The sequence below is a fragment of the Euprymna scolopes genome, chromosome 1 (genome assembly GCF_053919585.1).
Source record: "Euprymna scolopes isolate OS-2025 chromosome 1, ASM5391958v1, whole genome shotgun sequence".
NCBI lineage: Eukaryota > Metazoa > Mollusca > Cephalopoda > Sepiida > Sepiolidae > Euprymna > Euprymna scolopes.
In genome coordinates, this window is record NC_136482.1 from 201,594,640 (window position 1) to 201,666,728 (window position 72,089).

The 72,089-nt window shown below is 37.6% G+C and overlaps 2 protein-coding genes and 1 long non-coding RNA gene across 3 annotated transcripts; 2 read left to right on the top strand and 1 right to left on the bottom strand.

Moving 5' to 3' along the window:
* Positions 1 to 8,682: 8,682 nt before the first annotated feature.
* LOC145279809 (uncharacterized) lies at positions 8,683 to 31,831 on the top strand. The gene is made up of 3 exons (XR_013868459.1): positions 8,683 to 9,246; positions 11,489 to 11,592; positions 31,348 to 31,831. It is a non-coding gene; the product is annotated as an uncharacterized LOC145279809 (long non-coding RNA).
* Positions 31,832 to 31,943: 112 nt separating this feature from the next.
* Positions 31,944 to 37,479, top strand: LOC145279787 (uncharacterized). Its single transcript, XM_080131116.1, has one exon. It carries the CDS (start codon positions 32,084 to 32,086, stop codon positions 33,134 to 33,136), a length of 1,053 nt encoding a protein of 350 aa, XP_079987242.1. The 5' UTR covers positions 31,944 to 32,083; the 3' UTR covers positions 33,137 to 37,479.
* Positions 37,480 to 45,210: 7,731 nt separating this feature from the next.
* Positions 45,211 to 45,816, bottom strand: LOC145283179 (protein NYNRIN-like). The gene has a single exon (XM_080132267.1). It carries the CDS (start codon positions 45,814 to 45,816, stop codon positions 45,211 to 45,213), a length of 606 nt encoding a protein of 201 aa, XP_079988393.1.
* Positions 45,817 to 72,089: the final 26,273 nt, after the last annotated feature.

Consider the following 72,089-nt stretch of genomic DNA (forward strand, 5'->3'; position numbering starts at 1 on the left):
CTATTTGTTTGATTATTTTCTTTTATAACGGGATTAGGATATATATATATCCTAGTCCTCTACAGGTGTAACGTGTGAATGGTGCAAAAATGTTATGGACGCGTGTTGCTCGGTAGGTAATAAATGTGGCATGAATTGTGTCATTTACTCTTGCATGGCGAGCTGCTGCATATGCATCATCAATGCTACCAGATCAATTCAGGTCTGTTTTTGATGGGGTTTGCGTGGGTTAGACATATCTAGTAGTTGTTGATTGCCAAAATGTGTCAAATGCATGAGGCGTTAACAATTTAAGTGCCCCTCCAACGTGAGTTAGCCCAACCAGGGTAAGTTAGTAGAGGAAGTGTTTCTCTACAAGGAGAGTTACACAATCAAGGGGCAGTGTATTGTTTATACATGTAACATCTCCCTCCTTATGGGGGATGGGGGACAAAGAAATTGAAATTTTATTTATTATTATTATTACTTGGGGTGGGGGGAATGTGTCGTTTGCTAAAATTGGGATAGATCGTTGGATTAATTCACAATATCTGGCAGGCTTTTTTATGACTCGGCCCGATCTTGTTTGTATTGGTGATACTGGTCACTCGTTTGGTTCTTGTTGGTCTGCTGCTGCTTCCATCCCATTATGTTTGCGTGTTTCATTGTCTGAGATGAGACTTTCAATCTCAGGGTGGTTGTAGATGAACCCTCTTGGTTGTCGTATTGGGAAAGAGTATTCTGATTGTAACGTTTAGCATATAAAACGACGGTTGTGGCAGTATCATAGTCTGCTTGCATTTTCTACTTCATACAACCGACGTCAACCTTTTTTAAAATTTGTTTTTATTACATTTTCACCCCAAACAAGGCACATTGCCACTTTGGTGTAGGGGGCTACTATCAGGGGCAACAGCTACTGGAGTACTATTTAGGGAGTTGGGCAGCAAGAGATCGGTTCATGTTACACTTGAACTTCTGAATGTCAGTACAGTTGAGGAAGCAGGGACCCGGAATGGAATTCCAAAGTCTAGCGGTTCTGGGGAAGAAACTACTGGAGTAGAAAGCTCTTTTACATCTAGGGATCTCTACTGTGTGGGGATGTGATTTAGCTGCCTGTCGGGTTTGTTGAGGGTGTTTACGTCGTGGGGGCACAAATGCTTGCAGTTCATAAGAGCAGTCACCATTAAAGTACTTGTAGAAGAGGCAGAGGGACGCAACATTTTGTCGATGGGACAGAGGCTGAAGCTTAGATGACAGTTCAGGACCTATTAGGTTGGCGACTCTCTTTTGAACCTTGTCTAGGAGCAAGAGACTAGTAGCAGATACACCAGCCCAAATATGACAACAATACTCCATACTTCAGCAAGGTCTCCGTGGTTGGTACTGTTGCCTTTGTCCGTTGGCCTGGTAGCCTTTGTGCTGGACTAGTATTGAAACCTTCGGTTGGTATATTTCACATGTTGATATGTTTCGCATGTTTGCCTAAGAGTAGGTCCTCTCCCGAGGCCTTGCCCTTTCTACATTAAACGCTTCATTATTTTCACAGTCGCCTCAGCAGCACCGTTTGCTTGACTGTGAACAGAGGATATTGTTTCATGATTAGTGCCCAATCTTTTGCAAACTTTCAAAATATGTTAGATGAGAATTGGGGTGTTTTCTCAGAAAGGAGAATGTCTGGGATACTTTACCTGGAAGAATGACCTCTAAGAAAACTTTTGTAGTTGAGAAGACATGTTTTTGTGTACCAAGGCTGCTACGAACTGAGTCAGGTGTGAAATGGAGCCTGTTGAATGTTGAGCAGTGATCCGATTTTTGCATTTGAAAGGACGCACACCACAGGAGACTTTTGATGAAATGAAAGAAACTTATGGTGATAATGCCCCATCATATGACCTTGTAAAACGCTGGCATCGTGAATTCAAACATGGCTGGAAGTCTGTGGAAACAGCTTCCAGACCTGGTCGCCCCCCTTCTGCATCTGTCCGTCAAGTTGAGGCTGCCATTTTAGAAGATCAGCGCATTACTATTCGCCAAATAGCCCAAGATGTCAAGATTAGTACAGCGTCCTATCCTTACATCATCAACGCTCTGATCCCCAGCTGGCATCAATTGTGATGGATGGCTCTCGTCTGGGTGAGGCCCCGTGTTTTGACAAGCTTCTGGGTTTGACCTTTACTCCTGATCTGAAATGGAACAGGTACATCAAGTCTGTTGCCAAGGTTGCTGGAAAGATGGTGGGATCCTTCTACCGCCCCAGAAGATATTTCACTACTGATGCAATTCTCTATCTATATAAAAGCCAAGTACGTCCAAGGATGGAATACTGTTGCCATATCTTGGCAGGAGCTGCTAAAAACAGCCTATCCTGCCTTGACAGAGTACAAAATAGACTTCGTGGCTTAGTGGGGGATGCCCTTTTCTCTAACCTGCAACCTCTCTCCCACAGAAGAGACGTTGCGAGCCTATCCTTGTTTTATCGTTATTTCCATGGCAGGTGCTCGTCTGAACTCCACTCTCTGGTCCCCCCTTGCCAATCTTTCACGAAAAACACCCGTCTAGCTGAATCCACTGTGAAAAATTTCCCCCACTCTATATCTGTGCCTAAATCAAAACGCGGATTCCATGAACAAAGCTTCTTTCTTAGAACTGCACGCCTGTGGAACTCTGTTCCGTCTGCCTGCTTTCCTCTGGACTACAACTTGGATGTCTTCAAGTCCAATGTTAACAAATTCCTAATGAACCGCCTCCTTAATTAAGCACTTCATCAAATCTCCACACTAACGTAATGTACTTGCAATAACCCTTATCCCTGAGTGGCTTCCGGGCCTTGATAAGTGGTGATCACTGTGTAAAAAAAAAAAAAAAAAGGGTCCGTGGAAACTATCATTCATGACCATTTGCATATGCATAAGGTGTCTGCCAGATGGATTCCCAGGTTGCTCACACCATTCCAGAAGCGAGAACGCGTCGAGTGCTTGAATTTGGAGATGTGCCAAGAAGATGAGTCAAAGTTTTTCAAAAGACTGATTACACAGGATGAAACCTGGGTCCATCACTATGATCCAGAGACCAAAGCCCAGTCAATGCAGTGGAAGCACTTGGACTCAACACCTCCAAAGAAGGCAAGGGTGCAGCCCTCTGCTGGCAAGGTCATGCTCACAGGGACCAGGACGGAGTAGTGATGACAGATTTCCTAGCAAAGGGTACCACAATTACAGGAGCCTATTATGCTTCACTTTTGAGGAAATTAAGGGAAGCTATAAAAATCAAGAGGCGGGAGCAAGATCAGCTCCGGTCCACAACTCGCATGTCGCCAGATTAGAAGCATGGGCGTGTGGTTATGAAAATATCTCGCCACCCTCCCTACTCTCCTAACCTTGCACCCTCTGACTTTCACCTCTTCCCAGCCATGAAGTTGATTTTGAAAGGAAAGTATTTTCCAGGTGATGCAGCCTTGATTTCTGAAGTCACGTTGTGGTTGGAGGACCAACGTAGGGTGTTCTACAAAAACAGTCTCCAGAGCTGCATCAAGCGATGGAAGAAATGCATAACTCTGGGTGGTTCCTATGTAGAGAAAGACTAATAAGTGTGCCAAGTTTTGTTGCTCTACTGCTATGGGAAGTGGGTCAGGGGCATTATTACTTATTGCTCGCCCCTCGTATTTTCTTGACGGTCATGCCGGAAGTCACACTCTCCCCTCCAAGATGAGTTCCCCCAACAGGGGAAGTCAGTAGAGGAAGTGTACCTCTACAAGGAGAATTATACAGACAAGGAGCAGTGTATTGTTTATACACGTAACAGAAGGTATTACCTTACACAGTTACTCATAGAAATGAACCTATAAATTATACCCCCATTAAAATATTTGAGGATAATAGCTATAGTGTTTTTCCAAGACCCTGTACTCCGACAAAGGTGTAAGTATATAGATATAAAATCCCATTTTATCAAGAACGCCCAATTTTTGGCCCTCTTGCAGTTTAAGGAAACTAAAATATGGAGAAAAGAATAGGGACATAAGTCGTGTTACACCGGTAGAAAGAATGCCACCTGATTGGATAGTGGAATTGGGGTCATTTTATAAAAAAAATGAAATATTGAAATTGAAAATATTAGAAAACAATATTTTTTTTATTAAATAGTTTTTATAAATAAAGAAATTAAAAAAATAGAAGATTTTTAGCAGTTTAGATCTTTTTTATTTAATCACTCCTGCGTTAATTTATAAATAAAATGGAAAACAAATAAAGATAATGACGTTAAATTTGAATCCAACTCCAAAATCCAACTCCAAAATCCAACTGTTCTCTTCTCACTGCACTTTCCACACTGACCGCACGATGCATGAGGTAAGGTTCTTTACTTTTAACCATATGCCTCCTTGATCTCTAAGATCAATAATTAGTATCATAGTCCGCCATCCATGCTGGGCGCCCTCGTTCATGGTGCGATCGTCGAAGAGGCTCTTCTTCAGACACTTCAACATCAGCATCAACCTCCTCTTCCTCTGATGGCAAGGAGACTCTCCGTATATCTAAAATGTGACGAGGCATTCCGTCAATCGCTACCTTGTTTTTGGAGAGTACTTCAGTCACAGTACCTTTTCCCCAGCGAGTCGTGCAACGAGAATTCGATGGTTTCACCCACACCTCTTCACCAACTGCAATGTCCCCACAGGCCTGTTCTTCTCTCTGTGTTACAGCCAATGGATGTCGCCATTCATAAGAGAAAATAGACCGGTGTGGCACTGAATTTTCGTCTTGACCAACCTTCGGCGTCATATTGTACAAAAAAACTGCTTCTTGGGGCGAAATCTGGCTTCTTGATGCCACAGCTTTTATAGTGCGATGGTGCCTCACTATAATTCCATTTCCACTTGGACGGTATGCAGCTCTAAAATATAGCCCCACATTCCACTTTGCACATAAGTCTCTAAAAACTTCCGAGCGGAAAGACGTACCATTATCCACCAACACCTCTTCTACTGGCCCCCTTTCCATAAAAACTTCCTTGACAACTCTCTTTACCTCTTCTGCTGTTTCATTCTTGATTTTCCGCCATATCGCTACTCTCCCAGGCCCACAATCAATCATAGTTACATGCGGTTCATGTTGATAATGTGTGATGTCAATGGCCAATCTCCACCAATTCTCTTCAACATGCAGTTCCCCTTTTTCATGTCCAGCCGGTGCAGGGTCGATTGATTGGCATTCCCTACATTGTTCCACCACCTTTTGGACGTCTTGCATTGTGACGTGCGGGTTTACTTTTCTTGCCAGGTAAAGGGTCCGTTCCTTTCCAAAATGATGCAGGTTATGCAGGTCTTTTAAATTCTCTACTGCACAACATGCTGGAGCCTCGTCTCTTTCCTTGTGTAGCCAGGCTTTCTTGATTCTTGTCAGCCCATCTGCTTTATTTTTTTGTGACGGAACTAAGGTAATAGTTACCTTTAGTTCGAATTCTTGAACCAAGTCTCCCAGCGCTCCAAGTCTACGCTTGATAAGCATCTCCGCTGCTCCTTTTGTTTTGATCCGCTTATCACCAGACAGCTCCGATTTAATCCACGACACCACTGTTGCAGAGTCTGTTTTAACGTTCACTATCTGTAGCTCCCATTTTAGAGCCAGATTGATGCCTTTCATCACAGCATCGAGCTATGCAACATTGATATGGGCGCTATCATCCTTTTTGCGTAGCCAAGCAGCATCTTCAACAGCCATTTCTCCTATTTCCAATAATACCCCTAATGCTACACTGCTAGCATCAGTCCATATCACCCCTTCATGGCCCTCCTTTACATGCCATTCTCCTCTTACAGTGTCCATTTTTTTCACCTCTGCAATGACTTCTTGTATCATGAGAAGCACTTTTTGATCAACTGCATCTTCCCAACTGTCTGTCCCAGTCTGCCTTTTAATAAAACTGCACGCAGTTCACAGCCATCACGCTATTGGGTAGTGGCCAACCAGCTTTCCACATATAGAGAAAAGCTCTCTTGGCTAGGTCAACCTTGGCTTCAGGGATCTCATTTCCTCACCCAAACATCAATTTTCCTGCCTTATTGTTCTGTAGTCGAAATCCCAAAGCCATTCGGTTTTCCAGTGACTCAGGCGGTTTTGTCATCAGTCCATATGCTTTGATATGCTCTCTCACCTTTTCCGCAGTCACCTCTGTTTCGTCCACTAGTACATCGTCGATGTAAGAGCAGGTGCCTCTCTTCACTGCATCGTCTTTGGCCAACACTGTCTTAAGAACTGCCGTCATTATCTTTGGTGCGGAGTTCAGACCAAATCCTAATCTGGTCAGACAATAAACGTGACCTTTGTTCTCTACCAATTGATATTTCCACAATTTCTCATCCACATGAAATTAGAGGTAGGCTGACTTCATCCTCCTCCATTTCCTTACGACTTCGTCACACACGTCGATTCCGTCCTTTGTGTGACAAACGACAAACTTGTTCAGCTCATGGAAATCCAACACTGGCATAACTTTCATCTTAATAGGTTAGACCACAGCCATGAGTGGCAAAATTCCTTCAACTTTCCCTGACCACGGCATTAATATTCCTTCATCTATCCATCTCTCAACTTCTTTTTCAAACTGCGGCTCCGCAGCTCCTTTCAGTGTGCTTTTGTAGCAGCTGACCCGATTCGTCAATACAGGTGGCTCCACGGTCCATCGCCATTCTACTATCCATTTTTCGCCATCGAAGCAGGCTCGAAAGTCATCATCCTCAATCAGACACGGTCAGGGTTTCGACGGTTGGTTGCTATCACCCCTGGTTACACTTCCTGTTATTCCTGGTGCACTCTGATTGCCAAACTTCACCTGGCCTTTAGCAATAGTAGCTCCTCCCAGTCGGTCTATTGCGTCCAGGTCCAGCACCACATCAATTCCTGCAATCAGTCTATCCAGCACGATCACTCTTAGCCGCAATGGCATATTCCTTACTACAATCTCTGCATTGGCCTCTCCACAGCATTCCACTTCTCTGCCATCCACCGCTCTAACATTGCTGGTTCCATTCCAAGAGTTGGCGATGCTCGTAGTAATGAGTGTTGTTGTACATCCAGTATCAACAAGAGCTCTAGCCCTCTTTCCATTGATGGTGATCACTAACTGTGGCAACAAACTCTCATACGCCTGTTCAGTATAAAACGGGTGACTACTGGCGCAATAGCACTCCTTTACTCGTTTCTCGGAAGCGAAGGGCAATTCCTGCTAATGTGCCCTACTTGGCCACACCAAAAACAGATAATGTCTGGTTGTGGCTCCCTACAGTCTCTCATCAGGTGTGGTTCTTGACATCGAAAGCATTTACCAGTAAATCCACGGCCTTGCTTCATTACTGGTCGCTCCTTTCCGCTTGCCACAGCAGCCGCAACCGCCCCCTTCTCACCGGACTGTTTCACCAAAACTCTAGCATGTCTTAGAATCTCCTCCATCTCCATGGTTTCAATATCAGTAAGTCGTTGCAGTTCCATGGAGATGCGATCAGGGAAACCAGTTACAAGCGCCAGCTTTACAGTCTTCTCAAGGCTGCGTCCCCCATATCCAGCCAATCCTGCTAGTCACCTTATCTCTGCCACGTACACATCCACGGACTCCCCAGTCCAGGTAACTATTTTGAGCTTGTTGTAAGCCTCAAACGCGCTCTCAGAAAATGCGGCCTTTAACCGGTTCTCGATGCTCTCAGCAATGGCCTGATCCGTCTCTCCCATCTCTAGATAGACCGCTAGAGCACTTCCTTCCAAATACATAGATATTAACGTGGCTACATCCTCGATCTTCTGCAGCGTTGCCACCAACTTCAGCTTGTTAAGCCATGCAACCACGTCACCTTCTCTAGTAAATGGCCTCAGGATATCGCTGCTCAACCTTACTTGGTCACCCATTTTTGTCACTGCGCCGAAATAGCTTGACATTAAATTTGAATCCAACTGTTCTCTTCTCACTGCACTTTCCACACTGACTGCACGATGCATGAGGTAAGGTTCTTTACTTTTAACCACATATAATTAGAAATGATAATAATGAAAGGGTATTGAAATTGTAGAATAAGTAGAAAACATATATTTTTTTACAAAGATAATGAGAAATGATAATGAAACGAAATGTAAATGGACAATAGCAGAAAACACATTTTGTTTTACAAACAAATAAAGATAATTAGAAATATTAATGAAACGATATTGAAACTGTCAATAGTAAACAGTTGATTTTTTTTAACAAACCAATTCCATTTCTATTTTTTTTAATTTAAAATAAACTAAGATGTTTTACTTTTTATAGTCAATCGAATTGTGTTACTTAAATATGACTTTAACTTTTAAAAAAATCTTTTACAATAATTATTTTATATATATTTCAATATCGTTTTATTAATATCATTTCTAATTATTTTTATTTTTTTGTCATTTTATTTATAAAATTACGCGAGAGTGATTCAATAAAAAAAGATCTAAATTGCTAAAAATCATTTTTTAAAAAAAATCCGAATTTAATAAAAATTATTTAATAAAAAAAATATTGTTTTCTAATATTATCAATTTCAATATTTCATTTTATTTATAAAATGACGCCAATTTCACTATCCAATCAGGTTGCATTCCTTCTACCGGTGGAACACGACTTATATCCATTTTTTCTCCATATTTTAGTCTCCTTAAACTGCAAGAGGGCCCCATTTTTTTTTTTTTTTTTACATAAAAACACCACAATAACATTCTAAAAGCTGGTGGAGTGTTCTGATACAACACTTTAATTTTTTGTTCTCAGTTAGTGGAGGAGAAATCCTTCACGACTGAGACAATTTTTAATTTTTGTTCCTTATCTCCTCCTTAAAAAATGACTTGGTGTCTCTGTCTCACTCACTCTGCCTTGTGGGGAGGCAAAGTAAATATGAACTCTTGTCTTGTTATTATTTCCCTTTGTTTGTAAATATCCCAGAACCCTTTGTCAATAAGGACTTCTCTATATCGTTCGCACGTGTTGATGATTTTCCTCCTTAGAACTTCTGCTTATTTTTAATCTCTTCCACTCACGATGCAATTCGCAAAAAAAAAAAAAAAAAAAAAAAATCGAAAGTTTCGTAATCGTGAGTTTAAATTAGCTTGTCTTTAATTTTCTGCGAACTTGGTTTTCCGGTCGTCATCCTTAAATTTAGACTTCCGCCTGTCAAACTCATCTCGAATTAATTAACACACTTTATAATCGTTTCTTTTTTTCTTTTTTCTTTTTTAACAATTAATCAAACAAAAGGTAATTATTACTTGAATTTAATTGTTTTTTGTTTTATTTTTCTCAAGGGCACTGCTGAACCATTATGATTCTCTTTGATTTTGATATAGAAATGAGACCACGTCTCTAGTTTTCATGTAAACAAAAATTTTATACGAGTGCTCCGAGGACGATTTTGTCATTGGAAATTGTTGCAAATATTTAATTTGTTTATTATGTACTTTAAGTTTAAATCTAATGTTCGAAAATATATACAAAAAACTGTTTGGTAATTTGGCTATTTAATTCATTGTACGATTCATTCGAAAATCGAACAACGCGGTGATTATCGCGAGTTTCACTTTTTCTTTTCTGTATTGACTTTAAAAAGCGTGTGAATTTTTTTTTTTTTTTTTTTTTTTTAGTTAAAAATATATACATAAAACTAGAATTTCATAAATATAATTCTACCAATGAAGAATCAAAAACGTCTTATGTCTTTTTGGCAATTTCCAAAAATACCGTTAGGGCTTACAACATGGCCGCCAGAAGAGTCACGTGATCCGGTTGATCCAAAACATGAATCGCCGTATTACGAAACCGGAAAACGCAAATTTAAAGCAAACTTTGACAAACAAGCATAATAATTAAGTACAAAAACAGTTTTTCAATATCATAATAATAAATAATTTATTTAGAACGGTCATTTAATTTTTTGTTGAGAAACAGTCACAGTTTGTTTGTTTTTTAAAACTGTGTTTATAAAAAATATTTTATTCAGAGTTTTTCATAAAAATGGTATTTAAAACAAGGTGTTCATTTTTTTTAAGATGTAATGTTATAAAAATATGATGTAAAAAAAAACAGTTTATATTTTTAATTTTCATTTTATAAATTTAGACAGAATAGATGGAGGCGATGCAACAAATTAGCTCACAAAATTTATTTGGGCCGACTCTTTCACGCCACATAAATTCATTTAAATATGAAGTGAAGATAGCCCTTGATGTACCGAATTGGCGACGAAGTTTTTTCTTCGCTCGCATCCACGTATTTTCAATAAGTTGAGTATTTATAGTCGCGTCGTTAGGCTCCACAAAATTTCTTTCGTGGACAACAACATCGTGGCTGTAAATACCAAAGTCAATGTCTGCTACGGTTGCATGAGCGCTCCACCCATCGCTTATTATACGAGTCCCGGGTAAGATCCATTGGCGAATTATAGGGACCAGAGTTTCACGTTTTCTGTCTGGAACCTCGATCAAAAGGCAATTCTTAGAGCCTCGTTCGATGGCGCCGAACACCCAATGGCTACGTCGGACAGTTCCTCTGTGATATTTCCGAGGGTAAAAATGGCTTTCATCAATTTCAACCTCTTTTGGGGTCCAGGTCTCATCTATACCCCCCAATTGAATTGGGTTTTGTTCAATGTACTGAGTGCACACTTCCCTCAAAAAGTTGCACCAGTCGCTCACTGTGTTGGCACTCACCTCACTTTCTGTTGCCATAGTTTTTTGTGGAAAATCCATGCTCCACATATACATAATTATTACAATGGTTCTTAGATTGAGGTTGCTTCTTTGAGAAAAAGAGTTCGTTCTAATTGTATTACGATATCCATCGTTTCGGCAACGCCATCTCCAACCATCCTTGGATTCGGAATATCGAGCCAACACGCATGGTGACCCACAAATTTGACAATTGCATGAATTGGCTATCAGACGTCTCTGTGCAAGCCATGTCAATATGTGCACGTCATCTGGCATTGCTAACATTAGCCGAGACAATGTCATAGTTTCGCCAAGTATAGCGTTATTGTCATGAACACGAGGAACGAGGAACAAGGGTGATACGTTAAGGGCCATTGATATTTTTGTAATTCTCTGAGGTAGGTAGCAGTTCCAATTTCAGGAATCGTCGTGGTTCAATTCCAGGAATTGTCATGGTTCAATTGCGTTCCGTCGACCACGACCACTTGTTTGTTCTGAATAAAATACTTTTTATAAACACTGTTTTAACTAAAAACAACCTAAGATTGTTTCTCAAAGTTTGCCTATTTTTATAACAACATTATATCAACAAAAAATTAAATACAAACAAATTGTGATTGTTTGTCAAAGTTTGCCTTCAAGGCTGCGTTTTCCATTTGCACGATTCATGTTTTGGATCAACCGGATCACGTGACTCTTCTGGCGGCCATGTTGTAAGCCCTAACGGTATTTTTGGAGATTACCGTCTTTTTATTATGTAAAAGCCTAATTGATGGATTTATTGTTTTTTACAGAATAATTTTTGAACATCTGAAGAGCATTTAACATAAACTTCAACAGTAGATCCTGACCGTTAAAGAAAACAGTTTTAATGTTAAAAAGTATTTTTAAATAACAGGTAATTATTCGAATTTGTAAACGTGGTTACTTTTTTTTTTTAATTATTTCTTTAAGTTTTATTGTAATTGCATGGATTTATTTTATCATTTTAATTTGTAGATTATTTTAAAATCAGTTAATTTGAAAACCACGAATCTTTATAAACGTTCTATTTAGCAATTAATGCACTTTCTTGTATTTTTAAATAAAAACACAAAACTCTAAAAATTTGAATAAAATAATAAAACATAGTTCATATGTCTGAGATAAATATTAAACAAAATAAAAATGTACTAGAAAATATTTAGAGATTTCTATGCATTGTTTTTTTTTGTTTAAAATCATTTTCTTTTAAATTATATAAAAATTATGATCCAATATATTTGTACTTCAAATATCATCTCTTTAAATTTGTGAAATGATATAGTAAATATTCTTCATAAATAATTGCAACATCTAAATACATCTGGAATTACATGGATTAAGAATATTTTACTGACTAAACATATAAGATTTAATCTGAAGCATTCTACGATTTTTCTTTTAATATTTTAGTGATATATTTTCATCTTAAATGAGTAAAAAATATTGCAATGGAAATTATAAAGTCATTATCATAGAATAATTTAAATCTAAAGAAAGTAGAACAATAAAATTCGACGAAATTAAGAATGAAACTATAAAATACAACAAAGAAAATTAATTAACATAAAAGAAAAGGTGTTATAAAAACGAGAAACTTTAATAAAATTTGACAAAAAAAAATTATAAAAATTTAAGAGGGGAAACTTATATTAGTAAAACAAGTTGAAGGTAAAACTAAAACAACTTATAATTTAGAAAATAATGAAATCAAAATTGCAATCAAATTAAAAAGAAAAAATAAATAATAAAACAAATAATACACGGAACATCTAAGAAAAGGACAATTTTTGTAAAAATAGCAAAGATTTTAAAACGTTTACAGGCTTTAGAAAAGAAATATCAAGAATAAAAACACAAGATAAGCAGAGAATTAAAAAGAAGGAAATTATTTAAGAATTACCTTGACATAAATAGCAATTTCCGGGAAAATAATATTCCACTTGTATATTTAAGAATAATATTAGCTTTATTTTCTTTTGAAAGTAAAATACAAAATTAAAACTGCTACAGATACACTGATTCAATAAGATTATGACCTCATATTCACATTGCAAGTGACACATTAAAGTAATGTAGAAGAGTTTTGAATTTAGGAATGCATTCGGTATTTCGTGATTAAAAGTGTACTCTGTTAATGACTTTTTAAGACGAATTTCATTTTTTGGTGATTAAAAATGTACTCTGTTAATATCTGTTTAATACGAATTTCATTTAAAAAAGCTAAACTGTTATAATTTTAGCCTCGTTCATTTATGTAAACTTTCACTAGTGAAAGGTCTGAAAATCACTAATGAAATTACATTTTTCAAATTTTTTAATTTATTAAATTTTTATACTTTTTCCTGTAATGACTTCAAACATGGCAGAATGCAATTGAAATGTAGGAAACTACTGTGAATTAGAGACCATATTTCACATTACATTTAAAATTATATATGTTGTCATATAGTCATGACAAAACCGGGAACACCAAGTGAATTTCAAAGGCTAGTAGTCCTAGAAATAATCTATTAGAGTAAAAGGCCTTAGGACATTTATGTTTCAGAGGTGAGAATTTGCTGATTGTCAATTTGGTCGGTTGTATTTGTTTTGTAAATAAGGGACCATTGCTGTAAGTTTGTCAAATACTTGTAGAACACTTGGATGCAACATTGCATTGATGGGAGAAGCTTAGTATACAATGTGGGACCTATTAGATTTCTTGAGTGAAGAGCCATTTTCGTAATGAAAAATTATTAAAAAGGGAATGATAGCAGACATAACTATTGTAGAGAAAAGAAAATTATCCAATTGCGAATATTAAATGGTGTTGTCCAAAGCAAAACTTAGGAGTATGAATCTAGTCAAAGAAGCTTTGAATTGTAAAAAATTCCAGGTAATTAAGCCAGGATTAACAGAGCATACTTCCCTTCTCATATAAGGATAAAAAGCTGTGATAGAAGAGATTCAGTATGTTTTATATAATTATTCTGGTGTTTGATTGGTGTTAATGTAGACATTGGTTACCTCCCTTGCTTCAGTTACATGGTTACCTCCCTTGCTTGTGGTGATATAAATAGGAGTCGGCCATCTTGGTTTAGTCAGTTCGTTCGTACAGTTTAGACAGACTACAAGTGTCTCAACAAATGGTAGCAGAGATATCCCTCTGTGTGCGACAAAACGAAAAAAAAAAAAAAAAAAAAAAAAAAAAAACTTTTTTTTTTTGTACAGCTTGTCTGTAGCACTAGACAGATCGAATATCGGATATGGCAACTTCGAACAAACAACCTCCATTGTTGGAGGGGGAGGATGTTTACGAGAACTGGAAACAAGATGTTGAAATGTGGTCGTTGTTCACGGATCTTTCTGAGGAAAAAAAAGGGCCAGCAGTGTTTTTGACGCTACCACCGAATATTAGAGAATGTGTCCGTGAATTGCCAACAAGTGACATCGGCGGACGAGATGGCTTGAAGATCTTAATAAAGAAACTGGATGACATATATTTAAAGGATGAACACACGCACGCTTACATGACTTTTAAGGAATTTTACACTTATAAAAGACCGTCAGGTACCAGTATAAATGACTTTCTTGTTTGTTATGAGTTTTTGTACCAAAGATTAAAAAAATTCTACATTATTCTACCGGAAGGAGTGCAAGCTTTTCTTGTTTTGAACGCGGTTAACATATCGGAAGAGAACGAAAAATTAGCGCGGACAACGTGTTCTGTTTTGACGTATCAAAACATGAAGGAATCGATAAAGAAAGTATTTGGTGACATTTATCGTGATGAAAATGTACCGGCAGTGAAATCAGAGCCCGAAATCGTCAACTATAATTATTCTAAACCGGGTAACAACAAAAGGCGTTTTCGTCGAGGACAATCTAATCCATGTGACCGAAGTGGAAACGTGTTATTGTGTTACAAATGTCAGTCTCCAAACCATCTAATTAGAGAGTGTCCTAGAAATACGCCCAGGTTTACGGAAGCGACAGAACAAATACACATTACGTTGTTCATTCAAGAAAATATTTATTTGAACAGTACAAATGAAAAAATCTCAAATCTTGTAAAGGAAACATTTGGAATGGCAGTCTTGGATTCTGCTTGTACTCGCACACTGGCTGGCGAAGTGTGGCTTGATGTTTATTTAGATACTTTAAATGAAAGTGACCTGCAACTAGTGAAGTATACAAACTCAGACCGGAGTTTTTGTTTTGGTGATGGAGTGGCTGTCACAGCAATTAAAGTTGCTAAATTTCCGGTTACACTCGGAGGTATAAGAGTTTATATCGAAGCAGATATTGTGAAAAATGACTTGCCTCTTCTATTAAGTCACAAATCAATGAAGACAGCAGGAATAGTGCTAGATTTCCGGAAAGATATGTGCTGGATTTTTGATAAATGTATTGAACTAAAGACCACAACTTCAGGGCACTATTGTCTCCCCTTAACAAATAAGTTGTTGGATCATAGTGGTACTAAGAACATTGTATTACATGTTCAGAATTTTGGTCAGTGTTCTTTCACAGAAAAAAAAAAAAAAGCAGAAAAACTTCATCGACAGTTTGCTCATGCCTCGAAGGAAAAACTTGTTTCCTTGGTTAAAAAAAGTGGCAAATTCAATGACAAGGAATTTATAAAGGCGATTGAGGAGGTTTGTGAAAACTGTCAAATTTGCCTTAGATTTAAAAAAGCTCCACTGCGACCGGTTGTGGGATTGCCTCTTGGCAATAGATTTAATCACACAGTTTGCATGGATTTGAAAGAGTTCATCCACAATGAGGTGTGGATACTACATCTCATTGATGCCGCTACCAGGTATTCAGCGGCAACATTGATCAAAACAAAGAAGAAGGAGGAGATCATCAAAAACATCTTTATGATGTGGATTACCTATTTCGGATCTCCTGTTCGTTTTCTGAGTGATAATGGGGGTGAATTCAACAACGAACACTATAGACAGATGAATGAAAAACTCAACATAGAGACCTGTACTACTGCCGCAGAAAGTCCATTCAGCAACGGTACTGTAGAACGTCATAATTTGATAGTTGCTGAGGCAATGAAAAAAACAATTGACGATGAGAAGTGTGAACCTGAAATTGCCTTGGCATGGGCTATTTGTGCAAAAAATGCCCTCCTCAATTACTCTGGACACAGTCCAAATGAACTTGTTTTCGGTTTCAATGTAAATACACCCTCAATTCTGACAGACCAGTTACCTGCTATGGAGTCCTCTACTACAAGTGACATGGTGAGAAAAAATTTAAATGCTCTCCATAGTGCAAGGAGAAACTTTTTGGAAGCTGAGTCCAGTGAGAGAATTAGGAGAGCTCTCAGGTCTAATGTCAGAACTTATGCTGATGAAGATTACGCTACCGGAGACCAAATCTATTATCGGAGGCAGGGTTTTAAAGGATGGCGTGGTCCAGCAAAAGTGTTAGACAGAGAAGGCCAGTTTGTCTTAATCAGACATGGCGGAGCATTTTATAGGATGCATCCGTGCCAATTGATGAAAGTGAATAAAAACAACGAAAAAAGAACAAAAAAAGTTGAAATGCTGGGAAACACTACAGAAGGGAAGAATGAATACCTTTCAGTTGAGGAGGAGGAGTTGCAGAATCAAGTGGTAGAAAGTGAAGATATAGACAGAGAAGAAGTTGTTGATAGTTCTACCAGTTTAAGAGATAAGACTGAAAAACCTGGCCGAAATAAGACCATAACTTATAAAATAAATGGAAGTGAGGAGTGGAAGAAAGGAAAGGTTATGTCAGTACAGCCTAAATCAACTGGCAAATATAGTCATTGGATCAATATAGAACCTGAGGATGAAAACGAGGATCAAGTTTGTATCAACTGGAATCATATTGATCATTGGAGAGAAGTGCCCCAATATACTGAACAGGAAAATGTAGTCCTGCTCACCGCTGAACAAGAGCAGTCGAAAGCTGTAATGGATGCCAAGCATAGAGAAATAAAAAACATGAACACCTATGAAGTATTTGAATGTGTGCCATACACAGGTCAAAAAACAATATCCACAAGATGGGTGATTACTGAAAAATTCAAGGATAATCAGAAAACAATGAAAGCTCGCCTTGTAGCACGAGGCTATGAAGAAAATAGTAATCTGAAAACGGACTCCCCAACATGTAGCCGTGAAGCTATGCGAATGGTCATGCTAACCGCATCAATAAAGAATTGGATGCTGCAGACCATAGATTTTACCTCAGCCTTTTTGCAAGGTGGTATTTTAGAGAGAGATGTGTACCTGAGGCCACCATCTGATGTTTGTCCTAAATCTCAAGTGTGGAAATTAAAAAGATGCATCTATGGATTGAATGATGCTCCACGGGCATGGTACAAGAGAGTTACTCAGGCTTTGATTGAATTAAAAGGAGTAGCAAGTGCTTATGATAATGCATTGTTTTTGTGGCATGATATTAAAGGAAATTTGACTGAAATTCTTGCTATGCACGTGGATGATTTTGTTTTCTGTGGAAACACAGAGTTTGAAAGGGATGTGATTGCAACATTGAAAGAAAAATTTAAGGTGGGATCTCATGAAAGTGGAACATTCAAATATGTTGGACTGAATGTTAATCAACAGGAAAATGGGATCACTGTAGAACAAGATCTATATGTATCTTCCATATCTCCAATAGAAATAAGCAAAGGGAGGATACTGAGGAAAAATGATGAACTGAATGAAGAAGAAAAGCATGAGTTGAAGAGACTTGCAGGTCAGATGATGTGGGTTTCAACTCAAACACGCCCTGATATAGCTTTTGATGTGTGTAAAATGAGCAACACTGGAAAGCATCCCAAAGTAAAAGCCTTATTTGAGGCGAATAAAGCCTTATCAAAATTGAAATCCAAGAAGGGTTCTATAACATTTCCAAAATTGGGAAAGCCCTCAGATTTACACATTTTGTGTTATACTGATGCCTCTTATGCCAGTCTGGAAGATGGATCTTCACAGGGTGGTTTTGTTGTCTTTATTGGAGGAAGTACTGACAAAATGGCCCCCATGTGTTGGGCGTCAAAGAAATTGAACAGAGTGACAAAAAGCCCATTGGCCTCAGAGACTCTTGCTCTGAATGAGGGAGCTGATGCTGGTGTTTTGACTGCGGTTATGATACAAGAGGTATTTCAGTTATCTAAATTGCCAGACGTTCTCTGCAAGACAGATAATGCATCACTTGTGGAGACATTGAATTCCAACAATCTGGTAAGCGATCGACGATTGAGAATAGATGTAGCAAGGCTGAAGGAAATGAAGAGTAGAGGGGAGATACAGATAGAATGGATCAAGGGTTGTGATCAGGTCTCTGATTGTTTGACCAAGGCAGGAGCTTCGTCTGAGCTTCTAAGGGACTTGTTAAATCAGAAATAAATTATTCACTTGAGGACAGCAGCAATGTTAATGTAGACATTGGTTACCTCCCTTGCTTCAGTTACATGGTTACCTCCCTTGCTTGTGGTGATATAAATAGGAGTCGGCCATCTTGGTTTAGTCAGTTCGTTCGTACAGTTTAGACAGACTACAAGTGTCTCAACAATTGGTTCATCTTATCACCCGTCATTGTAAATATTATGTTCACATCTTTGTAATCATAATCTGCTACTATGTCAAAAATATTGTTGAATAACGAAGTATCAAAATGGGGGTATATAATGTTTCAAAAATGCATCAAACAGTGATATATAGTATATGGGAGATTGTATATAAATAGCAATATTGTCCACAAACAAAAAACAAAATAAAACATTAAGCAAGTCCTTACAGCGACACAATTCATTTTTATGGATGTCCAATAACATACAAAATCCCGTCCTTAATTGATTAAACAAAGAACACATCAGCTTTGTTCAAACTGAGCACATAAAATCTCTTACCCCAGCAGACTCTATTGCAGATAACATAGCGACTATAGGATCTTTAAAAGCGTTTTCATCTTCATATTTTCCAATTATAACAAAATCATATTTATATAAACAAAATTCCTTATAAAAGTACACCATAGCTTGTTTCTGGATTTTAATTGGCAGGTATAAAAACAGACTTCGACCATTGAGAAAATTTCACAAGTGCATATGACAACCTGACTTTGTGTGTGTATGTTTTCATATTTTTCTTCTTTTCGCTCTTTTACTTTATGTCTATATGTGTGTTTTTTATTTCTTTGTTTTTCTTCTACAGTACTGTTTTACTTTGTGCTTTCTTTCTTCCATTTGTTTTTTTTTTGCATATGTGTGTGTCTTGTAACGTTGTATTCTTTGTTTTTTCTTTCTTTTCCTTTTACATTTAGACATGTTTGTATGGATGTGGATAATTGTGTTTTTGTTCTTTTATTTACTTGTCTTATTTTATTTCTTTCTAGTTCACATATATTATTCTTCTAAAACTGTCTCTTTTTATCTTTTGTGGCATCTCCCTCTTTTCTTAATTACGTTTAATGATATATATTTGTTTGTGTTCTTTACTTTTTTGCTTTCACAGTTTAATCTTTTTTTCCAATATAATTTTTCTGACAAAATTGGACCCTTATTACTGTTTTTTATCTTTTTGACATTGTGTGTTTTTTTTCTCTAAGTTTACTACATTTCTGGCCATATTTTTCCGTTTTGTTACCAGCTTCTTTACACGCCCTTGTGGAGAGCTCTGGTTTAACACGGCACCAGAATGGGTATATGTTGAAGTGCATGGTATCAAAACTGGATATGTAATACAAAGGGGAGTTTGAAACAGCATCAAACGGTGGTATATAGTGTACTGGGAGTGTATATAAACAGTGTAGCTGCATAACAAATGTATATGTTTGTCTTATATATATATATATATATATTGGTGTATATATAACAGATGTGTTTCTATAATGAGTCTCTTTTAACTTACGAGTGTTAATGTTCTGATATGTGATTCGTCTAGTGTATTCTCTATTGTCTGTTGATGTGTATATACATAAATTTACAGTTTATAGATAGCATTGTCAGCAAAACCATACTTTTACTCTTCTTTCCATGCATCCTAAAATTAAAGGTGCTTTTCTCCATAATTGAAAATGCTCAAATAGGAATTATATTTTGATATAATCGTTTATTTTTTGCTGAGTTCTTTTCCAGAGTTGGCACGCTTTGTATAAAATTACATTTTTTTAAGTCACCCCCTTCTGACTTCCATGGGCGTCCTGTCATAAAACCCTATCTGTCTGCTAACATGTTGCATATCAAACTGTTCTCTTTCATAACTACAACTCTAGATCTCAAAATTCATGTTTTTATTACACCATCACTACATGTAGTCTAAAGATCCTTGCTGAGATTTAGTCACACATATTTGCTTATATAATGGTTAGCTTGAATTCCATTTGTCAAATTAACATCAAATTTACATTCCTGACCACTATTAAATGTAAATATTTCAACTTATCATAACTTTCCACATCAATAACATATTTCTATCTAACAATTAGACTTTTACCAATCATAATAATCAACTATTATAATTTCATCATAATTGACCATTTTAATAATAATTAGTGTTTTCCAATAGACTAACAATATAACATTATTGTTATATTATCGTGGGTATATATAAACGAGGATATACAACACCAGGATGAATATGTTATGTAGTAAGAGGGTGTAACAGTGTATATTGAATGTTCCTGTAATCGAGTGTATATAATCAAAGGTGTATATATTGAAGTTTCATCATGCCGTCTAATGTTCATAAATGCTTACATATATACATTCCACATATATACAGTTCAACAGGACATAATATTTTGCAATAAGCAGTTCGTTAACAACAAAGAGATGGAACATCTTCTGGGAGAGTTATGTATCTTGCCAACAAATTGTCCATTTTGATCTTGGTTGATGGAGCTGTCAAAAACTGAAATGAACATTTCTAATCAAATCGTTGAACTTTGACTCTTTCACAGCCAAATTTCTGGCTGAAAACCAATTAAAATTATTTTTCCCAAATCTCAATACCCCTTATGTCAAATTTCGAGTCTGGAGACTGAAAATTGAGGGAGTAGTTTGGTAGGGAAATGTACACTCACACACACACACACACACACACACACACACACACACACACACACACACACACACACGCACACACACACACACACACAATTTCACTTTTATAGATATATAGATTTAAAAAAATTGAAGTCTTATTCTAGGTTGGCAGTATTTTGCGTGAACAGTTGCCAGAGATGTCAGAAATTTTCTGTTTCTATGTCTATTCTTGTAGCCATGTCACTAACAAAGAGTGCTGGAATAAACGCTTTAACTGGGCTGACGTTATCCACCTGATAGTTAGGGACCCAAACCTTGGATTAACTACCAACAAGGCTGTCCTATCAGCAGGTGCAAAGTACTGGGGCTGCTGTATTACTATTTGGTGAATGAATTCTGGACTATGCAGTAGCTTCTGGTGGAGCTTCTCATCGCCATATTAGTGGGTAATTGTTATGGCTTTACCTTATCATGTGTTACAAAAAATATATATATTTATTCATTTCTTGATTTCAGAAAAATACACAATTAAACCCAGATCTCCAACTTCCAATTTAAAACCCTACTTCCATGTATCATTCTCCAACATCAGGAGTCTATGTTTCAACCTTCTAGAGGTTGAAACTCAATTACAGGACATATTATTCCTAAGTGAAACTAGCACTGAAGCGACTATTTCCCTAGATGAGTTTGTAATTAAAAGATACTCTAACTTAACATCTAAATCTGAGCCTCAAGATCGCCATAGGCATGGAATATGTGCCTACATTAAAGATGGCTTTCTATGTGGTAGAGGCATCTCCAGATAAGACCCTAAATTATCCTATATGTGCTTCCGGGTTGCACTTATGCTACTGCATTTATATTTGCCATCTATTGCCCGCAAAATAGCAGAGTGACTATCTTTAAGAGCATATCTGAGAAAATTGAGCATATTCCATCTGCTCATCCTTCGACTAACATTCACATCTGTGGAGACTTCAATGTTTACAATGTGGAATGATTAACCCACTCAAACAAAACGGATGATGAGGGGAGGTTCTGTCACGATTTCTCTATTGCTTATGTCCTCACACAGATTGTTTGCGAACCCACCCATGTGCCTGACACTGATGGTCAGTATGCAAGTCTCCTAGACCTTTTCCTTACAACTTGCCCTGAGCTATGTTCATCTTCGATTTTGTCCTCACTGGAATCTTCCGACCACTCTGTTGTATAAGTTAAAATAAAAACAAAATGTAATAATTCCTTGGATGTACCTCTCCATCATACAGTATATCGATACTCTATGGCTGACTAGGATAGCTTCCGTACATTTATATCAGATCTACCTCTGCGTTCCATGTTTAAACAGGATGTGTCCTCTATAGTATCAGACTTGAAAGAATGGTTAATTGTAGATATAGACCATTTCGTATTCTCGGAAAAATTCCAGCAAAAACCTAACAGTAAGCCATTGCACATAGAAATCACTTTTCCATTGCTTCTAATGTAACAGATATAATGAGACTAAAACCGCTTTCAAGACTGCCAACAACTACTGTAAAAGAGTAATGAAGAACGGGAGAGTCGTATGCTCGGTCTTTCAAGTCCAAAGTAGCTGAGCAGCAGCTTGGTTCTCACCAGTTTTGGCAAATGGCAAACAGGATCCTGAAAAGAAATGCGTGCTATCATCAATGGACCTGAGGTAATCTCGTCAGCATCAGACAAAGCCAAACTCTTTGCCAAGAACTTTGCAGCTAATTCTACCCTTTGTGACCAAGGCTGCCAACCCCCAATATTTCCTCCTGTATCAGAAAACACTCTATGCAACATGCAAATATTTGTATGTGATGTTGCCAAGCAAATCAAAACCTTGATTCCAGTAAAGCAACTGGCCCTGATGACATTCCAATTATAGTGCTCAAAAAGCTTCAACCAGAACTAGCTCCCATACAAAGCTGTTTAAGCGTTGTCTTAAGGAGAATTGCTTCCCAACATGATGGAAAATCTCAGCAGTATTCTCTGTATTTAAGAATTCAGGTGATTGCTCATCTCACTCTCAGTACAGACCAATAAGTCTTCTGTGTGCCATAAGTTACTGGAATCTAGTCAACCACCTCAGCAGAAATAACCTCCTTATAACATGCAATATGGTTTCTTTTCTGCTAGATCTACAGCAGATGTGCTTATGGTTATATCTTATAGGATTAGCAAATCTCTCGACAGAGATTTCCTTTCTAGGGCAATTACTTTTGACATATCAAAAACCTTTGATAGGATATGTCATAAAGGTCTACTTCACAAGATCTCCAGCTATGGTATAGCTGGAAATGTCTTCTCAATTATTAAATCATTTCTCTCTGATAGATTCATAAGAGTAGTGGTTGATGGGTAGAAATCAGAGGCTCATAGTATTAATGCTGGAGTCCCTCAGAGGTCCATCCTTGACCCAACTCTCTTCCTAATCTACATCAATGATCTTCCAAATCATATCCTCAGATCATTTGTAGATATTTATGCTGATGACACTACCATCTATGGCAGCACATCAAAGGCTGTAAATGACCAAGTTCTCTCTTATTCTCTTTTCTCTGATCTTGAGCATGTGGTACAATGGGGAAAGAAGTGGCTGGTTACTATTAATGCATCTAAACCAAGCTTCTATCTTTACATCATCAACGCTCTGATCCCCATCTGGCATCAATTGAAATTAATGGTTCTTGTCCTGGGGAACCTCCACGTTTTGACAAGCTTCTGGGCTTGACCTTTACTTCTGATCTGAAATGGAACATACATCAAACCCATTGCTAAGGTCGCTGGAAAAATGGTGGGATCCTTCTATCGATCCAGTAGATATCTCACTGCTGATGAAATTCTCTACCTATATAAGAGCCAGGTACATCCAAGGATGGAGTATCGTTGCCACATCTAGGCAGGAGCTGCTAGAAAGACCTTATCCTGCCTTGACATAGTTCAAGACAAACTTCTTAGCCTCGTAGGGGATGCCCTTTTCTCTTCCTTACAAAGGAGATGTTTCGAGCCTGTCTCTGCTTTATCGTTATTTTCCTGGCAAGTGCTCATCTGAGCTCCCATCTATGATCTGCCCCTCACCAAACTTTCATGAGAAACACTCATCTAGCTGAAAACATCAATAATTTTCCCCACTCTTTATCTCTGCCTAAACCTAAACATAGATTCCATGTACAAATTTCCTTTTTTAGAACTGCACACGTGTGGAACTCTGGATTGATAATTCAACCTTAATATATTCTAATATAGATGATCAACAAGAGTATGGCAAGTTGATATGCAAGAGAGAATATTAAGTAGATGATTACTGGAGGCAACAATGAGAAATGTGACGAATCCATTGGAATACCAGTCATGCTTGAATAAAATAAACAAGATACTTGAAAAAAATCGCTATTACTGGATGAAAATTAACCAAGAATTGCATTTTGTTGATAGTTTGTGTCTATTTATCCAGTGCAGAATCAATGGACAAAAGAGAAAAATAAAATCTTCAAATTTATTGCAAAGTTTGTTATTGGTGTTACCTCCTGTGGAGGTGGTCACAACATTATATTCATCAATCATGGACTTGTAGAGTTTGAAAGCTGGGACTCCTCTAGCTGGGTATTTTGCTGCCGTGATTAATTTTCTTGATTTTTTATTGCAGGATTTATTCGCCTAAAGAATTCTACTTGACATTCTAGCTGATAATATCACCAGTATTGACAACAGAAACTTCAGATCTATTACTGTGTGTTGACTGCATTTCAAGTCTGCATACAAACTGATGGGAAGACATTGTCTAGTTTTATAAATATTAATAAGTAATTGTCACTTAGATGTAATACACTGCATGAAAGATTATTTATTGGTACATGGTCATACCAAAAGATAGTGTCTACAGTGTGATTACACTAGCTAATGTATTTTAAGGTATTGTAGTTTGTTTATTTTATATACCTACTTTTCTGTCAGTCTTTCACATTTTTTAAAATGAAATATTGCAGATTTACTAATTTTATCCTATGTAATAAACAATATAGACTAAATGATTTATACTACAGAATTAACAGCTCATATTTGATGATATTATTGTTATATATTGGTTATCATCTGAGAGTTCTCACTAGGGTTATCATTGAGGAGCGCCAAATTGAACATTTGTTACATAGGGTTCTTCATAAAGGGGCATCGTTTACGTTTCGTGTATAACATAAAAAGGATTCCGTGTGCGTATGATTGTCTCTAATATAAAGATTGTGTGTTTGATTATCATAAAGGGAATCGTGTGTGTGACATGTATTTTCAGAACCTACCTCTGCTTCTTCGATGTTGGACCATCTGGAAATTTCTCATCCTGGAGGGAGACTTGATACCTGTTTGACGAAGATTTATCACTCCAAGACGATGAATGGGTTTTATAGTTTTTATTTCACTTTCCCCAGAGGTCCTGCAGAAGGTGGAAATGAAATCAGCTTGTGTGGGTTCTTCTTCTACACACGTCAGCGTTCGTCTCCCCCCTCCCCAGTTAAGAGGGGGAGACAACGGAAAAACCGTCCGTCTTCTTCAAAGCCCAAATCAAATCTCCCAGATCTAGCCAACCACGTCACTCATACGTAATCTGGTCAGCTGACCTTCGGTTCTTGTAAACGTGTCTACACTCCGCGTTTACTCACCTCTCTCTCTCTCTCTCTCTCTCTCTCTCTCTCTCTGTAACATTCCTTCCCCCCTTTTTATCAAAATGTATGGCGAAGGCATACATTTTTTACTTCCCACATTTACTAAGAATGGGATATATATGCTCACCCCACTGGCAAAGAAAACTGTCATACCTTTATTCAATATACTAAGTAAAATAATATCAACAAATAATACCATGTGGCGCTAATCCTTGCGCCCTCGAAGGTCAACAACTCCCTGTGACCCTATGGTCTCTTCATAATTTAAATCAGAATTTCAGGAGCATCCTTTACTCCCGTCGACACTACGCGTGATCGATAAATTCTCGGCAATCAACCGAATAATAAAATCGAGGTCCATCTGCCTCTTCAAAACGGACTATCATCGTCCTTGGCTTTACAGATCAGCTTTTCTTCCCATAGGTAGCACACAAAAAAATTTTACCATCCCAAGCCTTATCCTATTAATCATAAGCCTACTCTTATTACTAGTATTTTGTGGGAAACAAAAAACCTCTTAACATTCCATATGGTGGGTAGCCTTCTATTTTCCTAAGTACTTGCATACATATTTCATTCATCTTCTCTTGAGCGATTCGTAACATAATGGCCACGTCAGCCATTGCACCCCCTCTGCCCCTTACACCATGTCAGAGGGCATTTCATTTGCTCCCTGAAGTTGATTACAACTAGATCCGCTCACGCTGGACAGAATACATTCCGTTTACTGCTATGTCAGAAAAAACTTTTTTTTTTCCAAAGTCGGTAAGCGCAACCTGCCTTGAAGACACATAGCTTCATGGAAAACATCGGATTTCCACACATGAAGTACTCAAAGTTGCTCCATGCTGATTCTACTCGAAATCAATAGAAATCACGTTAAAAAAAATAAAATTCGAATCACTTCTCGAGAATAATGAAATAACTACCCATGTAATTCAACACCTCTCCAAAATTCTAACATGCTTGCCACAGAAATTAAATTCCATTTACTCCCCACTTTTTTCTTTCATTTCTTCATATAGTTTATTTAACCCTATATTTATCCTTTTTTTTCCTTACTTATGTGGTCAAAACGTCACTCATGTCGAATAGAACATTTATTCTACATTTCGAAAATTAAAATTAATACCGACTGAACCTTTGACTCTTCCGAAACTTTTTTATTATTATTATTATTATTACACTGTTTAAATCTTATTTCTTTCTCTTTTTCCCAATTTTATTATTACTATTATGATTATTAATTAATTAATTAACAACACATTCTTTCTTTTATCAATCATTCTTTCAATAGACCCCACAAGCAAAGATTCCACCTCCCCATTCTGCGAAAAAAAAATACATGTCAAAGAACAAGAAAATTCTGCCAATACCGTTTGACAACACATCAATTACATAAAAATAATAAATTAAAAAATACAAAAATATCCTATAAGCAATCACAAAGTCCCATCTCACTAACAACAAAATTCCAAATAACAAAACACAGATTTGTGGAAACCCATTTGACCACGTCATCAACTAGGTCGGCTGCATAGTGCATCATCTTTTACCATTCCACAGAATTCAAAATTAAAGAAAAAAATCACAGTCGTTTACAAAAAATACCTAGACATTTACAATTAAAATACATAGTCGTTTCTAAAATAAAATAAAACGACCCACTTATAAAGTTTCAGACAATCCTAACACTCGATGGAACTAAAATTGTCCATGTCAGAAAAAATTCCTAAGAAAAAAAAATCGTATAATTAGTGAAAAAGGAAAAAAAAATCACATTTCAGAACCTATCCATTGTTTTTCATCAAAAGTACATATTGTTTTTCATTAAAAGTTACACTTAGTTCACAGTTTAAAAATGCAACGAAATATTCATAACACATATTTGTGATTGACGTGTTTATCTTCTGGTAAGCTGAAAGGCTCATTTCTGACGCACACTTACTAAAGTCATATGTTCTATTTCTTTTTTTCTTCTTTCTGGTTTACTCACTGGCTGTTATGATTGACACATTTCCAAACAATTTCATTTGTGCGTGTTCCCATTACATTTTCTTACTGTCTCATCGGTCCTTTGCTTTAAACAGAATAAGGCAATTCTTTGTTTTTCCCTTCTAATTTTTACATTAAGTGATATTTTTCTTCGTTAATAACGAGCTAATTCCTAATACGATAAACATTTTTTTTTAACTATTTTCTATATATAAAGTTTTACATCTGTGTGTCCGTATGTCTTCCTTTTCTTTCTTTGTGAAAAGGTTGTACGTGTGTATTGCTTTTCTTTTTTTTTTTTCTTAATTACTTTTCTAATTCGCCTAGTGTTTTAATGGACCCAACGTTGTGTGTGTGTTGATTTGTATTTTTTTTCTACTGTTCTTTCTTTTTTTTTTTCATACATTTTATTGTTTTTCTTGCCCTTTTTTTTTCTTTTTTTCCCCGTGGCAACCAAAGTCCTTTTTTTTTTGTCTTTTTTTTTTCTTTTAAACCCACCCTTACTAGGTGGTCTGGTCAGTTACGGCACCAAATTGAATATGTTATATATTGGTTATCATCTGAGAGTTCTCACTAGGGTTATTATTGAGGAGCGCCAAATTGAACATTTGTTACATAGGGTTCTTCATAAAGGGGCATCGTTTACGTTTCGTGTATAACATAAAAAGGATTCCGTGTGCGTATGATTGTCTCTAATATAAAGATTGTGTGTTTGATTATCATAAAGGGAATCGTGTGTGTGACATGTATTTTCAGAACCTACCTCTGCTTCTTCGATGTTGGACCATCTGGAAATTTCTCATCCTGGAGGAAGACTTGATACCTGTTTGACGAAGATTTATCACTCCAAGACGATGAATGGGTTTTATAGTTTTTATTTCACTTTCCCCAGAGGTCCTGCAGAAGGTGGAAATGAAATCAGCTTGTGTGGGTTCTTCTTCTACACACGTCAGCGTTCGTCTCCCCCCTCCCCAGTTAAGAGGGGGAGACAACGGAAAAACCGTCCGTCTTCTTCAAAGCCCAAATCAAATCTCCCAGATCTAGCCAACCACGTCACTCATACGTAATCTGGTCAGCTGACCTTCGGTTCTTGTAAACGTGTCTACACTCCGCGTTTACTCACCTCTCTCTCTCTCTCTCTCTCTCTCTCTCTCTCTCTGTAACATTATATGATTGAATAAACATTGGAGATTCAATGATTTTATATTATAGAATAAACACTGTATATTTAATGATGTTATATCTTGAACCAACAGTGGAGATTTAATGATTTTATATACATAAATGTGATTGCGTATTCTTTTCTTCAATATGGCACATGAGCACTTATAATTAACTAGTGCATTTTACTGATATTTTATATGTTAACAGAGCAGAGAAATATGGCTGCAATATCTTCCTTTTCGTTCAACAATTGTCACTAACAATTGTTAATACAGCTTCTTTATAAAGACAAAATCTTCCTTTTCCACTCATTTAACTTTTTGATGATTATGACTATGTGCATGGGGATCGGACACTTAACTCTCTTAATCAAACCTGGCTGACATATGGGATCGGCTATCTTAATCTATTAGTAGTTTAATTAAATCTGGATTTTTCTTTCATGTGAAAACTCATTTTGATAAGAAATTGAATTTTCTCAACTTAAAACTATATAAAAAGAAATGATAACCAATGTGTATATATGTATAACTAAAACTTATTTTAATAAAGCAATTGTGTTATTAAAAAACTATTATGTCTTATGTTTTTTAACAATTTTTATTAAAACCACTATGCAAGAATATTTATTTTTTAATTTAAAATGGTGGTGAATTTATAAAAATAATGTTTACAATATTTATTCAAATTCTGCTTTGTTTTTAACTTGCTGAAGTGGAAGAAATATTTTAATTCCTCAGATATTTTCATTTTCTGTTGACAGTATTTTATTATGCTTAAATTTTAAACTTTCCACTCGATGTTGTTTTGTGAATAATTATAAACTATTAAATTTTCTGACTGTAGAATTTAGATAGTCTTCATTGTTTTTTCACAAATTATTTCATTTGATTTTTTATTTAAGTTGGCATCATTTTAAATAACTATATTTAGTACAATAAACAGGACTAACAATTGTAAGTATGGATTTTTTATAAGGAAAAAATCTCCAATTTGTCTTTACTTAACTGCTTGATGACCAGGAACATGTGTATGAGAATCAGACACTTAACTCTCATTATCAAACCGGCTGACACACTGGCTCAGCTATATCAATCCATTCAATAACGGCTTGTTTGGGTCCACATTACTAATTTATGGTGTGACTTAAAATTAGTATGAACCTGATTTTGTTCAGTATACAGTGTTAGCATCGGGCAAGAAGAATAAAGAAAAAATGGCCACTGAGCAATCTCGTTAAGTAACGAGACTTCAGGGCATCTAATATGCATGTGAAAGGCAGACGGTTTCAATAAGAAACCTGTTAATCAGAGAAGGGATTCTTTTTTTAGCAGTGAGTTTTGTCAGATGTATATTGAATTTTGATGCCAGGAATTGTGAAGAAGAATAGTTAACATAAATTGTTAGGAGACTGCAGAATATTTTACAGCTTAATTTGAAGTAACAGTTGTCTGCTATTATGCCATAAATATAGCTTGTAATATTCACAGGTACAACTTTTTAATTTTTTTCTTTACGCATTTCTTTCAATTATAATTGCATTCATGATTACTTGAATGGACATTGCTTTCAAGATTTTTCAACTATCCTTGATGTCTAATATTCCTTCAAACGTTATTGCTTTCAAGGTGTCCTTGAACATTTATTTCGAAGCCATATTAAAAGTGAGCTAGTCCAAAAAACTTCCCGTTTTTATTACAGTAACCATAGCCATTATGCATGACATAATCAATCTTATGTGAATTACATCAAATGGATAGACTTTTCCTCTTACAGTTGGTTGCAGCAGGGTTTTTATATGTCCATCATCTAAGATCTAAGTCCTCAGTTGTAGAGAATAACTTATTTTCAATAACACTCGATTGATATTTAAAGCATTCTCGTTTCGTCAATTACTAAATGATATAAAAAGCAAGGAAATAAATGACAATCTCTAATCTAATTAAATCTGGATATGTCTTCCCACAAAAAAGCAGTCTCATAAGAAATTGAAATTTCTCAACTGATTATAATATGAAAATAAAATTTTTTAGACATGTATTAGTATTTTAATAAAGCAATCCAGTCTTTAAAAATATATTTTATGTTTTTAACAATTTTATTGAAACCACTATGCAAGAATATTTATTACTTATTTAAAATGATGGTGAATTTATAGAAGTATTTTTTTACAATTTTTATTCGAATTTTGTTTTTAGAATCTGTAAATGCTTCTACATTAAGTTCTTGAACGAAAAGCGTCAGAGTAGAATTGCAGAATTTATTACATTCATTAAAAAATCAATCAAAAACTGTTGCAATACAAAACATCTCGTTATGATATATCCACTTTCTGTGAGTACTTTTGGTGATTTTTATATATTGTTCAATTTCTTATAGCTGTTTAATAAACTTTGATTATTGGTAAAGAATTTCCTCCTTTTGTAAAGTACAATTATGTGTAAATTATGAAAAGAATTGTTATATTTTAGAAATTAAGGTTTTTTTTGATATTTAGTTTTATATTATTAAGAAAAAATATTCATTCGATTATTAAATAAAGATTGTAACAAATATCTGCATTATATTTAAAATTAAATCAATAAATCATTTGGGGACTTTTTAAATCAATAATTAATTTGGGGACGTCAATTTTGCATTTTGCTTACTTTGTCAACGTATCTTTATTCATTAAGAAAAAAAACCGGTTCTACATCTAATCATTCTAAAACATTTTCGCAAAAAAAACATATATAAAATAAACATTATTTATAGAAATTTATCTTTCTTTATTTTGCAGAATACCCAGCAACACAGAAAAACAAATGCAAATTTAATGAAGTTTAAAACCAGAAACGAGAGAAAACATATCTGTGATCTATACGAGTTTTTTCTTTCATCAAATCAAATTTTCCTGACAACTGTGTATGTATTTTCCTGACAACTGTGTATGTATTTATAGTCTTATTAATGAGAACACTAGTTGGAATAATTATCAAAAATGTATATAAATAATATAATGATAGGTTCATATGACTAATGCAGTCATGAGCACATAAGAATACAGTATTTCAGCCATATGAAATACTAGAATATATGTACTGCTAATGAAAAACAGAAATTATACCATAATTATTGCTTGCAAAAATCATCCTTTAAAATTTGTAGGAAATTATCTATATTTAGCAGAAGTATAAGAATATATATACATTGTTTTTTACATAAAGTTTCAATGATATAATTTCAGATGTATAAGCACTCAATAAATATATGTAATAATGAGAAGGCAGACATCTAATATAAATCTTATATATATATATATATATATATATATATATATATCAGACATAAAAGCAAATAATTTTTTCATTGGAACAAGAAAAATATAAACTATGATGATACTTAATTTTACATCCATAAAAATTGGAAAGAAAATGTAAATTTTTCTTAATTCATTCTAATTATTTTAACGCATAACTATAGTGAAACTATAGAGAAACAAATTGTATTAAGTCACAAGTATTTTGACTGGTAAAATGAACTCTAAATTAGAAACTGGAGAGAAACCATATTCTTGTGAAGTATGTGGCTCTTCTTTCACACGGAAACGAAATATGTTAAGACATATGCAAACACATACTGGAGAGAAACCATATTCTTGTGAAGTATGTGGCTCTTCTTTTACACATAAATTCCATATGTTGAATCATGTGCGAATCCATACTGGAGAAAAACCATATTCTTGTAAAGTCTGTGGATTTTCTTTTGCATATAAACAAAATATGTTGCCGCATTTGCGAACACATACTGGAGAGAAACCACATTCTTGTGAAATATGTGGCTCATCATTTGCAGAAAAACATCATTTGCAGCAACATATGCGAACACATACTGGGGAGAAACCGTATTCTTGTGAAATATGTGGATCTTCTTTTACATATAAACATCACATGTTTCGACATATGAGAACACATACTGGAGAGAAACCATATACTTGTGAAGTATGTGGCTCTTCTTTTACACAGAAAATATCTATGTTGAAACATATGCGAACACATACTGGAGAGAAACCATATTCTTGTGAAATCTGTTATTCTTCTTTTCCACATAAACAGCATTTGTTGCGACATATGAGAACACATACCGGAGAGAAACCATATTCTTGTGAAGTTTGTGGCTCTTCTTTTACACAGAAAATGTCAATGTTGCAACACATGCGAACACATACTGGAGAGAAGCCATATTCGTGTGAAGTATGTGGCCATTCTTTTACACAAAAAATATCTTTGTTGCGACATATGAGAACACATACTGGAGAGAAACCATATTCTTGTGAAATATGTAGCCATTCTTTTGCATGCAAGCAAAATATAGTGCAACATATGCGATCGCATACAGGAGAGAAACCATATTCTTGTGATGTATGTTGTTCTTCTTTTACACAGAAACAAAATTTGGTCACTCATATGCGAATACATACTGGAGAGAAACCATATTCTTGTGAAGTATGTGGTTGTTCGTTTACACAGAAACAACAGTTGTTACGACATCTGCGAACGCATAGTAGTGAGAAACCATATTCCTGTTAAGTCTGTGTTTTTTACACATAACGTATTTTGCTACATATGCAAACATACTTGAGAATCACTGTATCATTGTGAAGTATGTGACTGTTCTTTTATATGGAAACAAAATTTGATCCTTCATATGCAAACAGATATTGATAGAAACCATATTCTTCTAAAGTATGTTGTCCTTTTACACATAAACATGTTGCAATATATGTAAAGGCATTTGAGAACTATGGCTGAAGTAAAATGAAACAGTGAAAGTAACCATATTATAGTGATTATGTAGTACCTCTTTACGGATGTTACAATATATACAAACCCATATTAAAAAGAATGTCACAACATATGCGAACTAAGAATTCATCTGTCTTTATTTTTAAAGATATTCAATATGTTGGATGCAGACCCCTATTATAAACATTATAATGCTTTAAATATTTGATTCACTACAATTTAACAGCATATATTGCAACATAGTCAAATACATACTTTTCAGTGTGTGCATGCCTTATACATATACAAATACATATTCCTCTGAAGTGTTTGCTTATTTTACACAGAGATAAGTTAGCATCATTCTTGGGAAATATGCGGCGCTTTTTTTTCAAAGAAATACAGTTTGTCACCGAATATTATTTTCTAGAGAAACATTTTACTAATTATATTTATTAATTTACTCGTACGTTTAAAATGTTGGAGCTTATATAAAAAGATACTAGGTTGAAACTAAACTGTTGTGAAGTGTTTCTCTTTTACAACAAAAATCCACATTAGAAAAATATAATATTGTCATGTATGTGTTTTATCTATCAAATAGAAACCAAGTTTGTTACAACACATGAGGACACACACTGAAATAATTGGAAAATACAATAAAAATTCCCACAATAGACCTACTCCAACAACAACAACCAACTTCACCATCAGAACCCATCCAACTGTCCCAGCACTCCTGGAACTCCTGTGCCACTGGAGTCTCTGGCTGACATAACATCTGCCTTCACAAACTCTCTGCTGGAAACCCCACAAACACCAACACAGGAATCTACATCACCTAACAGGATACCATCACCTACATCACCACCAAATCGCCTGGACCACCACCACCATCAGTTGTACTCCCAGAAGCAGATGATGGACAGTTAGATTTGGAGGAGGAGCTCAGCAACACAAGTGAGAAGCTGAGGTGTATGAGAATGAAGGACAGACCACGTTTGTCCAAGATCCAAGCTGCTGGAAGAGCAAAGACTGTTATAGCCAAAGTTAACATCGCCCTCAAGAGACTAATTCCAACAACAGTAACGCTCACAGAACTCAATCATATCACATATGCAGCTGGACTCTACATTGACAGAAAAATTAACCCTCAAACATCCAATCACAATCATCGAATAGGGCCCAGAGTCCCTAAACAAACTTTCCCAGAGAATTAAAAACTAGGAGAACAAGATCAACTCCCAGATTCAGAACAGGCAATTTAAAACGAACCAGGCGGCTCAGAGCTGGGAAGAAGACGCACACAGAAAATATGCAGCCTAATGAAAACATCGACATCAGGGATCTAGAAGAGTATGAGCCTTATAAGTACCTTGGCATTGAGGAAAACGAGAACATACAGCATGCCAAGATGAGGGAGAAGATTAGTAAAGAATATGTACGCCGGGTGAGGAAAATATGCAAAACCCAACTCACCAATAAAAATAAAATTATTGCCATCAACCAGCTTGCTATGCCAGTAATAACATACAGCTTTAGTATCATCGACTGGCCACAAAAATACATCAACTGGCTAGATGTAAAGACACAGAAGCTACTACGCTTCATAAAATAATATATAGAAATCAGTGTCTACCAAGGCTGTATTTGCCCAGGGGAGAAGGAGGTCTGGGACTCTCAGAGATCAATCATCAACATAGGGCAACTATTGTGAGCACCGGTCAGTATCTGAGAAGCTCCCAGAATGACACCCTCTCAATAGTATACGAGCATCAAGAGACAAGAGCCAGCAGAACAACATCAGTCACCCAGCTGGCCAAGCATTTTGGTCAGGGCTGTCTCTCAGATGAGGACGAAACACCAAACAAGTGTGCCATAGAAATAGCAAGAAAGAGCCAGAAGAAATATACCGAGACCTTTCAACAAATGAATCTTAAAGAATGGGAGCAACATCAGCGTTCAAAGTATTTTTTGAGGGAACTCTCTCAGGAATACATAGATAAAGAAGGTTCCTTGGACTGGCTCAAAAGAGGATCCCTCCACCACGATCAGGAAAGGGTCATAATGGCTGCTCAAGACCAGGGATTGATGACCAATGCATTCAAGAAGATGGCAGGGATCAGTAATGACAATAAATGCAGGTTCTGCCATACAGAATTGGAAAGTGTTGGTCATCTGATATCAAATTGCAAAGTTCTTCTAGGGGACGGCTACTATACAGTAAGACATGATGGAGTATGCAAGTACCTCCACTGGACCATCTGTAAAAAACTAAACATCCAGTGTAGCAGCAAGTCCTGGAAACATCAACCTGAAAGAAGAGTTGGAAATGACTTATATACCATACATTATGACCATGTAATCCCTACAGCCACCTACCTGGAAAATGCTGCTGTGAAACCTGACATAGTTATATGGAATAAGTCAGAGAGAGTTGCAACCTTGATTGAAGTGAGTGTTCCTAATGATGGCGGTCTGAACAGAACTGAAAGAGAGAAACAGACCAAATACCAAGGTCTTATTTATGATATGAAAAGAAACTGGAATCTTAAGGAGATATCAATCATACCAGTTATCATAGGTGCCACAGGGCTTATGAAGAAGAACCTGAAGTCCTACCTAACATATTCCTGGTGAACCAAGTGCAAAAGAGATCCAGACAATTGCACTTAAAGGAACAGCGAGGATACTAAAAAGAGCTTTCGGTTGGTTTCAATGAAAAGCGGAGGAATGTTGGCAGCTGGTTTGGCTGTCCAATACCCAGCATTAAAATCTTCAAAGGAAGAAAAATAAAAATAAAAAAAAATAATTTCCAGTAATCATAGGCGCCAGTTGATAAAAGCTTTAAATATTACATTGTGAATAATACAAGAAATGTGCAAATTGTACATAAATGTGAACTGATCTCTTAAAGTATAAGATTTTTATCTTTTTCATAGAAACAATTCGTTGATGCGTATGTAAAAACACAAGAAAAAGCGATATAAGATGTTATACAAGATCAATTGTAAATTTTACAATATTAAATTAATGAAAACACGAAAGAGTATCATGAAATAAAAATATGGAGAAATAATATAGAAACACTTTTTTGTGTTATGAATATAATGAAGTTGTTCACAATTTATAAAAATGAAAAAATTGTGGTTTTCTTTCTGTATTTCTATATGGATTTTTCTATTTTTTTCTTTTGCATATTTATAATGTTACAAAATTGAAACCCGATATTTAAAAAAATAAAATCATATAATGAAAGTAGATATTGCAAACCTATTAGCATATTAATATTGGATGGAAAACGAGTATTTTGGAGTTTTGTTTTTTAAGATTAAATTGATTTGAAAATAGTGTAATGTTAAACAGATTCTCTCTAAAACAATTAGGATACCGAATCTATCATTGGTCTCTAATTTTTTTATCAAATATAACTTTCTATTACTTTTAACGTTATTACATCAATGATAGTCAAAACAATTTTCCATTATATGTTGTTTATAAATAAACTTTCTTATTTAATTATTGGAATTCATTTTGAAGATGAGTAGTTTGTATATTTATTTTATTTGCAGACTATTATACTCATCTTTTATAGTTGTTTCACAACGTTTCAGCCAATATTCCTCTGGTCTTCCTCAGATTATTAACTGTGATGGGATAGGAATGCTTAATCTTAAACTTTTATCTTCAGTAGTTATTGCCTTCCATAGTTGTTGCCGTCTCACCACGTTTTGGCCAACTGGTAGGATTAAACGTCTCTATACAATGTACCATGGAAATAGAAACATTGAATCTCTATAGTTCCAGGTGAGTATTGTCTTAAGATAACGGTTTCAATCCTACCCAAAGCCGGCCAGGGAGTTAGTTGGCCAAAACGTGGTGAGATATCAACAACTACGGAAGGCAGTAATTACTGAAGATACAGTTGAAGATTCAGCATTCTTATCCTGTCATGGTTAGCAACTTGATGAAGGCCAGAGGAATAGTTGGCTGAAATGCTGTGAAACAACAACTATAAAAGATGAGGATAATAGTCCGCAAATAAAATAAATTTTCATTCAAAAAACAACATTTGTGATATGCTGATATTCTTTTTGTATGAGTTGTGTTTTGTATTATATAGAAAATAAATGTTTTATTTACTGTTATTTTCAAAGCTTACTTGAAGTAAAAATTGATGTTTAAATATTGATTGCTTTTCTTTAAGAATATTATTCTACATTTTTGAGAAATACTATGAAACAAAATGACACTAAACTCGTTTTACAAAAAGGTAATTAGTCCGAACTCAAGCTGTAATGGAGAAGATAATGTTTAGAAAGAGAGAAAATATTTGGTAAAATGCATCGTTAGAATTGGTAAGTTTAAAAGGAAAATTTTGCAATCTAATAGAACAAACTAATAATATTGAAGCCAAAAGATAGATTAAAAAATAGGTTGAAAGAGAAAATTGTTTAAAGAAACAACTGGAGAACGGCAAGGAGAAATGTTAGGACAGAAATTATTCAAACCAGGATAGTCTTTTTCGTTTTTTTTTACATGGCATAGACAAAATTGTATTCGCAAAATGAACAGGTTAGACTATTACATTGATTACAATCAACTGGCTAATGACAAAAAGATTGTGAGTAGATCCCCTGCCATTAAAAACGCATCTTTAATCCTTAATTGGAAACAACGATATATATTATTATAAGTAAATAGTTTACTGTTTGATTGTTCCTATTCTTTTAAGTAAATACTTTTATTCAATGACGAATAACTATTTATAGGAAATTAGGGTAAGAGTTATTTATATTAGGGTTTATTATATATTTGTCTGTAAAGAGAAAATAGTCATGGCAGCTTTCTTACGTTATATGTATTAGAATTTTAAAATTATGCTATAGTTATATTTTTATAAAACTTTATGTGTGGTATGCGTTTCTTCTTGTTAAAGAAATCCAATACTCTTATGATGAAAAACATATAGCCTTTAAATAGTTTGTTCATTACAATGTAACTGCATATGTTGCAACACAGTCTAACACTACATATTTTCAATGTGTGACTGCCTTACAAACAGACGAATATATATTCCTCTGAAATGTTTTTTAGACAAAAATAAAGTAGCATCATTTTTGTAAAATACATGGCGCTTTTTTCCAGAGAAATCCAATTTGTCGCCAAATATTTAATTTGGGAAAAATTTCACTAATTATATTTATTCATTTGCATGAACGTTTGAAACGTAACTCGTATGAAAGGATACAAGATACTGAGACCAAAATGTGAAATACGTTTCTTTTTTACAAAAACCACTCATGCTAGAGAAACAGCATACTATTGTCTTGCATTTAATCTATCAAGCAGAAACCAAGTTGGTTACAACACACAAGAACATATACTGAAATAATGTAATAATAGGTGCCACTTGAAAAAGAAATTAAAGGGTTTCCTGATAAATAATAAAGAGATGTGCACATTGTATATAAAGGAACATTCCTGTTCTCTTCTGGAAATAAGGTGGTTTAAACTTTAAAGATTATATGCTCTATGAAACATTATGAAAAAGAATACCAAAACATGAGATTAATTTATGAGAAGCGGAATACGGTCGCCATTTTTTTTTATTGAACTCCAGTTCCGTGTCCAACGGAAGTGAAGGTATATCCGAAACTTCTTTACTGAAGAGTTCTTTAAGGGGAGGTAATGATTCATACTATCACATCCCTCTTCTTTCAATAATTGAAATGGAAAGAGAAAAAAAAGCAATTTATTCATAATGATGAGATAAAAAAGAAAATAAAAAGTCAATTAGTAACTCTCATCTCTGAATCTTTTTTTTTTGGGGGGGGGTCTGACAACACGTTCAGATCTGGTGGTTTGAACTGTCGTATGGTTGCTATAGGTGCCCGTGTCTTGCACTCCATGGGGTGTACGTTTAAAAGGTGCCTGTTGACATTGTGTACTGTCCGGCTATATACTCGATGAACCGCCCCTGGAAGGTTCCTGAGGAATTTCAGTGAAGTGCATCTCGGGATGTACTATGCTTCTGGAGGGGATTACTCTAAGATGCTGGCGATTTCGACGAAGAGTTTTTTTCCCGGCGGGGGTCTGTACTATGTACGTCCTTGGTTCTTGGTCCAATTGTGTGATAACTGCAGGAGACCACTCACCTGCTTCTTTATTTAACACACGTACAGGTTGTCCGATGGGCAGTCTGGGCAGCTCTTTTGTATGTTGATCATGGTACATCTTCAGTTTTTCTTGCTTCTGATACAGTCGTTCCATTATTTTCTCTTTGTTAGCGTTTTGGTTGGGGCATTTGACTGGGATGTTCCCTGCTAACTTCCTTTGTGTATATAAGCTCACCTGGTGAGGGAAGGGTATGATCTAAAGGAGTCGAACGCAAGCATAATAGTACCATATCCAAGTCATGACCGCTTGAGGCAGCTCTTTTTAATGCAGATTTCACTCCCTGGATACAGCGTTCAGCAAAGCCATTTGACTGCGGAAACTTAGGTGAGGATGTGTAGTGTTCAAACCCCCATTTTTTTGCGAATTGCTTGAAATGTATCGAGCTGAAGTGTGGGCCATTGTCACTTATCATTCTTGCTGGAATTCCTTGTTCTCCAAATATTTTCTTTGTCAGTTTAATAACTTCCTGACTGGAGAAATCCTTCAACACTCGCACAAATGGGAACTTGGAATAATAGTCCGCAATGAGCATAAAGTTGAGACCTTCAATGTGAAATAAGTCGATAGCCACTATCTGCCATGGCCTCACCGGAATGTCATGGGGCATCAGAGGTTTAGCACTCTGCATTTTTTGGTGCTGCTGGCAAATGGTACATTGTTGTACTATGTTGTCGATGTCTTTGTTAATGTTGTTCCAAAAAACGCAACTTTTGGCTCGGAGTTTACATTTCTCCATCCCTTGGTGTCAATAATGTATTTTCTGTAATACCTCTTGCTGCATCGATTTAGGTATTATTATTCTGTTTGCTTTCAATATATGCCATTTTCAATGGACAGTTCGTCTCGATAGGGCCAATAAGGTTTCATATTCTTGCCCATTTCTCTGAGAGTGTCGGGCCAACCTCTCAGAATAATGTCCCTCAATTCACATAGTGTCGCATCTTCACTTGTTGCTTGGTTAAGCTGAGCTAGCTTTTGGGTTGAAAATTGAACAAAATCCACCCTCAGATCCAAGTCAATAGCTTCTTTAGCTTTTTTATTTGGTAACCTTGAGAATCCATCTACTAGTGCCATATCTTTTCCAGGGCGATATACAATTGTCATATCATACCCCTGCAAACGTAGTAGCATGCGTTGGAGGCGAGGTGGAGCTGCAACCAAATTTTTTAAGTTGATCATTTCCAAGGGTTTATGATCACTTTCCACCTGGAACGCACTTCCATAGATATGTCCGAAATCGTTCGCAGCCGAAAACAACTGCAAGGAGCTCCCGCTCTATGTTGGCATAGCGTTGTTCAGTTTCTGTTAAGGACTTGGATGCAAAAGCTATGGGATTACCTCCTTGCAGGAGTGCGGCGCCGAGTCCTTTACTTGATGCATCGACTTGGATAACAGTTTGCTTGGAAGGGTCGAAGTATGATTGCAACATGTCTTTGCAAATTAGATCCTTGATTTGCTGGAGGGATCTCTGGTAACTTTCTGTCCACTGGTATTCCACTTCTTTCTTTAGGAGATTTCTCAAAGGTGTTGTGAGATCGGACAGGTGTGGAATGAAAGGTGCCATATATGTGATGATTCCCAACACCCTCTGCGGGTCGGTAGTGTTTGCTGGACTAGGTAACATTTTTATTTCTGTTACCTTGCTGGGATCAGGGTGCATACCATTCTTATCATGGATTGCGCCAAAAAACACATTTGTTTCTTATTGATGGCACACTTTTCGCGGTTGAAGCACAGTCCTTCCTTTTGAGCAATTCTCATTAGATTGTAGAGGTTCCTATCATGCTCCTCTTCGGTTTTTCCAAAGACAATGACATCGTCAACTAGCCCTAAGGTGCCAGAGCACTTCTCCAGAATCATGTCCATCCTCTGGGCAAACACATCCTGATACATCACCAGACCAAAAGGCATCCGCTGGAAACAGAATCTTCCAAAAGGGGAGTTGAAGGTAGTCAACAGTTGTGAGGCTGCATCTAGTTTGATGGGCCAATATCCATTCTTGGCATCCAACTTGGAGAAATATTTGGCACCAGAGAGTTTATGTGCAAGTTCTTCCATTGTTGGGGTCTTGTAATGGCATCTCATGATGCGCTTGTTTAAATCTTTTGGATCTAAACACAGACGGAGCTTTCCATTGCCTTTCCGCACATAAACCAAGCTGCTGACCCATGGTGTAGGCTCGGTTACTTTCCGTATGATGCCTTGTTTTGTCATATTTTCCAATTCGGTCTGAATTTCCTCCCTCATATGTATAGGACATTTTATTTGTGCATGTATGACAGGGGTGTTGTCTGGTTTCAGGACAATGTGATATTCACCCTCAAAATTGCCGATATTTTCCAAACGGTTTGGGTACATATTTACCAGATCCTGTGTTGAACGTACTGAGACTGATGTTTCCTGGATTGCACAGTGTAACGTTACCAGTCTCAGGTCTCTGATTTAAGGTAGTCCTATGATGGTAGGCCCTTCTGTTGTCCATACAAAGAATTTGATGGTCTTCCATATTCCTTCGTGTGAACAAGCTATTTTAACGGATCCATGTTGGGTAATGTGAGAACCATTATAGGCTGTTAGAACAGTTGGTTCATCCTTTGTTGCACCGGGGAGTAGCTGTCCTGCTGCACTTATTAGGTGTGGGAACATCTTCCAGAAGGTACGTAATGGAAGCATGTTGCCTTCGGCTCCTGTCTCAACCTTAGCTTTCAGAAAATGGATGCCTAGGAGGTTGGGAAGCTTGATTACAAGGGCTGTGAAAACCTCTGTCCGACTGTTGCCTTGTTCTTGAATAGAGTCGAAAGACATTTGTTCAAACTTGTTATAAATCCCTTCATTGTCCCTCTGAGAGGCATTTACCAAGTGCACACGGTTGCCGTTTTTCCAATGTTTGTACTGGTCCTTTTGTGCTTCTCCATGTCCTGGTTTATTAACTCCATCTTTCCATGTTGTGCGTGTCGGAAAACGTCCTGCTGCGTTTTTATTTTTGCTTGCGCAGACCTTAGCCCAATGATTTTGTTGTCCACACGCGGAACATGTGATACCCCATGCTGGACATTTTTGCCTCGGATGGGAGCCTCCGCATCTGTTACACTGTTTATACTTGATTGCATCTATTTCATGCTTATTCTGTTCTAGTTCAACCAACTGTCTCATGTGGGTTATGGAAACTTCATGTGTCCTACCACAGTTTATAGCTTCCGGCAGTGTCAATTGTTCGCCTTTCGCTAGAAGCTGCTTTTGGAGTTATGGGTGCTTTGTTCCTGATATAACCTGCTCGATGAGGCGTTCCTCCATTTCCTGGATATCCCGGAACTTGCATTTCAATGCCTGCGATTTACACCGGGCCAGAAAGTCATCGAAATTCTCTTATTCCTTTTGATTATACTGGCGCAGGTAAAAACGAGCGATTCGGAAGTTTAATTGCGGCTTCAGTCTTTCCTCGAATTTTTCCCAAATTATTTCTGGATTATTCTTGTCGGCCTCGTTTTCGAATGACCAAGTGTTGTATCTTTTAAGGCTTTCTTCTCCGGACAGTAGCAGGATGTGATCGATCTGTTTTTCCAACGAAATATTTTTAACTGAGAAGTAAAGATTACAACGTTGCTTAAATAATCGAAATGCTCCGGTTAGGTCTGTCGATGACCAATTCATCGACGGTTCGTTTGTAGCCATTGTATTTATTTATTTCGTTTAGTTCTAGACGATATAAATTCAGTCTTCCGTTTATTTATTTTATTTTTTATTTATTTATTTATTTTTTAATAAACTGACAGAACAAATGTACATGTATATGTGTTTTCCGTGGAAAACTTAACCGTCTGAGAACTTATACATATACTTCCTAATATATGTATATATTTTTTTAATGACAGGAATGTATATATATATATATATATATATATATATATATATATATATATATATATATATATATATATATGTACTTATTTATTTTCGTTGTATTTGAAACACGAAACACGAAAAACAATGCTTACTCACAGTTTGAAGCTTGGCGCCAAGTATTAATTTTTCCCATGCGGTCTGAACGTGGCCAATTTTATTCATTTATTTATTTTTTTAATTTTTTTTTTTATATTTCTTTTACTGTCGTGTGTTTATAATAGGGACGACCTGTTCGTAAGGTTTCCCAAATGGGAAACACCACAGCTTGCCACCATGAAACATTATGTAAAAAATACCAAAACATGAGATTCATTTATAAGAAGTGGAATACGGTCTCCATTTTTTATTGAACTCCAGTTCTGTGTCAAACGGAAGTGAAGGTATATCCGAGACTTCTTTACTGAAGAGTTCTTTAAGGGGAGGTAATGGTTCATACTAGGCACCGCCAAAACTGGGGGGGGGGGGCAGGTACGCACTTTTTGACGGACAGTCTTTTTAAAAATCTACCAAAAATCAGGCAATTATCCAATCAATACGAAATTTTCACCGATTATTAAGAGTAGAATGAACTTTATAACAGTGTACTTATTTTTCATAAACGATATTTATACATATATATTCTTTTGCTTACAACCCCCTTGTTTTGAGGGGGTTCCAAATATGCTTAAAATAATCATCTGAAACTGAACAGAACATATTGTATTGTTGTAAGGGACGGGATTATAGATTTAAAACATCTTGTTTGCATACCTTATTTTGATGTCTGAATATCAGAACTTCGATTGTGTTTAGTTATCCCGCTTTTGAGTTTTGAAGTGTGAAATTCGGTTGTTAGTTTTAACTAAACAAAAAAATATGAATAAACACAATTGCCCAATTATGTTTACACATTTATTATACACTGACAAACATTTAAACAACAATAAAATACAATACAATAGCGACAGTTCGATAAGACTTACCGACTGGTGGAAAAAGTTCTCAGAACTCACCTCGTGGTGGAACGAAGGTTCTCCTCTTCTTGAGAGGGAAAAGGCAACACGTCTGCCCGTGACCAAAGGGAAAAACTAACCAGCCTTAGAGCAGGGGCAGATTACTCCTCCCCAGTGTCCTCTAATTTTTAGTCCCCTACAACACTCCCCCCCAAAATACGGAGTACTTTTAATTGAATGTTGTGAGAGGATTGTTTTTTTTTATTGTTTTTTTTATGTAGAGACAAAGTCTCTTAAATGGGTAGGCCATTTTACCTGTCTGCCCGAACGTGTTTTTTTAAGGGCGTTTTTTCAATGTCACTTCGACTGGCATCCTTTGTGAGGGATCTACTTCTAAATATGTATCCTCGAGTGTTGCGGGTTTCAACCTGTTAATTGAGATATTTTGTTCTTCGTCCTTAATGAGGACGCTGAAATACTTCTTGTTTTTCTTGTTGACTTTAAAAGATCCGCGGTACGGTGGTTGCAGGGTATGCGACCTAGCTGTATCGCGAACAAACACATGTGTGCATGTCTCTAGTGCCTTTGACACATATGTGTTAGCGCACTTGTTTATTCCTGATGGAGAATATGCCATTTTGGTCATGGTTCTTGTCAGTCTATCAACAAATGATGCAGGGTCCCAAACTTTATTTGGTGTATCACAAAAGTATTGTGCTGGCAGGCATAGTGTGGTACCATACAGCGCTTCTGCTGCTGAGAAATTCATATCCTTCTTCACTGCTGTGCGCAAACCGAGCAAAATTAGAGGAAGGTGTTCTAACCACTTTGTATTGCTGGTAAGCATTGCGCGTAAAGAGGCCTTTAGGCTGCGATGTAGACGTTCGACTGCTCCGTTTGCTTATGGATGGTATGCTGTCGTGTGTATACTTCTGGTGCCCAAAGTCCTGAGAGTTTATGAAACAGTTCGGACTCGAACTGTCTACCTCTGTCAGTTGTAACATTTTCCGGGACACCGAATCTTGCTACCCATCCAGCGAGGAAAGCTCTGGTTGTTGTGTATGCTGTCATATCCGGCATTGGTAAGGCTTCAAAACACCTTGAAAATCTGTCGACACATGTCAAAAGATAGCATTGGCCTTCACACGTCGGAAATGGACCGGTGATGTCGAGGCGTATGTGCTTGAACCTCTCATCAGGTACTGGAAATGTGCCTAGTGGCGTACGTGTATGTCGACCGACCTTGGCCTTTTGACACTGCACGCACTTTGTCCATTCTCGCACGTCTGCTTTCATCCTCGGCCAGACATACCTGTCTGTCATAAAACGTATCGACGCATTGGCCCCTGGGTGTGATAACCCGTGTACCGTGTTGAATATGTCTTTACTTAAGGATGCTGGAACATATGGGCACAGTTTGTTAGTGCTGATATCACACACTATTTTTCTAGGGCTGTTGGGGTGTGCCATTTTCACCAGCTGCAGTGATGTTCCATTATTCTGCAGAAGCTTCTGCGGGTGCTCGTCTTTTTCTTGCTCCCTAGCTAAGGTGTTGGCTTCGGCGGAAGGTCCCAATGTCCCAATGTAAAGGAGTTTATTCCTCGTGACAGTGTATCTGCTGGTATATTGTCAGCTCCTTTCACGTGTCTGACATCCGACGTAAACTGTAGGATATAGTCCAACTGACGAACCTCTCGGGGAGAGTATTTGTCTGAGGAGGACTACAGAGCGCCTAATAGAGGCTTGTGGTCAGTCACCAAGTAGAATGGATGTCCCTCTAGGAGCTGCCGATAATGTCTTATTGTGGAAAACGAGGCCAACAACTCTCTGGAAAATGTGCTATAGCGTGTTTCTGCGTCAGTCAATTTCCTGGAGAAGAAAGAAATAGGTCGCCAGTTCCCATTACATTTTTGCTGCAGGATAGCTCCAATTCCAGTTGCAGATGAATCTACTGCCAGGCAAAGTTCACTATCGGGTTGAATGTGGGACAGCTTTGTGGTGTCTTCTAACATGGCCTTTACTTTGTTGAATGCTGCTATTGCTTCTTCCGATAGTGTAATGTTGCAGTTCTTTACATTTGTCAGCATACCTGTCAATGGCAAAAGTACTTGGGCAACATGAGGGAGAAACCTACGATAGAAGTTAACTAATCCTAAAAATTGCCGCAACTGTCTCATTGTAGCAGGGATAGGGAAATTTTGGATGGACTTGACTGTCTCTGGGGATGGGAAAATTCCCTTCTCTGAAATATGGTGCCCCAAAAATATAACCTCGGATTGACCAAAAGTACATTTCGATGGATTTAAAACCCCCATATTGGTTCAGGCGATCGAATAGTTAGTGCACATGGTTTATGTGTTCCTGCCTATTTTTGCTAGCAATGAGGACGTCGTCTATGTATGCACACACAAATGGCAAGTCTCGCAGAACCTAGTCTATAAAACGTTGGAACGTTTGAGCTGCGTTGCGTAGACCAAATGGAAAACGCAAAAATTCAAACATTCCAAACGGTGTGGTAATTGCCGTTTTGGGAATATTTTAAGGTCTAATTTAGTAAAGACCCTTTTATTCTGGGCCACTGCTGTTATATCTTGGATATGTGGTACTGGGTACCTATCCGAGTTTGTAGCGGCATTTAAAGCTCGGTAGTCCCCACATGCCCGCCATGCATTTGGACCCTTACTGAGAAGATGAAGAGGCGAGGCCCATTCGCTATTTGAAGGACGAACTATGCCAAGCTGCATCATCTGCTGAAATTCTGCTTTCGCAGCCTTTATTTTTTCAGGTGTTAAACGTCTGGCTTTACAATGGACGGGTGGGCCTTTTGTCTCAATGTAATGAGTTACATTGTGTGGTAACACTTCCTTGTGAAAGGAGGGGACCGATATTGAAGGATATTTCTTCAACAGACTCAGGAAGGCTTCGTCCTGGTCTGCATGTGCTACCTGTGGACCTAATGGTGTGCCAGTCCCCACCACTCCACATGCCGCAAGTTGTGTGCTTGGATCTCGGAGACACTGGCCTGACGTATCTACTACCAGGCCAAATGCTTGCAGAAAGTCAATACCCAGTATAGCAATGCTTACGTCAGCCACTATGAAAACGTGGATAAACGATCTACATAAACCCAAGTTAAGGTTCATGCACCTCTCCCCATAAGTCCGTATTATCGAACCGTTTACAGCTCGTAGTGTAAATTTACAGGGAGGAGACCTTTTGTCCACTGATGTTGCCGGGATAAGGGAAACTTGTGCCCCACTGTCCACTAAAAACGAGATGGCTGTATTTTTATCTACAACATAAAGTAGGCGGCCAGAGCAGGATGCACCGACAGTTGATACAGCTCTCGTCTGTCGGTTTAGGCTTTTCCCTGCCCCTTATAGTTGCAAGGTGGAATACAAGAGTTGGCATTTTCGCCAAATCTCTTGTGCTTCCAACAAATAGCTTCTTGCTTGCGTTCCCGGGACTAGCTGCGACCTCCTCTGCTGCCATGTCCCTGCTTCTGTTTTAATGATAGTCTGGCGATGTCTTCCGCCATTCTGTCCATAAGGGCTTCGAACCGTTTTTGGCCCTCCATTAATTTTTCTAGAAGCTCGTCTCTTCCAGAGGTCTTCACGCTGGATACTGCAGACGATTGTGTGGATAATATGTCTGCAATGTGATCTGCTATGACGGCGAGTTGTTCAACCGGCGTGGACTCGTCCTGAGCAGCGATAGCCACCTTATACTCCATCGGGATCCGTTGGAGGAAAATATGCTTAACGATGCTTTTATCCATCGCACCTTCAGCTAATTTTTGTAACCGTTTTAGAAATTGGGACGGCTTGCTATCTCCCAGGGTCTCTTGTTCCAACAACTGCGAAATACGCTTATGTGTGGAAACAGTCACAGCAGTCGTGACTCTCTCCTTAAGTACATCGTACGGCTTTTCTGTAGGTGGAGAGATTATTAACTCTCTTACCTCAGTAATTGTATCCTGAGGTAAAATGGATGTGACGTAACAGAATTTCTCTGCCTGGTTGTCAATCGATTTTTGTTTGAAAAATAAATCGAGTTGAATAAAAAACAAAGCAGGGTCGTCGTGAACTAACGAGGCATTAACGTTACAAGTTGTCGCCAGTTAAAAAAAATATTTATTTATTTATTTATTTTACCGCACTGGAAACTACAACAGTCTAGCAGCAGAGCATGGAAAGAAAGGAATAGTAATGATACAACACGGAGGGTAAGAGGACACAGAGACAGAACGCAACGTACTCGCCCATATCTGCCAATCCTGTATCAGACGCCGAATTTGACAGGAATACCAACAGCCGTTTCAGGAACGAAATTTTCCTATAAGGAATAATTTAGTTTCGAAAAAAAAAAAACTTGATGCATTTGTTGTGCACGATTAAAACAAAACCCTAGTTCTATCCTTATTCTATCGACAAAAATATGTAAAGAATAGAAGAAAAATCGTTTTGCTATGTTAATTACGCTACCCTACGAATTTTTATTTAGGGAATAATAATTAGAATTCTAGAAATAAAATTTACATCCTAACTTTTTCTTATTGTTCATAAAAATATTATTTTACTTTTTTTAACAGAACTTATTATTATGTATGTGCGTGTACATATATATTTTCTCGGAGTCACCAATTTGTTAGTTTTAACTAAACAAAAAATATATGAATAAACATAATTGCCCAATTACGTTTACACATTTATTATACACTGACAAACATTTAAACAACAATAAAACACAATACAATAGCAACAGTTCGATAAGACTCACCGACTGGTGGAAAAAGTTCTCAGAACTCACCTCGTGGTGGAACGAAGGTTCTCCTCTTCTTGAGAGGGAAAAGGCAACACGTCTGCCCGTGACCAAAGGGAAAAACCAACCAGCCTTAGAGCAGGGGCAGATTACTCCTCCCCGGTGTCCTCTAATTTTTAGTCCCCTACACGGTGAATATGTTAAGTAAAATAATTAATTTAAGTTAAGCGAAACAAAAAAATTTTTTTAAAAATATTTATACGAAAAAAGCCATTTTAAAATCTTTGTTAAATAAATAAACAATTTCTTTTTAGCGAGCCGAATAATGCATGACCATCCTTAAACAGGGCATGCTTTGAAGAATCGATACAAAAAAAAATTCGATAAATATTGTGCCCTTTCTGTTAAAAATATTATTTTTTCGATCCAGTTTGGAAACGTTTGCCGCCTTTCGACTACGGTGGACCAAACGCGCTGCAATAATTTTTTTTTATTCTGCTTTAAATTGCCCCCCTCCATATTTTGGAGAGCCTACTCCCACACACATACACATTAAAAACCAAACTCATACAAATGGTCACCCATCTGGTACTGGCCAGCTTCAGCGTTAATAATACATTGAAATTTTCGTCACTGAAAAATAAGTTTCTTTTTGGCTTTTTGGTCTTCCGTAGTTTGCTTTTTCACGTACAAATGTAAACAGAGTAATCAAATCGATTCGAAGTAATAAGTTGCCTATATGAATAAGTGGAATTATTTAAAATCCAGGTACTTATATTATAATGTTTTTGCATATTCTCATAGAAAATCACCCTAAATCTTAGTTAGACAAGAAATAAACAAATTAATTCTTTCAAAAACCTTTTTCTTTTCTTTTTTTTCAACTATTTGTATACGTTTTTAGTGCAAAGCAAAAAACGCCAATTGTTAACTTTTGGGGAAAATTTAACATTTAAAATTTAATTAAAAATAGTAGAAAAAGTTTTACATTATTCTGCTTTCTATATGATAAAATTCAAGGTTTTATCTTTCTGAAAAAAAAAAAATCAGGAATAACTTGATTTTTCGGCCATTTTTGGCGGTGCCTAGTTTGTGCCAGTAAACACGGTTAAGATTCGGATTAAAAATTGTTATAAAAATAAATACAATTTAGGCGCACGGTATGATTATGATTATGTTGGCGCGTGAAAAATAAAAAATAACTCCCACGCAAATTCCGACGTGGCCTTATATATTAAATCGACTCAAAACGAGCGGACGTAGTACAGAGCACCCCACGTGATGTTTCCGTCCAATGGGATTTCTCCAAGGACATTTTTCTAAACTTTTCTTTTTAAGCTCGCTGGGAACCGGTCCAAATAGTATTTAAGCACACACAAACATAAAATCTCTCTCTCAACTGTATTCTCATTCGGACGTTCCACGTGTGTTACTATAACTCTTCCATTTTCGCCGTTCCGCGCACTTTATACAATTTCACATTACCTATTGCCTCTCTTACCATGTTTTAACATATGAACAGTTCAACAAAAAAAGACATTCTCCTTTTTTATACGAACACTTAAAAAAGGCTTCTGAACTCACTATAAAGAGAATTATATTTTATTTGTTAATGGTTGGTTTCTGTGAATAAACCTCCGTTTGTTTTGCATGTAAGTCTTCTTTTTTTCATTTTTATTTATTTGTGGAGGAAGTTAGTTCCTAAAAAGGCATTACAACCCCCACAAGTTGGTGACCCGACTTAGAACATTGCATGCACTACGGAATCTCCTTACAAGCTACACACGGTTTCCTAACCTACTTGCTATATCATGTGTGCTGTAACATTCAAAGGAAGTAAAAAGACGACGCGAATCTCAAGGGATGATACAAGCCGTCAAATGAAGCGTGGATCTCAGTACACTATAGCAACAAATTAGCGAGTTATGCCGATAGTCGCTATAAAATCGAAAATTAAACAAATCATGACTCAGCGTCAAAACAGCACTTTTGCTCATCCGGCACCCCCCAACAACGAGTTGGTGATAAATAACGTGTAATGAACACACACGGCTACAATTCAGCCGATCCAAACGTGAACACGAGCGTGTAAAGCCCCTCGGAAAATGATCTACCACAATCTCGAACTTCACTCGGCAGTTTAACAGACCTCAGAAACACAGACCCTAGCAAAAGCAACATTTTTTTTCGATCACGATTTCAAGCTTCGCGTACTCGAAACAAGTCAACCGACAGTTTAAAGGCTTTAAAATCACTATCAAACGAAAAACAGAAAAATGGAACCTCCCCGTGCTGAAACACCTCTGGCTACATTAACGCTAAATATACCAGCTTTTAATCCCACCAATATAAAGACGTGGTTTATCCAGATCCAGGCCCTTTTCGATGCAAAATGGATTACGTCTCAGCGAACCAAGTATTGTTATTTGGTTGAAAAGCTCCCGGCAGACGTTGTCGAAGAGGTGACTGATTTATTGGAGAACGTACCAGAAAATAATCCATACGATAAACTTTAGGTGGCCATTTTGAGACAGACTGGCTTATCAAACGAGACAATGTTACGCAATCTCTTCACCCAAGTAGAATTGGGAGATCGTACACCGTCGCAACTTTTACGATACATGCGATCATTGCTAGGGGACAACAAAATGTCCGAAAATATAATGAGAAGTTTGTGGCTGGATAAACTCCCAGACACAACAGTACAAATTCTGGCACCCACAACGGAAGAGGCAAGCACTAAAAAGCTCGCCGACATGGCAGACCGAATTCATGAAAATCTGAGGAACCGCAAAGTAAACTCAGCACAAGCACAGCCAAAACAGACGAGAGACGACGAAGTAGGCGGACTAAAAACTAAGGTCGAAAATCTCACTCGTCAATTGCAGGAATTAATGCAAATAAACCGTCGTTACTCATTTAATAAACGACCTAACTACCGAAAACGAAGTTTTAGTAGAAGTCAAAGCAACACACGAGAACGAGCGAACGAAATCTGTTTTTACCACAAAAAATTCGGCACAGAAGCGAGGCGTTGCACTTATCCTTGTTCTTTTAAAAGCAAGAACCAGGGAAACGATCATTCCAGCCAGTAGTGACGACAACTGTCGCGGAATTTTCCACTAAAGGTCGTCTATTTTTTATTCGTGACAGTAATCACGGATATAACTTCTTAATAGACACTGGAGCCAAAATAAGCGTGATACCACCGCTACATAAACAGAAAGCTACTCCACAGCCTGACCACCTCCAGGCAGCTAATGGCACACAAATACCGACATACGGTGAAAAGTACTTAAGCGTCAATCTCGGCTTGCATCGCACATTTTCGTGGATTTTTACCATAGCCAACGTGACGACACCAATATTAGGAGCAGATTTCCTAGTTCGATTTAATCTATCGGTAGACATGACTAATCGCATACTGACTGATAACCAAACAAAAGTCGTAATTAAAGGTATCACCACAAGATACCAGTCTACTGGGATTAGTTCTGCCTTATCTGAAGAGACGTACATTCGTCGGCTGTTTCAAAAATACCCACAACTTACTCAGCCATTCAAAGTCACAGATAATATTAAACATAATGCAAGGCATTATATTAAAATGAATAGACAACCCGTCTACGCCACCCCCAGACGTCTGAAGCCGGATAAGTACAAGATCGCAAAAGACGAATTTCAACGCATGTTACAACAAGGAATTATCCGATCTTCCAAAAGTGCGTGGTCATCTCCTCTACATATGGTACAGAAATAAGACGCGACAACATGGCGTCCTTGCGGCGATTTCAGATTAAATGCACGAACCGTACCGGATAGATACCCTATCCCACACATTCACGATTTTGCAATCGGACTGCAAAATGCCACGGTATTTTCCAAACTGGATTTAGTAAAAGCATATTACCAAATACCGGTGGCGGAAGAAGATATCCATAAAACAGCACTGACCACACCATTTGGACTTTACGAATTCGTCAGAATGCCATTCGGACTTAGAAACGCTTGTCAAACCTTCCAAAGGTTAATAGACGAGGTTTTTAGGGACCTTCCATTCGTATTCGCATACGTGGACGATGTCCTAATTGCTAGTAGAAACCTCGACGAACATAAACAACACTTGGAACAAGCTTTCCAAAAACTGTCCCATTACGGTTTTAAATTAAACTTGGACAAGTGTATTTTCGGTCAGCAAGAAGTAAATTTCCTCGGACATTCAATTGATAAGGATGGTATATCACCATTACCCGAAAAAGTAAGTGCCATTACGAATTTTCCACAACCTACGTCTGTTAGACAAGTTCGTCGCTTCATAGGTGTAATTAATTATTACAGACGATTTTTTACCCAACTGTTCCACAATCCTTGCACCGTTAACGTCATTATTGAAGAACAAAACGAAAAACCAACAATTAAAACTGGAAGGATCAGCTTTAAAAGCTTTCCATTAAGCTAAAACTGCCTTAGTCAATTTCACAAAATTGAATTATATTAAGGACAGTGAAGAATCGAAACTTACACTTACAACAGACGCATCAGACATAGCTGTAGGAGCAGTTATACACCAACTGACAAGGGATACAATGACCCCTATATCATTTTTCTCAGCCAAACTGAGCAAGACACAGACAAAGTACAGTACCTTTTCAAGGGAGCTATTAGCAATTTATTTGTCAATTAAACATTTTAGACATCTGTTAGAAGGAAGAAACTTTTGTATTTACACTGACCATAAACCGTTAACGTATGCACTGCATACACATGTAGATAAATATGGCCCAAGAGAAATCAGACATCTTGATTATATTGCTCAATATTCCACAGTTCCAGTTTGCTGAGTATGGAATTAATTGCATAAGAACAAAAGACGGACGAGACACTCACTGACGTACAACAGAAAACGTCTTTGCAACTGAAGGAAATGCCCGTACCTTTAGTACAACATTTTATTGTGATACAGCAAAAAAAAAAAAAAAACAAACAAAAAAAAAACAACCACGTCCATACATACCGCCAAGCATCAGACGACATGTTTTTCAACATTTTCACAATTTATCTCATCCAGGCAAACGAGCCATTGTAAAAATAATAGCAGACCGCTTTGTTTGGCCGAATATGAATACAGATATTCGAAATTGGACCAAGACGTGTGTATCCTGTCAAAAGAATACACAGGCACACAAAGTCACCGCTGGGCACTTTCAGTACGCCCGAGGCTAGGTTTACCAATATCAATGTTGATTTGGTGGGACCATTACCCCCCTCAAAAAGACACACCCACATTCTCACCATAGTCGACAGGTTCAGCAGATGGCCAACAGCCATACCCGTGAAGGACACATCGGCGGCGACAGTAGCTGGAACAATACTAAAAGACTGGATAGCGATTTTTGGAGTACCGTCAGTACTCACAACGGACAGAGGCTCGCAATTTCAATCGAAACTCTTCGCAGAGTTCAACCAATTGTTGGGAAAACCCCACATAAACACAACGGCTTATCACCCTTGTTCGAAGGGCCTCGTCGAACGCTTTCACAGACAGCTAAAAACTTCTTTGGCTACGAGTCTTAACAACGCAGACTGGTCAGATAATTTACCATTAATCCTATTAATGATCCGAAACACGATAAAAGAGGATTTACAAAGCACGCCAGCGGAGGTAGTTTTTAGATCAGCAGTGACACTACCTGGACAATATTTGAATGCATACACAGACATTTCACCCACAGCTACATTTGTGACGGAATTAAAGAGCAAAATGTCATCTCTCAAATTTACACCCACCAGGAGGGCTGACAAACAAACATATATGCCGAATGACCTTCACACATGCAAATATCTATTTATTAGGAATGATAAAGTCAAAAAACCATTTCATCCAAATTACACAGGACCATACCAACTTTTGGGCAGAAGTAAAAAATATTTTACTGTCCAAAGGACAGACAGGAAAGACAACATCGCGATCGACCGAATTAAACCAGCATACATTGAGGAATACCCTCAGACAATTTCCCCACCAGAACAAATTCCCTTAGAACATGGGAGTCCAGCAGAAAATGACGGAAACATCAAACCTACGACAAAAACAGGTAGGAAAGTCCACTGGCCGAAACATTTCAAGGAATACATTACATATTGAAAAAAAAAAATGTTTTTTTTTTTTTTCAATCTGGGGGGAGTATTGTGCCAGTAAACACGATTAAGATTAGGATTAAAAATTGTTATAAAAATAAATACAATTTAAGCACGCAGTATGATTATGATTATGTTGGCGCGTGAAAAATAAAAAATAACTCCCATGCAAATTCCGGCGTGGCCTTATATATTAAATCGACTCAAAACGAGCGGACGTAGTACAGATCACCCCATGTGATGTTTCCGTCCAACGGGATTTCTCCAAGGACATTTTTCTAAACTTTTCTTTTTAAGCTCGCTTGGAGCCGGTCTAAATAGTATTTAAGCACACACAAACATAAAATCTCTCTCTCAACTGCATTCTCATTCGGACGTTCCACGCGTGTTACTATAACTCTTCCATTTTCACCGTTCCGCGCGCTTCATACAATTTCACAGGCGAACATTACCTATTGCCTCTCTTACCATGCTTTAACATATGAACAGTTCAACAAAAAAGACATTCTCCTTTTTTTATACGAACACTTAAAAAGGACTTCTGAACTCATTATAAAGAGAATTATATTTTATTTGTTAATGGTTGGTTTCTGTGAACAAACCTCCGTTTGTTTTGCATGTAAGTCTTCTTTTTATTTTTATTCATTCGTGGAGGAAGTTAGTTCCTAAAAAGGCCTGAAGACCCCCACAAGTTCATACTATCACACTCTATGGCGTCTTTACTCTGTTGCATCCGAATCGAAATTCTAATTGTACCAGGTAAAGTTTTTAGTTATTTACGAATGCAAAATTACATAAAGACATTCAGACATAAGCTGAAAATCGAAACAACTCAGAGTTTGTTGATAAGAACGCAACTATTTTTGTAGAATTGATACAGCGCTTAGATGACAGAAGCCTATCTCTGATAAGACGAGATAATTGCTGCAAAGCGGTGAAAATATTAAGAGAGCATTTTTTATCAACAAAAACCTCACAATTATCTCTTTATATACAGAAATGACGTTTCTAAAACATATCGAACTGAGACAATTATTATATAAGGACCGAAACAATGACGAATTCATTAAAAATAACTGGTAAATTAATTAGTGACAGACTAATCATCTCCATGGATTTTAAAGTGTAGTCAGTTGTTTTAAAGCCGTTCACAATCGTGATAACCCATAAAATTAAAAGAAAATTAAATTGAATTGACGTCTAGCAAATTCAAGGTAACATTAAGAAGTTATGAAGATACCGAGATGATAAAAGAAAATAATCTACATGTATCATGAAATTAAATGGTCAGATGACCTGGTGATCTATATGACAAAAGAACAAGTAAAATCCGTGTCTCAAACTATTCTTAAAAGTTCAAATAAATAAGCTGTATCTACTGGCAATGCTCAAGATTCTTTTTAATTTCATTATTAATATTTTCTTTAACTATGTCATTACTATAGAATCTGGGTTTGATTGAGGATAAATATACAAAGTATGATCGTTGCCCACCAATTGTTAATGTTAATTGTTAATATTTTTGTTATGAAAGCACTGCCCACCAGGCGGACAAGTGCCAGTTTAAAAACAAAGAATTTTTAAATGTATGCAGATCAAACATACTCATCGGAAATGTAGACAAGAAGAGAACAGGCCTTCTGGTTCAACAACACCTGGGAAGAGAAGACGGATGGTGAACAATGTGGAGAAGAATTGTTGTGCAGAAGAAATGGAAATAAATCTGGAAAAACTAGATTTGCACACAGTCACTACCCTTCGGGTATCGCCAGTAGTAGTGGAACTACTAATTAACCAAGAGAAGGTGGTCATGGAAGTGGACACAAGCCTCATGCTCAGTAATGAGCATAGAAAAATTCAAGAAAAGGGGCCAAATTTAGGATCTAAAATTAAGCCATGTAAAGTTAAGAACATACTCTGGCGAGTTAGTGAAACCACATGGGACTACAGACGTGGAAGTAATGCAGGAAGGATTAAAGCATCGACTACCTTTGCTGGTGATGAAAGGAAATGTACCAACACTACTTGGCCACAGCTGGTTAAATAAAGTAAAGCTAATTTTGAGTCATGTTTCCTTTATATCAGGAAGATTCCTTTTTAATGTTAGAAAAGCTTACAGAATTCAAGTCGGTATTTAATGAGAAAATGAAATGCTTAAAAGATTTTAAAGAGGAAATACCCATTGCTAAAACAGTGGGTCTCAAATTTTGTCGGCAAGACCAGTCTCTTATGCCATAAAAGGGGATGTAGAGAAAGAGCTGTATAACACGACGGGCCAGTCACCAGAATAACCGCCCAGCAGTTTCAAGAAATGTCCTGGGGAAGGCATCAATCTGTAACAACGGTCCAATCAATAGCATGACCAACTGTGTGCTACATAAATGTCTTGAAACGGTGAAGTGAGCTGCTCGCCGGGCAAAACGACGAACAGCTCCTTAAAAATAATTTTTTATAAACATTAATAAAAAACAAATATTCAGAAAAATTAATGAAAATAAATAGTCAGACTTGGCTTATTAAAAGAAGTGTAATTTTATTTACCCTTTTGTGTATTACACTCATGTGGTTTCTTTTGTGTCCGTAGAAAAGAAAGAAATCTTTACTGACTGGATAAATGTTCTCTTTTTTTGGCGTAAAGTCGACAAGAAAAGATAAATTAAATATTTTTCTTTGGGATAGCCGTTCGAGTGAAAAGTGGCGTGGAAAGGTAAGAAGAATGTTTTTTTTTTGTTTCATTATGAGAACTGGCATAGCGCGTGTCGCGCACGTGTGACAGACACAGCAGTAGCGCATGTTAACTCCTCAAGGGTCAGCGAGCGAAAGAGGAAGAGAGGGCACTCGAATTTGGCGCCACGGTTTTTTTTGTCCTCTTTTTTAGAGCTCTCCGGAAACGGTGACAATTCAAAAGTCTCTGTCAAATTTTAGTTCCGGGGTAGACGCTACAACGGCACCAGATTGTTACAATAAGGTATTTGAGTTGAAGAATAAAGATATACCTAAGATTTTGGGTGTGGCTGGCTCCTTTCCTCTCTTAGGATGACGTCTTTATGCTGGTGGTCTTAGCTGGAATCGTCTCCATGTTGGAGTCCCCCTTACTGGGACCGCTACAAGCACCATTCAACATTTAAGGCAGAACAGGCAACAATGCAACACAATTGTAATATACATATATAAATTTTAACTAGTTTATTTTTATACATAAATATATTACAATATTTTACAATACAAAATCACCACAATCAACAATTAATTTTAAATTATAAGCTATCTAGCTATTCCAAACTAATGCTAAAGGAGAGGGGTGCCCCTCTCTGTTTTACAAAGAGACAAAATATACGTTTTCACCTCATTGTTGCCAGCTGGGAAGAGAAAGGGAATCGTGAAATTCATTGTCGTTCCCTTTTTTGTGTATTGCTACCAATCACACTCCATCTATGGATGTGGGGAACCACACAGCAGCAATAACCAGTGGCATGAAATAGTGCCACAGTTAGATCGCCTGGAAACCCAGAGAATTTACAAAAGAGTGGGTTACTCTAGATTGTCTGACCCCATTGTAACAGTTATCAAAAATGATAATGGTGGCATCCGGGTCTGCAGAGACTACAAGCAAACACTAAATTGTACATCACCATGTGACAACTACCTCATACTTCGGACAGAGATATATTTTCTACTTTGAGAGGAGGTCGGAAATTTATCAAGCTCAACTTGAGCCATGCTTATCAGCAATTGGAATTTGATGAAGAAACCCAGGAATTGCTAACAGTAAACACCCACCAGAGATTATACCAGCCCACCAGACTTCAATTTGGAGTGCACGGTGCACGGGGATTTTTCAAAGGGAAATTGACAAAAGGTTTAAGAGCATATTCTTAGGCAAGATGCGTGAGGATGAAATCTTAGATTCAGGTCATGAGGACAGTAGTCATCTAAAGAGTCTTGATCAGGCAGGATTAAAATTAAAGAGAAGTAAATGCAATTTTCTCCTGTCTGAAGTAACATATTTGGGTTTTAGAATCAGTAAGGAATGCACAGCCAGAAAGGTAGCTGCCATGACAGGGGCATCTCCGCCACAAAACATTACAGAAATTTATTCCTACCTACGGGCAGTTAACTATTATCACAATCATTAACGAATTTAGTGATGATACTGTGGTCAGAATCTAAGAAAAACAAGTCTTATCGTGGGTGTGTAGCCACTTAGTTCAGGCCGAGAAAAGGAAAAACAAAGATGGTGGCCAGCATTTTATTACGTGCGTTCTCGCAAAATCTCGTGTGCGCGTGAAGCTGGAAACTACACAACTAGCTTCATTTTTCGGTGCTGGCGATTCCAGAGCTGGCAGGAGAGTAGGTGCAACGGGAGTGGAGATTCTACTTTCTCGGATTTATTCCCTTTTGTGTGTTTGAGGTGACCCCCCCCTACGGGAGGCGCAAAAATGTGGGCTAAATTACAGACCTGAACATTTAAAGAAATTCGGTAATTTCGTCATCATTCATTTATTTTTCAAGCTATTTCGGCCATGGGCAATGCTGGCTTAAGCAACATGATTAAGCCTTTTAATGGAGACGGTGATGTGGTGCCGTGGCTTAAAAAAGTGGACCTTGTGGCAAGGATTCAAAAGTTGGACGATGTGGCCGGGGAGCTCAGTGAGTGAGATCAGGGTGACGCGGACGCCATCAAAGATTGACTGATCGAAGCTTTTGCAGAAGGGCCTTTCGAGGCCTTTAATAAGTTGAAGGAGAAGAGTTGGACTAGTGAATCTGTTGATGTCTACACGAACGAGATAGGGAGATTTGTTGAGTTGTCGGGAATCAGGAGACATGCCACGAGTCACGTATTCAAAATGACATTCATTACCGGGTTCCCAGAAGAGATATCGAAACGTTTGCAGCAGATCCCGGGAGTGGAGACGCTGGACGTGAGTGAGCTGCTCAAAACTGCAAAGATCTTGGTGAACACCCAACCCACAGAGTCTGGAGGGACAACAGCAACGCTACTGCAGGATGTGGGCAGGAGTCTGCCAAACCCGAGGGTGGCATGCTTCGAATGTGGGAGACCACACATGAGAAGATATTGCAGGAAGTTCTTACAATGGACAGTGTGTTATAAATGCAAATGGAGAGACCATTTAGCGGTGAAATGCATGAGTTCAGGAAATTGGCAAGGGGAAGCCGAAGCGCCAGTGGCCGCCCCGATTCGGGAATAGTGGCGCACTCGCAGCAGATGCCCAAGCAGAAGATTGTGGTGGAAGGACGGGGAGTTATAGCCCTGATCGACACTGGCTGTATCACTACCATGGTACACACGACCCTTGTCGGAAGATGGAAAGGGAAGGGTGAAGTAGTGGCATTCAATGGGTCGCGAGTGAAGTGTCGAGGGAGAAAGACCGTCACTATTGATATTGCTAAACATCGGATGAGGGTCCATGCAATTGTCACCGATCATCTGGTGCCTGCTGTCCAAGCCATCATTGGAATGAATGTGATATTCCGACTTGGAGGCGTTACCATCACGTGCAACAACGTGAGGTTCGGACTAGTTGAGTGCGCAGTGACAGAGCAAGCTCCTGGAGGGACCAACAAGGCTGGGGAGGAAAGAAAAATGTCGATCAAAGATCAGGACTTCCGAGCCAAATTCGACGGAGAGCAGTGGACGGTGGTGTGGGCATGGAAACATAAAGTGCCATCGCTGACAAACAGGGTGGCGTGCTACACTAATTCGCTCAGAGGAGGGGCGAGAAAGGAGTTTGAACAAGAAATGGACCGATGGATTGAGGAGGGTATACTGCTGCCTTGGATGGATGACGTTGAGTCGGGTATTTTGCCGTTGATGGCCGTTTTGCAACGAACTAAAGGGAAAGTAAGACCGGTCCTGGATTTCCGAGAGCTGAACCAACATGCTGAGTGCCATACTGGAGGCGACACCGTAGATGTGTGCAGTGAGACCATGAGCGAATGGAGGCAAATGATTCGGGCGCCTACATTGGTAGATCTAAAATCTGCCTATTTGCAACTCCGCATCGCCAAGAAGCTCTGGAAATACCAGTTAGTCAGGTACAAAGGCAAAACCTACTGCCTTATGCGAGTGGGGTTCGGGTTGAATTCGGCACCCAAGATCATGTCAACCATCCTCAGGAAGATTCTGGAAACAATGGGAAAATGAGATGGGGCAGTGAGTTCATACATAGACGACATTCTTGTGAATAAGTCTCTGGTAACTTCCAAGGAGGTGGTGGCTCATTTGAAGAGGTTTGGGTTAGTCGCCAAAGCACCGGAAAAATAAGACGGAAGGGCTGCTTTGGGGTTAAGGCTGAAACGAGGTGCGTCGGGCAGCCTAGAATTTCAAAGGGGGAATGAGATCCTGCAACTGAAGCAAGAGCTCAACAGATGGGAACTTTTTTCCATATGCGGGAAGTTGATCAGACATTACCTCATTGCTGGCTGGCTTAGACCAGCATGCAGCTACATAAAGAGGCATGCCGAAGAAAGAGGATGGGATGATAAAGTGGGAGGAAGAATGGTCGCCATGATGGAAGAGCTCCTGAAAGAAGCAGAACGGCAAGACCCAGTCCGGGGAACCTGGAATGTACTGCGAATATTGGATGGAGTCGTGTGGTGTGATGCAAGCAGCATTGCAACAGGGGTCGTCTTGGAAGTTAGAGGAGTGATTGCAGAAGATGCGGCCTGGTTAGGGAAGAAGAATGATGTCAGCCACATCAATGTAGCGGAATTAGATGTGATAATTAAAGGGGTCAATCTGGCCTTCAAATGGGGCTGCGTGACATCTGCATCAAAACAGACTCTGCCACTGTGTTTGCTTGGCTAAAGTCCCTCATTTCAAGCGAAAAAAGGATAAGAACGAAAGGGGCAGCAGAGATGTTAGTGAAGCGCAGGCTTGGGATGCTAGCTAAGCTGATGCAGGAGTTTTGTTTGAAGTTTGCGTAGACATGGTGGCTTCTGAAAAGAACCGAGCAGATACTCTTACGAGAGTGAAGAAGAGCTGGCTTGTGCTAAAGAAAGATGTTGTTGCTGCATCGGATCTAGATGATGTTGGCGTGCGAGAGCTGCACAATCTGCACCACATGGGGGTAGAGAGGACGTGATACTTGGTGAAGAAAGTCGACCCGAGTGTCACCAAGGAGCAAGTGAGGCCAGTGGTCAGGACATGTGACAGATGTCAATCGATTTTATTCTGCTCCAAGCACGCATGAAGCTTTTCAATTGGGGGTGAGTGGGACCTTGGAGAGACTGGCATGCGATGTCACCCATTACAGGGGTGGACTTTACCTGACCATGATTGACTGCGGGCCTGGGCGATTTGCCCTATGGAAGAAGCTACATGGAGGAAAAGGCAATGAAACAGCAGCAATCCTCAATGAGGTGTTTTTGGAGCTAGGTCCCGTGGAAGAGCTGTTAACGGACAAAGGGACCTCATTCAAGTCAGTAGCAGTGACAGAAGTAATGAAGAAATGGAATATCCAACAATTTTTCAGAGCTGCCTACAGACCCAGTGGCAACGGGATCGTGGAGAGAAACCACCACACCATAAAGGCAGTTGCGGAAAGAGGAGCCACCTCACCCGAGCAAGCCGTCTACTGGTATAATATATTTAGTTTTCAGATACTAGAACCGCTTCACAGCTTACTGAGTAAAGGTGCTTCATGTGTGTGGAATGCGTGCCAAATTAGGGTCTTTGAAGAAACAACTGAACCTTTTTTTATCTCATTTGAACGATTTAAACCTATTCTAGTGCAAGTAGACGCTTTCCCCTATGGACTAGGAACTGTAATCGCCCATAGAATGGAAAATAGAAGGGAGAAACCGGTATGCTGAGGCAGAATGGTTCTATGCACACATTGAAAAGGAGGAGTTGACCCTGGTTAATGCGGTAAAAAGTTACACCAATATTTGCATGGGAATGATTTTACTTTGTTCACAGAATACAAGCTGCTATTGAAGCTATTTACTAAACACAAACCAACTCCTTCTCTTATTGTGGCCCGGGTTCAGTGCTGGGCCCTCTTTCTCGATGCCTACAATTATAAGGTGGAGTTTCGTGCTGGTTCCCTCAATGGAAATGCAGATTGCCTCAGTAATATTCCAATCAATGCACAAAAACAAGATGTCACACCAAACACTAATAGAATACACATGATGAACTTGATTGACACTCCAGTAGCTGTGGCGATGGTAAGAATCGAGATGAGAAGAGATTCGACTTTGAGTCGGGTGTACGAATACATCATAAATGGCTGGAGCAAGTGCACCCCAGACATAGCAATGAAGTCCAGTTTCAAGACTGAACAGAGTTGACATATAAAGATGGTGCAGTATTATTGGCCAAGTATAACCCTGTGCTCCATGGACATTTGGTGAAAGTTAACCTGAGAAAGAAAATCGCCACTTCTTATCTCTTACCAGAAATTCAAAATGAATTTGTGAGCATTTTGGCGAAGCAGGTGAGAAAGAAAATCATCGATCACATTAAGGTAAGCAAATATTTTTGCATACGTTTTTATAGCACTACGTAAAAACTGACGAAAATAAAGTGACAGCGGAGGAGTTGTTTCTCTGCTTCATTGAGACAAAAAGTAAAAGCGCAGAGGACATTTCTAAACTGATTTTGAGAGAACTGAAAAACAATGAGATTCAGATTGGTGACTGTATTTGCCAGGCATTCGACAATTTTGCTATTATGGCAGGCCATCGATCGGGTGTGCAGAAACGAATCTCCGAAATAAATCTAAAGGCTCTATTTCTGCCATGCACTAACCTTTTATTAAATCTCGCTTGTGTACATGCCGTTTCTGTAGAGGTCCACTCTGTTACATTTTTGGCATACTGGCATTTTTGGCATACTGGACCGGTTATTCTCATTCTTTTCTGCATCTACACATCGCTGGGATGTCTTGATTCAGTTGACCGGTCTAAGTATCAAGGGGACTGTGGAAACAAGATGGAGTAGTCGAGCAGATGCTGTAAATGTTGTGGTAAAACTTATTGGAAGTCGTCATTGCTCTGGAACAGCTCACAGAAGAAGGAGAAAATGTAACCACAGGATCATCTTTAATTCTCAACTCGGTGTTGTCGTTTCCATGTCTTTTATTTCTGAACCTTTGGAAAGCTCTTTTCCCAGAAATTAATGATGCCCAGAAGTATCTTCAAGAAAAAGGACTGGATCTGCAACAAAGTTCTGTCAGGCTGACGGCGTTGAGATTACCTTCTTCAGAATAGAGAAAAGATAGTGGACACTGCAATAGATGAGTCAAAAAACTCTGATCTGAAATGGGGATAAGCATGGAGCATCGTATCTGCAAAAAGATACGAATGGGTGGTGAACGATACGGGAAATGCTGTATGTCATAGACAGGTTGCAGATTTCAACAAGTTCACAATCTTGCAAGTAAATACGTTTTTTCTACACCGTCAAATCTGCTTGATGGTAATTATGATTTTCAGCTTCGTGAAGTTGACGAAGATATAGAAAAAGATAAATTCTTTACTGAAGGGAGGAGATTACAGTATTTTGTGAAAGCTTCAGGAAAACACAAAATCAATGGACCTCTTGATCTTTTGAATTTTATAAAGAGATACCACCTTAAGGATTCTGTCCCTAATATTGTGATCTTACTACGCATTTTCCTTACCCGAGCTATTAGCGTTGCCAGCTGTGAGCGCTCTTTCTCGAAACTGAAGCTCATAAAAATACCTTCGATCAAAAATGAGCCAGACAAGGCTTACAGACTCGGCAATCCTCTCCATAGAGAGGGAACTTGTCGATAGTGAATTTTGAAAGAGCTATTGATAACTTTGTCGAAAAAAACTCGAAAAGTATGTTTGTAAATTTTCAACTGACTTGATGCGTTGTGATAGTTCTTTCACAAAATTATAGCCTTATTTTCAATTCATAAATACATTTTTTTTTTAAATTTTAAACTATTTTAAAAAGGATTGAAACATTATTAACAACAACAAATTTCTTAAATTTCGCGCTTAAACCGAGCGATTACACACACGGATTTAAAAAAACACGGATACAAGACTTTTTCTCTTCGGGAGGCTCGACCTCTTAATAATAACATTATGAAGGAAAAGAAAAGAAAACTAAATCGGACTATCTTCTCTTTGATACAGCCATGTTCATTGTGAAAATTCGGAGATAACAACAATAAAAAGGTAATAAAAATGATTTTATCATTTCTTAACCTTTTCATGCTTTCAAATGTTCTCATTTAAATTTATAAATTCAAATTTCAAATATTCTCATTTTAATTTATAAAAAAATGTTTTCTAAAATGTGTGACTTTCCATTTCTTAAATTTTCCGCTTACCCCGAGCTATTACACACAAGGATATCAAAAAGCACCGATACAAGACGTTTTTTTTCTCTTCAAGAGGCTTGACCTCTTAATAATAACATTATGAATAAAAAGAAAAGAAAACTACATCGGACTATTCTCTCTTTGTATACAGTCATGTTATTTGGCGAAAATTCGGACTTTAACAACAACAAAAAACTAGATAAAAATGATTTTATCATTTCATAACATTTTCAGGTGTTCAAATGTTCTCATTTAAATTCATTATTATATTTGTTTGTGCTGCCAATTAATTTAATTTAACATTTTTTTAAATTTGAATTATACGTTTTTGTTTTGAAAAAATATTTGGTTTCTTTTGTTTCTGATATATCCCGCGGTGGGTGGCCGTAATAAAAGAATATTCAAGAAAGGTATTCCACAAGGAAAATAAATGGATAAAGAGGTTCTAAAGTAACAAAGAGTTAGAGAAGTTTATTGAGAATATTTACAGAGACAGCATATTACGTTTTTAAGTGTTCCCGCCCAGTGAAGGCTCTCACAACCGGTGACCGGTGATAACGTTCTTTCGATAAAAAGTTCCGGCGGTGAATTGCTCATCTCGCCATAACACCTCTCCCTGAGACAATTTCTCCCAAGAGAATTTGGCTTAATATCGTTTGCTTTTTGGCTTGGGGCTCAGCCGGTTAACTTTTCTTTTCACCCTTGTACTTTTTCTCCTCAATATCGTTTGAGTGGGTGGAGTTGGTGGAGAAGCTGGAACGCTCAATTCTGGAGTAAGTTCTGTTAAGGGTTGGGGAATATTAAAAGAATCATACAAAACCTCTAGGGGCAGGTCATTTTCTTCTGCCTGTTTGTAGTCATCAGTGTGTCGAGGTCTTAACTGATTTATATGCCTGCGACAGTCCAATTTATTACTTCTTACAGAATATAGCATGTGTCCGATTCTTTTCATGATAATCCCCTCCTCCCAAAAATGTTTTCCACTCCTGTAATTCAGGAAAAATATTCTGTCACCAGGTTTGTAAAACCTTGTTGGAAATTTTTCTTTTGTTGTTGTTACTCTAGTTGCACTTGGTAAAATTCTGTCAAATACAGATCTGATTTTCTGTGCAAACATCAGTTCGGCTGGTGACGAACCGGTATCAGTGTTTGGGTTCGGAGTTATCCTGTACACCGATAAAAATTGTTCAAGACTCTTCTCGTCAGTGTCCATGCCTTGGTTTTTCTTCAAGGCTCTTTTGAATGTATCGACGAACCTCTCTGCTAGGCCATTTGATCTTGGGTGGTATATTGCCGTTGTTAAATGTTCAATGGCTAGAGCCTTGTAGAATTCTTCAAATTCTTTGCTGGTAAATCGGGTGCCGTTGTCGCTGACAATAGTTTTAGGCACTCCAAAACAACTGAAGAGAACTCTTAGTGCATCTATTGTACTCATCGAAGTAGGGTATTTGTATTTAAACACTTCTGGCCATTTTATGAAACTGTCGACGACCACTAAGAAATAATGTCCATTTAAAGGACCTGCATAATCGATATGTAACCGAGTCCACGGTGTATCAGTCTTTGGCCACGGTTGTATCTGCACAGGTGGTGCCTTTGCTGCTAGCTGACACTCTTGACACTCTCTTACGAGTTTTTCAATGTCCTGGTCCATCCTAGGCCAATACGTATATCCACGCATTAAAGCTTTCATTCTCGACATGTCTGGATGACCACATGAAATTCTTTTAAAATTCTTCTCTGAAGCGTAGTCGGTATGACGACTCTGTCTGCGTACACCAAGGTTTGAGAACAAATGGAAAATGGTAAAATTTTAGGGTCTTTCTTTGGTTTTCCATTTAGTTGCACCAACTTTTTCATTTTCGCAATATAATCATCCTTTTCTGCTGCCTAATTTATTTCGTCTAGAGTCACTGGTAACTCTCTGATTGTGTTGCACAGTAATCCAGATAGTTCTTTTTCCTCTGTCAATGCAGCTATAACTGTGTCTTCCAAAGGTTCAGCTCACTTTTGGATGAGCCTGGACAGTCCATCTGCATGCCCGATATTTTTGGATGAAATGTACTCCATTTTAAAGTTATAATTTAGTAGAATTATGTTCTATCGTCGAAGTTTGTGTTCGCAATGTGCGTAGGTATGCCTTTTTTAGAGCCAAAAATAGTCAATAAGAGTTTGTGGTCGGTTTGCAAAGTAAACATCCTTCCATGAATAAATCTATGGAATTTTTTAATGGCATAAATAATCGCCAAGCTTTCTTTTTCAATTTGAAAATAGTTTCTTTCAGCCGGCAAAAGTGATCTGGATGCATGGGCTATTAGCTTTGTTGATCCATCTTCAAGTTTATGGAGAAGAACTGCTCCTACTCAGTAGTCACTTGCATCTGATGCAACAATCAATTCTTTCTGTGGATCAAAATGTGCTAGAGCTAAATCTGATAGCAGGCATTTCTGTATATCTTCAAACGCATTTTGTCATTCTTTTGACCAAATCCACTTTTGTCCTTTTTTTAACAAATCATTCAATGATGCTCTCAATTTATGCATGTTTGGAATATAAATAGCATAATACTGAGCCAAACCCCAAGAAGATTGTAACTGGGCAACATTATTGGGTGCTGGCATCCTCTCGATTGCTTCTGTTCTCTGGGGATCCGGTCTTCTGCCTTGGCTGTCGATAATTTGACCAAGATATTTTATCTGTTTTAAATAGAATTCACATTTTTCGGCACTTAACTTGAAACCAAATTCCTCAATTATTTGGAAAACTGCTCTGATATGTTCCTTATGTTCCTGTACATTTTTACTTTTGACAAGGATGCCATCCAAATATGCGATTGCAACATCTAAATCAGCAAGCATCGTATCCATTATTTGCTGAAATGGGGCTGGGCCACTTTTAATCCAAAAGGAAGTCTTTTTAGTCGGAAAAGTCCTAGATGTGTATTGATGCATAAATACTTAGAACATTCTTCACTGACTTTTACCTGAAGGTAAGCTTCCGATAAGTCGATTTTGGAGAAAGATTTTACCTCCATTCAGCTTTGTAAAAATGTCTTCAGGAGATGGAAGTGGATAACTATGATCCATCAGACAGTCATTAAGGCCTGTAGAAAAATCGGCACATACCCGAATCTTCTTATTTTTCTTTTTAACATACACAGTGGTTCTCGCCCACTCAGAATAGTCAACTTTTTCGACTACACCATTCTTCTGTAGTCTTTTTAGTTCAATTTCAATATCTTCTTTTGAAGAAAAAGGTACATTTCTTTTTGGTCTAAAAACAGGTTTCACATTCTGTTTTAATTCAAAATTTACTTCAGTTTTGGTGCACACTCCTAATCCCTCTGAAAAAACTTTGGGGAATTCACTTTTTAACACTGCCAGAAAATGGTCATTTTGTTTGGAATTTTTCTTTTCCAACGCTCTTACATTATTGCAAAATGAATTTATGGGTAGCTCCCATAAATAAAACAAAACAATCCAATCAATTCCAAAAAGGCAAGACTTTATTCCTGGAACAACTGAAAGGTTTGAGGAAAAAGTTTGCGATCCTAGAGAAACACTGCAATTAAATTCTCCCATGAATTTTAATCGCTCTCCGGAAACACCTTTTGCAATTTTTTGTGTTTTTCTCAGTTTTGGACCACCAATTCTCTTCCAGGTCACTTCGTCGATAATTGATATGTCGCTACCTGTGTCTAAAAGTAGCTTCACTGAGTGACCATTTATTTGTGTGTCAACGAATTTCCGTTTCCCTCCTTGTTTTATTTCTTCTTTGGACAAGACCACATTTACTTTTGGCTTCCATTTCCGTCTTTTGTCTTGCTTAGTTCGGCAGTGGGATGGCCGGTGTCCCACTAGGCCACATTTGGTACAACGTTGGTCTTTATGAGGGCACTTTTTTCTTAAGTGCGGACCCGCACAACTCCAACATTCAAAACTTTTCCCTTTGTCTTTTGGAAATGTCTTCTGTTTTACTACCTGGACTTGGGATGTGACTTTTCTCTCTATCCTCGTAGTGTCCCTTTTTACATTTATCAATTTTTGACATTCTTCTGTCACTTTTTGCAAGTTCATTTCCGGGTCTTGCTCCATGATTGATAATATCCTTGACCTTAAATCCTTGTCCTTCGGTGCTGTCAGTCCCTGGACAAATATGTAGCACTTAAACATGTCTACTGATAAATTCTTTTATTTAAACAGTTCACACTGGGCGTTGACTTTGCCCGCATATGTGACAATGTCAGTAGTTTCGTCTTTTGACATATTTAAACACCTATACAGTGTATGAAAAAGACTATCTCTTTCACCGAATATAACACACAAAATTTTCACCGTTTCAGAAAAAGAGATCTCTTCCGGGTTTTTAGGCAATATCAAATTCGTGAATTTAGTATTTTCTTCTGTGCCCATTTTTTTAGTAATAGTATTATTTTTTCCTCATCAGACCACTTCTCGCATCGTTTTGTAAATATCGTTTCAAACCTACGATAATAGGCTGGAAAAGTGTCACCTTTTTCTGGGTCATATTTAAACTCTGAAAGCGAGTTCGCTATACCCTCAGCTGAAAAAAAATCTGGATGCACCCTCCTTAGATTTTTCTGACAAAATCGTTTCACAAAATAAGCGATTATCCGTCGTTTGTTGTATTACAAGAGTTTCGAAACGTTGTTTTTGAAAATCCATTTGGGCTTTTTGTTGGGCGATTAAACTCTCAGTTAACCTTTTCGTCAACGTCGTTATTTGTTCCGATGTCATTTTCTTTTTAAATGTATCAATAGCAAGTTAACGTATATCACAGAGAAGAAAAAAATAATTTTGTTTAAAAACAAGATGCTTATTTTCACAGAAAATTGTCAGCACATAGGAAAGTTCCGAAAAAAAAAATCACCGTTAAAATAACACTTGACAAAATTTCAAGAGACTTTTTTTCGTCTACTTCAGCAGACAACGTAAACTTCTTTAAAAAATTTTTCTTTATTAAATAAACACATATTCCTCAGTATTGTTCATTTGTTGGTTTTTTATCGTATTAACCAAATGCAAAAAAACACGTAAAAAAATTCTCTCATGAAGAAAGTCACAATTCACACACACACACACACACACACACACACACACACACACACACACACACACACACACACACACACACACACACACACACACACACACACGTTAAATAACTTCAACTCTTTGGGAGTTTAAAAAGAGAATAACGGAGTTTAACTCGTCAATAATATAAAAATTATTTTTTACTTGCGTAAATTTGTGGCAGACACCAGTCTTTCGCTTTTTCAGAAGCTTTTTCTTCAATTAAAAGAGAACTTTGTGAACAACAATAGTCAGAATGTTCTCGGTTACCACGTGTTTTTTTTTTAGATGAATTTACAGTTCGTATCTCATCTTCGTCGCCAGTTGATATATCCTGCGGTGGGTGGCCGTAATAAAAGGATATTCAAGAAAGGTATTCCACAAGGAAAATAAATGGATAAAGAGGTTCTGAAGTAATAAAGAATTAGAGAAGTTTATTGAGAATATTTACAGAGACAGCATGTTACGTTTTTAAGTGTTCCCGCCCAGGGAAGGCTCTCACAACCGGCGATAACATTCTTTCGATAAAAAGTTCCGGCGGTGAATTGCTCATCTCGCCATAACAGTTTCCTATTAACGTTTATATAATTTGCTTCACATTAGTGTTTATATATTATTATTCAAATTATTGAAAAGAAATTGTTAAATTAAATTAAATTTAAAAAAGAGGAATTGTGTAAACATTAATCTGAAGGGAATTTTGTAAACGTTAGTTCAATGAAAATTAATATTTTAAAGGCTTTTTGGAATTTTGAAGGTGTTAACAGGTTGTCATATGCCAGTAGTGGGAGGGGCGGCAAAAAGGGGGGGGCATGTAATTATATGCCAGCGGTTGAAGAGCAAAACAGGCAATTATATGCCAGCGGGAACAGACAAAACAGGTAATTATATACCAGCGGGGAAAGGGGGCGACAAATTTTACGACCGCTCCAGGCGGCAAAAGTTATGCTACGCCACTCAGACATCGTCATAACAAAAGAAAAAGTACGTTCTGTAAGATAAGAGGTAATAAAGACGGAGGTGATGGTAAAGGGAAAGCCATTTTTTCAGTTTGATAGTGGAGCATCAGTCAATATATTAAATGAGAAGCACGTGAGAGAAAAAACACTTTAACACTCAAATAAGACTCTTATTAATGGAATGGGGCAAAAATGAAGCCATTAGAGGAGTGCCGGATGAACATGATAAACCCCAAAACTAGACAGAAATATGCAGTAAAGTTTGTTATTATAAAGGAGGATTCCCACACCCTACTTGGAGTTAATGAAGTTCAGCAGATGACACTCACCACAATCAAGTTTATGAGTGTTGCCAAAGTATCTCACCTGGATGAAGGCAGCAGCAAGCACTTGGGATGCATCATAACAGAAATTAAATATGTATTTAAGGAGAAAGTGTGTAAATTACCTGCAGAGGTACATTTGGA

What these genes read in the sequence shown, in the direction of transcription:
- LOC145279787 (XM_080131116.1), top strand. Translation starts at nt 32,084, where the DNA reads ATGAACTCTAAATTAGAAACTGGAGAGAAACCATATTCTTGTGAAGTA.
- LOC145283179 (XM_080132267.1), bottom strand. Translation starts at nt 45,816, where the DNA reads ATGGCACACCCCAACAGCCCTAGAAAAATAGTGTGTGATATCAGCACT.